The sequence below is a fragment of the Malaclemys terrapin genome, chromosome 7, assembly GCF_027887155.1.
Source record: "Malaclemys terrapin pileata isolate rMalTer1 chromosome 7, rMalTer1.hap1, whole genome shotgun sequence".
NCBI classification, from domain to species: Eukaryota; Metazoa; Chordata; order Testudines; family Emydidae; genus Malaclemys; species Malaclemys terrapin.
In genome coordinates, this window is record NC_071511.1 from 88,874,531 (window position 1) to 88,946,619 (window position 72,089).

Below are 72,089 nucleotides of genomic sequence, written 5' to 3' on the forward strand. Positions count from 1 at the left end.
GTATGATTACCTGCCCTGTGGGCGGGTGGCATATGTGTGCATTCGGTGTAAGGAGCTCCTGGCCCTCAGAGACTGTGTACGGGCTTTGGAGGCCAAGGTGGCGGAACTGGAGGAGCTAAGGGAGGCAGAGAGGTATGTTGATGAGGCTTTCCAGGACACTGTAGAATTGCCCCATCTCCGGTCAGACAGCCCCTGCGCTGTTGAGGAGGATGAAAGGCCCAGGGAAGTAGAGCAGTCAACGGGAGCAGAGGGAAACCTTCCTATGGTTGGGACCCTCCTTCCAGATGGTGTTAGGGTATCCTCTCACACTGAGGTAACCTCTCTGGGGGAGGGAACTCCAATCATTAAGAAAAGGCAGGTGTTAGTAATGGGAGATTCGATCATTAGAAACATAGATAGCTGGGTTTCTGATAACCGGGAGAATCGTATGATGACTTGCCTGCCTGGTGCAAAGGTTGCGAATCTCTTGAGGCATCTAGATAGACTTATGTGTAGTGCTGGGGAGGAGCCGGTGGTTGTGGTACATATAGGTACCAGTGACATAGAGAAGGGTAGGAGAGATGTCCTGGAGGCCAAATTTAAGCTGCTAGGGAAGAGACTGAAATCCAGGATCTCTATGGTGGCATTCTCAGAAATGCTCCCAGTTCCACGCGCAGGGCCAGGTAGGCAGGCAGAGCTTCAGAGTCTCAATGCATGGATGAGACAATGGTGTAGAGAGGAGGGCTTTAGTTTCATTAGGAACTGGGGAAACTTTTGGGATGGGGGAGCCTATACAGGAGAGATGGGCTCCACCTAAACCAAAGTGAAACCCAGACTGTTGGCACTTAACATTAAAAAGGTTGCAGAGCAGTTTTTAAACTAGGTGATGGGGGAAAGCCGACTGCTGCAGAGGAGCATGTGGATCGGACAGACACTTCTCTTAGGCTACGTCTTCACTACCCGCCTGAATCGGCGGGTAGAAATTGATTTCTTGGGGATCGAATTATTGCGTCTTGTCGGGATGCAACAATTGATCCCCGAATCGACACTTGTACTCCACCAGCGCAGGTAGGCGTAAGCTCCGTCGATGGGGGAGCTGCGGAGGTTGATTTGCTGCCGTCCTCACAGCGGGGTAAGTCGGCTCGGATACATCGAATTCAGCTACGCTATTTGCGTAGCTGAATTTGCGTATCTTAAATTGACCCCCCCTCCGTAGTGAGGACGTAGCCTTAGAGGAGAGTCGATTGATAGAGATTCTCTAGGTTTTAGTCAGGAGGAGAGGATGGAAGAGGATAATGTAAGGGCCAGATCAGATGAGAAACATTCACATAAAAAAGAATGACACATCAGAAAAGGGCAGACAAATAAACAGTGACATGTTTTTAAAGTGCTTGTACATAAATGCTAGAAGTCTAAATAATAAGATGGGTGAACTAGAGTGCCTCGTGATAAAGGAGGATATTGATATAATAGGCATCACAGAAACCTGGTGGACTGAGGACAATAAATGGGACACAATCATTCTCGAGTACAAAATATATCGGAAGGACAGAACAGGTCATGCGGGGAGTGACAATATATGTGAAAGAAAATGTAGAATCAAATGAAGTAAAAATCTTAAGTGAATCCACATGTTCCATAGAATCTCTATGGATAGTAATTTCATGCTCTAATAAGAATATAACTTTAGGGATCTATTATCGACCACCTGACCCAGGACAGTGATAGTGACGATGAAATGCTAAGGGAAATTAGAGAGGCTATCAAAATAAAGAACTCAATGATAGTGGGGGATTTCAATTATCCCCATATTGACTGGGAACATGTCACCTCAGGACGAAATGCAGAGACAAAATTTCTCGATACTTTAAATGACTGCTTCTTGGAGCAGCTGGTACAGGAACCCACAAGGGGAGCGGCAACTCTCGATTTAGTCCTGAGTGGAGCGCAGGAGCTGGTCTAAGAGGTAACTATAACAGGACCGCATGGAAATAGTGACCATAATATAATAACATTTAACATTCCTGTGGTGGGAAGAACATCTCGACAGCCCAACACTGTGGCATTTAATTTCAAAAAGGGGAACTATGCAAAAATGATGGGGTTAGTTAAACAGAAATTAAAAAGTACAATGACTAAAGTGAAATCCCTGCAAGCTGCATGGACACTTTTCAAAGACACCATAATAGAGGCCCAACTTAAATGTATACCCCAAATTAAAAAACACAGTAAAAGAACTAAAAAAGAGCCACCATGGCTTAACAACCAGGTAAAAGAAGCAGCTAGAGATAAAAAGGCATCTTTTAAAAAGTGGAAGTCAAATCCTAGTGAGGTAAATAGAAAGGAGAATAAACGTTGCCAAATTAAGTGTAAAAATGTAATAAGAAAGCCAAAGAGGAGTTTGAAGAATGGCTAGCCAAAAACTCAAAAGGTAATAACTAAATATTTTTTAAGTACATCAGAAGCAGGAAGCCTGCTAAACAACCAGTGGGGCCCCTGGATGAACGAGATACAAAAGGAGTGCTTAAAGACGATAAAGTCATTGCGGAGAAACTAAATGGATTATTTGCTTCAGTCTTCATGGCTGAGAATGTTAGGGAGATTCCCAAACCTGAGCCGACTTTTGTAGGTGATAAATCTGAGGAAATGTCACAGATTGAAGTGTATCTAGAGGAGATTTTGGAATTAATTGATAAACTTAACAGTAACAAGTCACCGGGACCAGATGGCATTCACCCAAGAGTTCTGAAAGAACTCAAATGTGAAGTTGTGGAACTATTAACTATGGTTTGTAACCTGTCCTTTAAATCAGCTTCTGTACCCAGTGACTGGAAGATAGCTAATGTAACGCTAATATTTAAAAAGGGCTCTAGAGGTGATCCCGGCAATTACAGACCGGTAAGTCTAACGTCAGTACCAGGGCAAATTAGTTGAAACAATAGTAAAGAATAAAATTGTCAGACACATAGAACATAAATTGTTCAACATGGTTTCTGTAAAGGGAAATCGTGTCTTACTAATCTATTAGAGTTCTTTGAAGGGGACAACAAACATGTGGACAAGGGGGATCCAGTGGACATAGTGTACTTATATTTCCAGAAAGCCTTTTACAAGGTCCCTCACCAAACGCTCTTACATAAATTAAGTTGTCATGGGATTAAAGGAAAGGTCCTTTCATGGACTGAGAACTGGTTAAAAGACAGGAAACAAAGGGTAGGAATAAATAGTAAATTCTCAGAATGGAGAGGAGTAACTAGTGGTGTTCCCCCAGGGTCAGTCCTAGGACCAATCCTATTCAACTTATTCATAAATGATCTGGAGAAAGGGGTAAAAAGTGAAGTGGCAAAGTTTGCAGGTGATACTAAACTGCTCAAGATAGTTAAGACCAAAGCAGACTGTGAAGAACTTCAAAAAGATCTCACAAAACTAAGTGATTGGGCAACAAAATGGCAAATGAAATTTAATGTGGATAAATGTAAAGTAATGCACATTGGAAAAAATAACTCCAACTATACATACAATATGATGGGGGCTAATTTAACTACAACGAATCAGGGAAAAGATCTTGGAGTCATTGTGGATAGTTCTCTGAAGACATCCACGCAGTATGCAGCAGTGGTCAAAAAAGTAAACAGGATGTTCGGAATCATTAAAAAGGGGATAGAGAATAAGACGGAGAGTATCTTATTGCCCTTATATAAATCCATGGTACGCCCACATCTTGAATATTGCGTACAGATGTGATCTCATCTCAAAAAAGATATACTGGCAATAGAAAAGGTTCAGAGAAGGGCAACTAAAACGATTAGGGGTTTGGAACAGGTCCCATATGAGGAGAGATTAAAGAGGCTAGGACTTTTCAGCTTGGAATATAGGAGACTAAGGGGGGATATGATAGAGGTATATAAAATCATGAGTGATGTGGAGAAAGTAAATAAGGAAAACTTATTTACTTGTTCCCATAATACAAGAACTAGGGGCCACCAAATGAAATCAATGGGCAGCAGGTTTAAAACAAATAAAAGGAAGTTCTCCTTCACACAGCGCACAGTCAACTTGTGGAACTCCTTCCCTGAGGAGGTTGTGAAGGCTAGGACTATAACAGCATTTAAAAGAGAACTGGATAAATTCATGGTGGTTAAGTCCATTAATGGCTATTAGCCAGGATGGGTAAGGAATGGTGTCCCTAGCCTCTGTTTGTCAGAGGGTGGAGATGGATGGGAGGAGAGAGATCACTTGATCATTACCTGTTAGGTTCACTCCCTCTGGGGCACCTGGCATTGGCCACTATGGGTAGACAGGATACTGGGCTAAATGGACCTTTGGTCTGATCCAGTACGGCCGTTCTAATGTTCTTATCTAATGCAAATTAAATAACTAATACAGTTTAATATTAGAAAATAAGGTAGTTTCAAATCAAACCTACAAACCCCCTTTCCCCCCAAACAGAGAAAAGGTCCCTATACCTGCAGCTGGGCATGGAGAGAAAGGAACTGAAATGGTGGCATTTTTGCAAACTTGAACCTGGCTATTTGGTGCTGCAAGAGTTCCGTGTATGACTCCCATTGGCATTGCTTTCCAGAAGGTTCCCAGTAATCAGTGCATTGAGGGGAGCAACCTGGAAGTGTAACTATGCCCTAACAACCACTTTTACAATGCTAAGAAACCATTTTTTTCTTATTCTTTATCTTCAGATCTAAACCATTAAAAATCATAATTACCATGTTTTATATCTTATACGGGATAAAATGAAAGAACCTAGAACTTTTGTGGCTTTTTACAAGACCAAAAATAGCTCTTGCTTTTAAGACAATGTGACTTAGATAAATTTCTTTCTAAAATGTGAAGCTTCAGCTTTTGAACCGTATCAGAAATATGGAGCTTTGGTGAAAAGCCACTCAGATTGCAACTGTGTAAGAAAAAAGGTATTTCCTTCCCAAACCTTCTTTTGTTCATATCTCAAAGAATTACAAAAAAGCTCACACTTTCACTTGGGCAAATAATTTTTACAACAAAGATCTTACAGGCTGTGAAGCAAGGAAGGTAACCAGGGTGCTGATGCTCATGTATTGAATATAGTGTAACACCTTTACAGGCATAGTCATTTCTCAGATGTCAGTTTGTTCCTGAATATATGAATATTCACAAGCTTGCTTTTTACCATCTATTTTTAAAGAGTTCTGAGGGAAAGATCTGATAAGGATGTTCTTCAAAACTTTGGTACCATGCTGTGAAAGCTTTTGATCAGGTCTAATTTGTTAATTTTCATACTTCCTTCAACTCCTTCAGGCAATTTCCTTCCGTGCTTAGGAAGGACTATCCAATTCTAAAGACAGTTTTCAGAGTTTCTTCTTCTTTTTTTTTTAAAGGAATTCTTTTTTTTTTTTTAACTCCTCTAAGTTTCATTTTTCAACTTTATCCTGTCAGGATTACTCTAGAGCAATGGTTCCCAAACTTGTTCTGCCGCTTGTGCTGGCAAAGCCCCTGGCAGGCTGGGCTGGGATGTTTACCTGCTGCATCCGCAGGTTCGGCCGATCGTGGCTCCCAGTGGCCGCAGTTCGCTGCTCCAGACAAATGGGAGCTGCTGAAGCAGCGCGGACTGAGGGACGTGCTGGTGATGTTGGAGTTCAGGCTGGAGTTTGAGCTCTGGGACCCTGCGAGAGGGCCAAGTCTGAATGTCAATACCACAGTTTTACGGACCTGTAGTCAGTGAACGGACTGTTTAAGTCCAGTGTGCACATAATATATGACTATATTCCACCTGAAATGTTTAAGTAAATAAGTTAAGATTCTTAAATAGGTATTTCATGATTCATGTTCACTGGAACGTTAATTTCTTTTATGCCTTAATATGAGACATAGCTCACTTCTGTTTTCAGACTTTGAATACAGCATTTATTTTGCTTTCACTTAGTCATAATTTCAGATATTTTCACAGGTAAGTATGATTTCACAGGAGTTCTTTTACATCAGGGCTACATGAGAGAATATTTTTTTATAAAGCTCAAAACAAAGTCTGTATGTAATTATCCATTAATTGGGTCATTAAATACATATGGAAGAGTGCTCATCATGAAACAGTCAGTACGTGCAAAAACCACAAAATGGTATCTGAGGCTACGCTTACACTGGAGAGCTTTTAGTGGCGCAGCTGCACCAATGCATTTCGTGTAGCCGCTCTAAGTCGACGGGAGAGTTGTCTCCTGTCGACTTAATGAATCCACCCCCAATGAGCAGCAGCAGCTATGTCCGTGTAAGAGGCTTTTCTGCCGACATAGTGCTGTCCACACTGGCACTTAGATTGATGTAACTTATGTCGCTCAAGGGAGTGACTTAATCATGCCCCCTGAGTGGCATAAGTTATGGTAGAGTAGATATATCCTGAGATTCCACAGATTCTCTTGCCTTAGAATGGAAAACAAACTTGGTAACTGGGTAGCTGGCAAACTCTGTCTTTCAAAAGGCAATTAACTTATGTTAGTGACTGTTAAATGGACGAGTTTGGTCATGTGTTTGGGGTGGTTATCTGAGGGTTGTCCATTGTCTTGTAAATATTTGAGGCAGGCAGCTATGCCATTATTGTGAGGGATGTTGGGGTATAGGGAAGTGACATCCTTTTTGTCCTGTGACTGCTGAGGTGTCAATGGGCCACGCTACCTTGAATGGTCCTTTACAATATGTGATAACTGTGTACTGTAAGCAATCTATTCCACCTTGCATTTTGCTGTGATGCTTGGGAGTACTTTACCAGACCTGAAGAAGAGCTCTGTGTGGCTTGAAAGCTTGTCTCTCTCACCAATAGAAGTTGGTCCACTCCAGTAAAAATATTACCTCACCCACCTTGTCTCTCTAAATGGTGTACTGTCTGTTTAAAAATCTTTTTAGCTTAAACTGAGTCTCTGTTGGGAATTCATTTGTTGTAAGAATCTTAGCACAGCAGGGATGATACAGGTAATACAGAGCAGCATCCTTTGGTGTTTGAATTTAGCATGGGAGCTGAAATTAAGGGCAGTCAGTTTTGTATGTCTACAGAGCTCATGCTCGAAAGCCCACAAAATATGCGTAAATGAAAGCCTGAGGAGATGCTGTACTTGACCAGTTGGAGCCTGACTAGGAAGCCTAGCAAATAGAATGGTCTAACTAAAATAGAAGTTAGAGGAGCCAGAGAGGAAGATACATTTGTCTCCAGTGCTCCTATAGAACTCTGAGTCAGATTAATCCTTTTTGTAACTACATCAGTGATAGTTTGGGATTCACCCAGGGCTTAGTGGCACCCTGGGCGAACTTGCATTTTGGTGCCCCTGGTCGCTGTGGGTGTGGCAACCCCTCATTGCCCCTGGCCCCGATGGTCACCCCTGGCTCCCCACTCTCCCTTCCCCCCAACCCCTGCACTGCTCCCTTTGCCCCTAACTTTTGCATCCGCCACTGCACCCATGTGGGGAAACTGACCTGGATGCACAAAGAAGCTGGCATTGCTGCTCGCTCCCCGACTGAACTGCTGCTCCTCCACCCCGCGCAGCCCTAGGGGGCTGTGAGGGGGCAAGCAAGGAGCTACATCAGGGCTTCCTGCATCCAGGTCACTTTCTCTGTGGGCTTTGTAAAGGGAGGGCAGGAGAGCAGCAGCTCCTGATGCCTCAGCACCGCCTAGGTAGGGAAGTGACTTGGATGCAGGGAGCCCTGGTGTGTGTGTTGGGGGGACTGTGTGAAGGAGTGTGTGTGTGTTGTGTTGCGGGGAGTATGTGTGTGCCTGGGTGAGTGCGCTGTCTCTTTAAGAAAGCACTCAGGGTCAGGAGTCTGACCTAGGCTTGTTCAGACTCAAGCAGCTGCGAGCAGCTCTGGACCCAGGGAGGCAGCAGCACACACAGATTCCCCCTGTCCCATCACCCCAGCTTAGTGGAAATCAGGTACACAGGTGTGGGGGAGGAGAGGAGGACACCCTGCCATCAGCTCCCCCCGCAGAGCAGAGAGGAGGATGCTCCCAGTCCGGAGTGGACAGGGGCAACTCCAGAGACCAATGGAGGCCAGGAGGGTGGGAGGTAGGGTGACCAAATGTCCCATTTTCAAAGGGACAGTCCCGTTCTTTGGGACTTTTTTTTCTTATATAGGCACCTATTACCCCCCACCCCCTGTCCCATTTTTTCACAGTTGCTATCTGGTCACCCTAGTGGAAGGACAGGAACAGCAGTGGGTGCACACATGGAATAGGGCGGAGATGGGGCACCCCTGCTCCGGAGAAGTCACATGGCTCCAACAGCTGGTCGTCCAACTGCCCTCCCCACCCCCCCCGTCCCCATCAGGAGCGCTGCTGCTTGCCTGCCTGCCGTCACCTCCGTCAGCCCAGCTGGCCTCTCAGCAGCAGGTCAGGTGGGAATCCAAACTCTGCACATGGCGCCACCTTGGGCAGGTCGGCCTGGGTGGGGGCCTGTACGGCCCACCCCAAAGGCCAGCCTTTCAGGCCAGTAAGCATATGTCTACACAGTGACTAGTCACCTGTGGCTGGCCCGTGCCAGCCAACTTGGGCTTGGGCTGTGGAGGTGTTTCATTGCTGTGTAGACTTGGGCTTGGGCTGGAGCCCAGGTTCTGGGACCCTGCAAGGTGGCAGGGTCCCAGAGCCCGGGCTCCAGCCCAAGTCTACACAGTAATGAAACAGCCCTGCAGTCCGAGCCCCATGTGAGCCCAAGTTGGCTGTCATGGTCTAGACATGGGTGTTTAGTTGTTGTGTATACATACCCTAAGAGGTTCAATCAACATCTGCCTTGTAATTCTGGGTGTCTTGTGGCTGTGCAACTTTGGTTCAAAGTTCTGACCCCAGTTGCTTGCCAGCAGCTCACAAGCCTTACTGTGGCTTTGCCCAACCTGGTTACTCCTTGCAGGCTGACCATCATACCCTTCCTGAATTCACCCAGAAATCATCCTACTGCAGGGACCACTCTCTCTCACAGGACTCTCACAAAAAAAGTATTAGGTTTACTGCCGATACAGAGACAATAAAACACTCCAACCTGTTACTAGAAGCACACACTTTACTGAACGTACACAGCACTGATGATTTATAATGAAAGCAAAACCTTTATTAACAAAGGAGTGTGGATTAAGTGATGCCAAGTAAAAGAAATAAAAGTAGAAATGGTTACAAATAAATAAAAGTGAAAACACTCATCTAAAAGTCTAAAACTTAATTTAGCAAGGTACAGTTTTTGTTCAAGATGGTTTCTCTCACCCACAGTCTTCTTTCCAGCTTTTACTGGCCAGGACCCATCTCAGATGAAATTGCTTGGGTGTGGGTTTTTTGTTTTGTTTTTTGATCTCCTTAATGTGAATGATAAAGATGGAGTCTCCCTGTCCTTTATATTCCCAAAGGAATTGTCTATGTCCTAAAAGTCAGGAAGGCCTTCTGGGAATTCAGTCTCCTGTTTCACTCTGGGGTGCAGGAGCCATGTTAATTCTCTGTCTCTTGAGTTCAGTCTCAAGATAATCTCTGCTGATTTAGCTTAATAGCTTCATTTATTGATAATATGTAAATTAAAGTAAACCCACATTCCATTGTCTAGGACAAACCTGTTTATCACCTTTACCTAGGATAGGTCACCTGGTCTGAAATCTGTCCTAGTATAATTACACAGAGAGAGGTTATAACTTCACATATATTATTACATCATTTCACAATGATGCTATTGACCAATGTGTTAGATTTTAAATGATACCTCACAAGGCATACAAATATTATTGCAATAGTGTGTAGGCTGTGAATATTATCACAGTAGTATGTATGGGTGTCTACAGGCACAATGAGGGAAAGTAGTTAGACCAAAGATGAACTTAGTCCATTGTGCATTTTGTGGCTTTCCTCTGGAGCATGTATTGTCTGATAGATGCCTGAAGACTAAGGGAGTCAAAGGAAAAGCAATGCCAGTCAGAGTTTTGAGAGCATTCTCAGTGTAATAAGCTTCCTTCCAGGTTAGCTGATAATCCACACTCAACGGGGAGACACTGAGTTATAATAAAAATTCAGATTTATTTTTAACAAGTTCATCTCCTCCCCTATAGGCAGTAAACCATTACATTTCTATGTACGTAGACATCTACCATAGAAATGTAGTTGGCAAGTATAAAAATTCAGTTAGTCACAACTACAAATGGATGTCAGCCACGAAATTCAGATTGAGGTGTTAAAGTTTCAAAGCATTACGGGTATTTGGATCCAAGGCTCTGAATTAGCTGTGAAATCTATAGTTTTGGATTCTGGATTCCCCAAAAGTTCAAGTGTTTTGGATCTGGAGTTTTGGTTCAGGTCTGACTCTTGTCAGGACTGTTTCTTTGCATAGTCAGTAACTGGTCAATCTATAAGAGACCCCGGCTCTAAAGTAAAATAGTCAGAAGCAAGCAATTGGAAGCATCCTGCTGCTTCCCCATCCCCAGCTCATGATGGAGATAGAACTGTGTCGGAAAAAAACAGCCCAACAGCAATTAATTCCTGCAAGCACGCATTGTGATGAGCTCCTAAATCTAATGTCCCTAGTTTGAGTCAGATTGATTAGTCACTCTCATGTTTAATTAATACATCTTACGGTTAATATCGTAGGTAATCATTGTAAATTAACTACAGAAAATGCAAATCGTCCATTATTCTGGATTTTTGGAGATGACAGAGCATAATGGGAATGAACAGATTTCTCCTAATATCCGTAAAATGTAGCAGTACATTTTTTTTCCTGGATAAAACAAACTTGGGTATTCTTGAGAAGACTACAAGATACAGGAATTTGGCTAACGGCTGCTACCTTTAGAAGTCTCACAACAGGAGAAGAGGGTACAGACCTCAAAGACTAACATGCTCAATAAAAGTGAGATCCCATACAAACTAAGGTGGGAGGCTTTTCAACACTTGGTGTCACTATTTGCTAATTCTTAAAACTAGTCAGATTTCTTTTTCTATGCATGGCATACTTCTGGGTAAAGGTAACTTGTCACAACCCAGCTTCCTTAATGCCTTGAGCAGTGGGTCTACCTATAATAAGAGAGATAGGTGCTTGCTTTATCCACAGTTAAATACAAAAATTTATTCATCGTTCCCTGAACTGGGAAAGGACATTCCCAAAGAAATAAACAAATAAATTCTCTCTCCCCCCCCGCCCCCCAGCACACCCAGATATTCAGGTTTCACAGCCAGGGTTTTAGTATGCAATATTCCCAGCTTCGGTCTCAGCACACAACATTTTTAACCATCCAGACTCAGAATGCCTATAGCTTTCAGCACTTGAATTGACTGCATAACTGTTCTAGTATACTGCTCTGAACTTCCTCATCCCAGTATTTTAGCTTTAGTTCATAAAGTAGTGATTCCTATTCACAGGCTTCAACCTTACCAGCACACACAACCATCCACCTGTTACTAACTCAGGAAAGTTGTTTTTATCTAGCCTTTCCCCTGTCCTGATTGGCCCAGACTCTGCTTTCCTCACCAAGCCTCATCTGTTTTGTTAGGATCATCTAAAGAGAATTAGTTCCTGCTTTTCCTAGCTAATTGCCATGGCAACCCTAGCTAATTTCCAGGTGTTAGCACTCGTTGAGACTCTGGAGCTCATTTAATTTCCAAAGAAAGTGAAAAAAAGGACTAGAACAGGAAAATGTTGCAGTTGTAAGTAGACATAAAGAAAAAACCCACAAAAAGGTGATTGCTCATATTTATTCATATCGCATTCACTCATTAAATCATACCCCATACAATTTAACAGTCCTATAAACTACAGAAGCATCTTAAAGATAAGGAGGAAAAAGCTTGCCTAGCTTATCCAACTGCACAAAGCCGTAGCTCTCCCTGTCACCCTGGATGATCTCTATTGTCAAGTTTTTATCGATAATGCCAATTTTCTGAAAAGAGGAGAGGGAATACAGGTAAACAGAAGATGGTAGTTACATATTACCTCTACAATACCTTCCCCACAAGTGAGGTATGCTTTTTGTAGCCAAAGAAATCATTTTCATTATAACACAGTGCCAGGCCTCGAGTTACAAAGAACATTTTCAAAGCAATTTACAAAAGTTAACTAAGTGATTTTCACAACACTGAAATTCTCACAATTACTTAGTGAAATTCGATAACCTGTGTTATGCAGGAAGTCAGACTGGGTGATCACAATGGGCCCTTCTGACCTAAAAATCTTTGAATCTACAACTAACTTGTGTGAATTGATAAGTACTAGTATTCTTAATTTCCAGATATTAAAACACGAGGCCCAGTGTTTTGGAAAAGACTTATTGAATCAATAAGGTTCTAAAAGATATTTAATGATGGTCTATAGGAATATTTGAGCCATAATAGAGGCTCAACTAAATGTATAACCCAAATTAAAAAACATAGAGAACCAAAAAAGAGCCACCGTGGCTAAACAAAGTAAAAGAAGCAGTGAGAGGCAAAAAGGGATCCTTTAAAAAGTGGAAGTTAAATCCTAGTGAGGAAAATAGAAAAGAACATAAATACTGGAAAATGAAGTGTAAAAATACAATTAAGAAGGCCAAAAAAGAATTTGAGGAACAGTTAGCCAAAGACTCAAAAAGTAATAGCATTTTTTTTTAAGTACATTAGAAGCAGGAAGTCTGTTAAATAACCAATGGGGCCACTGGACAATCGAGTGCTAAAGGAGCACTTGAGGACGATAAGGCCATTGCGGAGAAACTAAATGAATTCTTTGCATCAGTATTCACAACTGAGGATGTGAGGGAGATTCCCAAACCTGAGCCATTCTTTTTAGGTGACAGATCTGAGGAACTGTCCCAGATTGAGGTATCATTAGAGGAGGTTTTGGAACAAATTGATAAATTAAACAGCAATAAGTCACCAGGATTAGATGGTATTCACCCAAGAGTTCTGAAGGAACTCAAATGTGAAATTGCAGAACTACTAACTGTAGTCTGTAACCTATCATTTAAATCTGCTTCTGTACCAGATGACTGGAGGATAGCTAATATGATGCCAATTTTTAAAAAGGGCTCCAGAGGTGATCCTGGCAATTACAGGCCTGGAAGCCTGACTTCAGTACCAGGCAAACTGGTTGAAATTATAATAAAGAACAATATTGTCAAACATATAGATGAACATAATTTGTTGAGGAAGAGTCATCATGGTTTTAGTAAAGGGAAATCATGCATCACCAATCTACTAGAATTCTTTGAGGGGGTCAACAAGCATGTGGACCAAGGGGATCCAGTGGATATAGTGTACTTAGATTTTCAGAAAGCCTTTGACAAGGTCCCTCACCAAAGGCTCTTACGCAAAGTAAGCTGCCACGGGATAAGAGGGAAGTGCTCTCATGGATTGATAACTGGTTAAAAGATAGGAAACAAAGGGTAGATATAAATGGTCAGTTCTCAGAATGGAGTGAGGTAAATAGTGGTGTCCCCCAAGGGTTTGTTCTGGGACCAGTCCTAGTCAACATATTCATAAATGATCTGGAAAAAGGGGTAAACAGTGAGGTGGCAAAATTTGCAGATGATACAAAATTACTAAAGATAGTTAAGACCCAGGCAGACTGGGAAGAGGATCTCTCAAAACTGGGTGACTGGGCAACAAAATGGCAGATGAAATTTAATGTTGATAAATGCAAAGTAATGCACACTGGAAAGCATAATCCCAACTATGCATATAAAATGATGGGGTCTAAATTAGCTGTTACCACTCAAGAAAGAGATCTTGGAGTCATTGTGGATAGTTCTCTGAAAACATCCACTCAATGTGCAGCGGCAGTCAAAAAAGCGAACAGAATGCTGGGAATAATTAAGAAAGGGATAGATAATAGGTCAGAAAATATCATGTTGCCTCTATATAAATCCATGGTATGCCCACATCTTGAAAACTGTGTGCAGATATGGTCGCCCCATCTCAAAAAAGATTGAAATTGGAAAAGGTTCAGAAACGGGCAACAAAAATGATTAGGGGTATGGAACGGCTTCCGTATGAGGAGAGATTAATAAGACTGGGACTTTTCAGCTTGGAAAAGAGACGGCTAAGGGGAGATATGATTGAGGTCTATAAAATCATGACTGGTGTACAGAAAGTAGATAAGGAAATGTTGTTTACTGCTTCTCATAACACAAGAACTAGGGGTCACCAAATGAAATTAATATGCAGCAGGTTTAAAACAAATAAAAGGAAGTTTTTCTTCACACAATGCACAGTCAACCTGTGGAACTCCTTGCTAGAAGATGTTGTGAAGGCCAAGATGATAACAGGGTTCAAAAAAGAACTAGATAAATTCATGGAGGATAGGTCCATCAATGGCTATTAGCCAGGATGGGCAGGAATGGTGTCCCTAGTCTCTGTTTGCCAGAAGCTGGGAATGAGCGACAGGGGATGCATTATTTGATGATTACCTGTTCTGTTCTTTTCCTCTGGGGCACCTGGCACTGGCCACTGTCGGAAGACCAGGATACTGGGCTAGATGGACCTTTGGTCTGCCCCAGTAGGGCCGTTCTTATATTCTTGTTCTAAAAACCCATAGGATCTCATTGTCTAATTCTTTCTCTAAATTTTTAAAGAAATTCATAGCAGAGATATAACTTCTTACTAAATGCTAAAGGAGTGAAAAAAAATCTATAGAAAGATTATAATTTTCTATTAAAGAACTGTTCCATAAGGGCAGGCAGATTAAAGTCAGAGTTCAAGAAATGGATGAGATGGGAGTTGCTAGGGCTCAATCCTGTAGGATGCTGCATACTCTGGCTTTTATCCAGCAAAGCACTTCAGCATGTGGTTAAGTATGTGAGTAGTCCCAAAAGAAGATGCAGCTGTACCATATATAGTTTTGTCTGTTTATAAATTACAGGAAGCAGTTTCAGTAAAACTTTTTAAAAATCTAAATACATACTGACAAGCTTCACTTTAGAAAAGTAGAAAATAAAAAAGAAGGCAATGTCTTCTGTAACCAGGGCTCCATTTTCCTTCTCTCCATCTGGACAGTTACTTTCAAACCATCTTCTATATAGCTGCAAGTTACTTTGCTTTTCCTAAAAAGATTAGTTATTGTATGTATCTTAAATGGCACAAAACCTGTTCAGTTTACTTCATTCTCCTCTTTTTTTAACTGTCCACAGGAAGCTCCTGATTTCTGACTTCAAGTTCTATGACACATCTTCACTTCAATACATATTATTGTTTTGGGTTCACTGGCTCTCATACTACTCCAATAATAGAGATTCCTTCCAATTACACAATATTAACATAAGAACATAAGAACGGCCGTACCGGGTCAGACCAAAAGTCCATCTAGCCCAGTATCCTGTCTACCGACAGTGGCCAATGCCAGGTGCCCCAAAGGGAGTGAACCTAACAGGCAATGATCAAGTGATCTCTCTCCTGCCATCCATCTCCACCCTCTGACAAACAGTGGCTAGGGACACCATTCCTTACCCATCCTGGCTAATACCCATTAATGGACTTAACCTCCATGAATTTATCCAGTTCTCTTTTAAATGCTGTTATAGTCCTAGCCTTCACAACCTCCTCAGGTAAGGAGTTCCACAAGTTGACTGTGCGCTGCTTGAAGAACTTCCTTTTATTTGTTTTAAACCTGCTGCCTATTAATTTCATTTGGTGACCCCCTAGTTCTTGTATTATGGGAATAAGTAAATACATTTTCCTTATCCACTTTCTCCACATCACTCATGATTTTATATACCTCTATCATATCCCCCCTTAGTCTCCTCTTTTCCAAGATGAAGAGTCCTAGCCTCTCTAATCTCTCCTCATATGGGACCAGATCCAACCCCCTGTCGGAGAAAAACAGAGTTCTCACTATTTGTTTAGGTATAGCAAGTCAGATGCTTTATTAACTCTCACAATTGCGCAGAGGGAGAGAGCTAAGCAGGTCTCTCAACAGGTAAACAATTACAGCAAGCATTTATACCTTTTGTTACAGACAATAATGAGCAACAGTTGCATTTTGTTTATACATAGGTCATTCTGATATCTTGTTTTGCTCACTAATGTAGACTCTTAGTCTACATTCCATATTATCTACACAAGGTCGCAACAACTTCTCACACAGTTCTTTCCCACTCGCCTCACACATTCCTCGCTTCTACAAATCTCGCGTTATTAGGGTTCCAGTTAGCCTAACTCTTGCTAACGAACTGTCATGCATTGCATCCCCTTCCTGTCAGTTCTTTCTCTGCTTCCACAACCCCCCCTTTTGTACTACTAGTACAACAAACATTTTCAAATCTCTATTTGCATTAAATCTCGGAATTCAGATTCTACATCAGATGCTTCAACCTTAGGGGTTTTGATTGGATGTAATGACAATGCATGATGAGCATGGACATGAAAGGTATTACTATTATTACGTCTTTTACAACAACAGTAACATAATCCTAAGCTAACTAATAACAATACAAGCAATAACATTCCCATAGCAATACTATAATGGGGTTGTTGTACAGCCTTAGTCATAAAGCACAATACATCATACTTAGTACGTAAGATAGATACTCTATAAGCAGTGTGAAAGGCATACTTTTCTACTTGATATACATTTTGAAGCATGTGAATTTGCCCTTGTACTTCAGAGATTTTCTGAACCTCTGGTAACAGTGAAAGCAAATTTTGAAATCGATCAGGTACTAAACTAGTCCAATTAAAGGGTATCTGGAACCTAAGGACTACTTGCAAAATTCTATCTGCAGGCCAGTAAATAATATGATTGCCTGCAGTGGTAATGAGATTAAAATGTATGTCTTGCAATGTGGTGGTTTTAACATACACACAGCTATCATTAGCTTAAAAAAATAAGTGTCCTGTTAGGGTAGTTCCTTGTCCCCTACCCTCCCAGCAAATGTAGTCATGAAGAGTAACAACTTCTCCTGGCTTCAGTTTACGGATGCACTGAAGCTGTGGGGGTTGTAACGGCCAAAATGTCCATTGACTCCCTAACTCCATCCAAATGTCAGATGTAATCCCAGGAGCACTGACTAAGAATCGATTGGGCATACCAGGTGGTCTAATTTCCCAGATGTCTCGATGAATTACCCAATCCCATATGCATCCTCCCCATGGACCCGGCAGGATACGGTATGTGGGAGCCCACACCCCCTGAACCGGTCCATATGCTTGGAAGGAGCACTGAGAACGTCTGCACTTCCACCCAGAAAGTTTCCAAGTATGTCTCCATGGCCACAGATCAGATGGTACTCCTGATGTGTCTGTAAGGGCAGTGGGCCAAGCCTGATGCTCTAGATCATTCCAAATGGCCATTAGCTGGTCATTCAGGAAATCCTGAATTTCTGAACATGCTAGATCCCACTGCAATGCCTTCCCAGCCTCAGTGATATTCAATACCATCTCTGTCAGCAACTTCTGGGTCATTGAACTAAGGGCGGAAATAACATGTAACTCACCAACTCCAGCCTGTACCTGGGTTAGTTGTGCTCCAGAAACAAGGCCAATGGCCTTCTCTAGTTGCCCCAATTTCTCATCATGTTCTTGGTTCTTAAAAATATTCCAAACTGCTGCTGCATTATTGGCCCCATCCCACAGGGATCCGGTCAAGTCTCTCTTCTTTCTAGAAGAAATAACCCAAGCCCTCTGCTGTGCTAATCTAATGGCAGCCCCCTGTGAGCAATTTGGGTATGTAGAGGTAATCTGGAAACTGGATAAGGGTAATGAAAATTTAACAGTCCCTAGTGTAGTGTTAATCACAGTTCATTGATATCCTAATACATTTCTTTTTGGTGTAGTACTATACCACATTCCCAAGCATGGGTCCCACAAGTTTCTTCCTGCCAGTGTATAATTCTTTGTTTCTTCACCAGGGTCAGTTCTTAATGTCTCTTGTAGTCAGGAATCCCTGGACTTTGTGGTTTCAGTGAAGCAAGTGTTCCTTCTTCTCTTTTCCTGAAACAGTGTGGTTTAGCATCATACAGGGGAGAGGTTACTAGCACATCACCCTGTAATGGTTTTGCTTCTTCTAGAAAAATCCAGAGGCACAGTAGGTCTGTCAGTGGACAAGGGAGAGGTTACTAGCACTTCACCTTGTCTTTTTTTTTTTCTTTTTTTTTTTCTTTTTTCTGCTGTCCAGAAGACACAGCAGAGCTAGAAGGAGAAATAGGCTTATCATCAGTCGGAGAGTCCTCCCGAGGTGGAGGGGTCTTTTTACAGTGAGAAGCATGGGTCCAGGCAGGTAGTCCTTGGCACTTTACAGTGGTGGTGGTGGTTAACAGGACTTGGAAAGGGCCTTTCCAGTGTGGAGCCAAAGCAGTCTTTCGTTGATGGACTTTACGTAGACTCAGTCTCCTTGTTTCAATGAATGGCAGGGCTGCTAGGGTCTTTGGGTAGCACTTCTTTTATCTGTGAGAAAAGAAACCTAACACATTTCATTAATGCCTGGCAGTGTTTTGCAGATCTCATAGTTGCTTGGGCACATTCAGGCCCCCCCCTTTTTCTTGGCTGTCAGCCAAGTCTTAGCTGTGGGTAGTATCCTTGGATGGTGCCAGCATCTTATCTTTGGACTGAGCTTGCTAGCTATTTTTCCTCAGTTAACTCGTTCTGTTCTTTTTCCTTCTCCCCTTCTTGGCTTCTTTTAACCTACAAAGGAAACTTCCACTTTTCACTCATACACCTTTTCCCAACAATGAACACATACACATTGCCATTATACAGTACCTTAGTCTTATTATTCAATGTATGCCATGTACACCCTTCCAGTAAAATAACTTTATTACAGAGCTTTGGAGCAACAAGCCAGGACAAGCACACCCACTTTTGAGGAGTCCACTCGGTACAACCTCAGGTGTCCAATAGCTTTACTCCCTCCCCACCCTCTGGCTAGAAATCTGAAGTAGCCAGAAGGATCCCATGGGCAATATGGGGAGTGGGTTAACATTCCATGTCCTTGCTTCCAAAGACTGTTGGTATGCAAATTTTAACAACAATTTTTTCAATTAAAAAAAATCTGGCCAATGAAGTTTCTTTTTCTTACTTAAGCAACTGTATTAGACTTTAGTATATCACATTTTCCTGATTTATCCAAACACTTTTTGTATTCCAAGTTGAATAAAAACAAGTATCTGCTTTTTTGATTTAACCCTTCTATTTAATTTTGAACTAGACTGTCTTATGAAAATATTAAACCCAACAATTCTGGCCATAAAACAAACACCACAAGACAGGACAAAGAACACAAAAATAATTCCTATTGTACCAGTAAATGCATGGTACATTGAATGCTGTTCAGCTGGCATCCGTTTTCTCTGATGATCTGAAAGACAAAAGAACAGAGGTCTACCCCTTCTGGGTAGTCAGTCATTGCTTAAAATATTTCCTTTATATACACACATACTCTTGTTGATTTTAGACAAAACAGAGGAATTACCCCATATTTCCTTGTATTTGTTTCATAGGCAGCCCAGGTTTCAGTGGCTTCTACCTTATTAGTTAGAAAATTGCATTAATACAGATGCTTTCTGGCTTGCTTTCAGATCCAAAGCTATCCACAGCTTAAAGATTCTTACTTAAAAAGGGACACGATTAACTTTCCCAGACTTTTGATTGCCTTTTACTTCTAACTCCTGCTTTCAAACACCCAGTGATCTGAAAGAGACGACACAACCTATATTGGTAGGTTTGCATTTCTTTTACCTCTGCTACAATATACACTGCACATGTTCTGGGGAAAATGCACATCCTATCCACAATTCAATTTCCACAACACTAGCCACATCAATTTCTACACAAGGTGTAACTGTTTCTTTTGTGCTTACAAAATCTCCGTGCACCCCTAGTAAAGTGACAGCTCGACCACACAGAGCCAGGGACACTGTCCTTCTCTCTCTTTTTACCAGATCTTTTATCTGCTATTTTGTTACCCAAAAACAAATTCAAATCTTTATTCTTTCCTGAACACCAGGTAAAGGCCATTTACTTAACATATAATTCAAAGGGCTATCCTTAGAGGGTTTTACCAGAGACCCACCCATCTGCCTGCTGACACTCTAACAGAGAATTACACAGAGAACAGAGGGAATTATGGCCTAATAGGATCCTATTACAGGAATTTCTACTAATACTGACCGCTACAGGGGACGGGACAGAAGGATCCCAATTCAACCTCAGAGCTTCATTGCACGCGATGGCTTCCACTCTGAGGAATTACAAATGAGAGGCTCAGTTCCGTCCACACACCTAACACCTAAATGTATAAGACAGAAATTCATTAACCGGAGTCGCCAGTAACTGTCACCAAAATATCGGGTCCACCTAGCTGAGAGCCAATAACAGCCAGACAGGGATAAGGAAGAGTTGCTTTATTCTGCAGAAGAAAGGAGAGCCTTGCACCTTGGTACAAAGACTCTGTCTTACACACATTTTACCATTTCAATTATTATCCTGGGGATTTGAAATCCCCATGCTTATAATTACTTACTCCTTTCCTTCCACTATGCCCTCAAAGTTTCCAACCTGTTCTCCAATCTCTCTATCTATTGCCTGCCCGCTTGGGCCCGATCCTGCTTTTCTCGCTGAACCGTCCCTTCCATGGGCACCAGCTTTTTCACTACCAATTTAGATAGGAGGGTGGGCTTCTCAACTAGCCCCCACCCTTCCTGGTCTCTTCTCTTAAACATTCTTACTCGCAAGGCTACCCGAGTCCTCCCCCGTGAGGCTTGCCACTTGGGCAAAACACATGGCCCATTGGCATTTAACTATTCAATTTTCTCTTGTAGCAAACACACTGCTCTTACAGCATATGCAAACACAAATGGTTAAATTCTGACAAGTCCCTGAAGGACCGGTACTTGCTTAGCCAGTGCTTCCTTTTCTGCCTGGAAGTCCTGTCTCAAGGCTTGCAACTTGCCCTGGGCGTAGGTTTGAGTTGCTGCCTGGTTCATGATCTATGCTCTTAATTGCTCAATTCTAGTTATCAAGTACACAACTCTTCTCTTTTCTCCAACTTCTCTATTGCCCAGTCCTGCTACGACTGGGGTAGATCCACCTGACACCCTTCCCGGTCAGCCGGGGTGGAAAGAGGAATGCTAAATCCCTCTCCGGTTCTCAGACTTACTGTGGCTGAGAGTAGACACACTTTCATACTCACACACATACGTCCAGACTGGCCACGTCTGTGTATAACGTTCAGAGAAGGTGCTGTGCAATCTCCAACTTGCTTCCTCTCTTGGGAGGGCAGTTCTTTTACACCCTGAGGTCTCCTGGGGCGTCTTTTCAGTGATTCCAGTTCCAGGCCGGCTGCCTGTGGCTTCTTCAGCGTCCCCAAACCACACCGGCTCCAGGGTCGCAAAGGCAGACTGTTGGATCTCACTGGACAGTTAAGCTTTGCAAATGTAATCTCAGCACTGTAACTTGTATTGCCTTTGGTTTGACTATGTCTATATTTTTTCACAGTCAGCTGGGGCCGAAAGCAGTTTTTCTTTGTACTTAGCCTGGTCTGCATTGATTCTTGACCTTGAACGCAGATTAACTTTCTCTTTATCTCTGGACCAAGCTGAATTTCAAATTAACCCATTCCTTTCCTCAATAGACAAATTGCTCCCATTGTGTGTCAGAGGCTTTTTTGTGATTAAAAGCTCCTCTGAGATGTATGATCTTATCTAGATTGAAGGTACCTTCTAGTGGGCATTGTTTAGATGAATTTTCACGCGTGTAATGATTCCAATTCTCTAAATACCTGCAGGTTTTAGTACCATAATGTACGTACATGAAATAAGCTGGGGTACCCTTAGTGGGTGAGAGGGAATCCTTAGACTGTCCCCCACCCATTTTCCAATCACACACACAGGGAGGAGGATGCCCTGTCCGCGCTAGCGGCACATAAACTAAGGATCTCTCCTTACAGGGTATTCACACAGGAGAGACTAACGAGGATGGCCACGACCCTCCTACACCTCCCTTCAGCAAAGAGCGTCGGCTAGTCTCAGAGAGACGGCGCCGCTTACTCTGTTGCATCCAGTGAGATGATCAGACTGTCAGTGGCTCACACAGAGAGGAAAAGGGGGAGGGAAGATGGGTTCACACACTCCTAGACTCAGGTAGCCTCCTCGCCGGACGATGCCAGGCCGAGTTAGCCCACCGTGGGTCGGATCGCCTAAAAGATCCTCTAGTTACCGGGCTTGCGTTAGAGTAGTTCTGGTCACGAGCCAAAAGACTTCGCAAAGTACTCTGGGCGTCTTCCAGTAACACTCAATTCACACTGGTGTACACACACACACACACACCAAGGCCTTATTCCAGGTACTATTCCTAAGTACCTCGATGCATCACTTGAGGCGGTAAAAACCCCTCTTGAGGAGGTAACAACCCCTCAACACAGGTGCAAACCCTATGCACCTAGCATATGCATACAGGGGGCGGCAAACAATTCCCCTATTACGCCGCTCAGCATCTGACCTTGCTGCACAGTCAATAAGTTCGGATGGCGTGAGCCCAACAGGGACAAACGGCCCCACGGACAGTCCTCCTCCGACACCCCAATAGAGATTTCAAAAGGTCTCCTACCTCTATTGTGGTGCCATGGGGTTCGAAGGGGAACGATCCGTAGCAGCTGCCGGTGCCTCTGCGGGCGTTGCCATCCCGGACGAGCCCCCAAATTGTCGGAGAAAAACAGAGTTCTCACTATTTGTTTAGGTATAGCAAGTCAGATGCTTTATTAACTCTCACAATTGCGCAGAGGGAGAGAGCTAAGCAGGTCTCTCAACAGGTAAACAATTACAGCAAGCATTTATACCTTTTGTTACAGACAATAATGAGCAACAGTTGCATTTTGTTTATACATAGGTCATTCTGATATCTTGTTTTGCTCACTAATGTAGACTCTTAGTCTACATTCCATATTATCTACACAAGGTCGCAACAACTTCTCACACAGTTCTTTCCCACTCGCCTCACACATTCCTCGCTTCTACAAATCTCGCGTTATTAGGGTTCCAGTTAGCCTAACTCTTGCTAACGAACTGTCATGCATTGCATCCCCTTCCTGTCAGTTCTTTCTCTGCTTCCACACCCCTAATCATTTTAGTTGCCCTTTTCTTGAACCTTTTCTAATGCCAGTATATCTTTTTTGAGATGAGGAGACCACATCTGTTTGCAGTGTTTGAGATGTGGAAGTACCATTGATTTATATAAGGGCAATAATATATTCTCCATCTTATTCTCTATCCCCTTTTTAATGATTCCTAACATCTTGTTTGCTTTTTTGACGGCCTCTGCACACTGCTTGGACATCTTCAGAGAACTATCCATGATGACTCCAAGATCTTTTTCCTAACTCGTTGTAGCTAAATTAGCCCCCATCATATTGTAAGTACAGTTGGGGTTATTTTTTCCAATGTGCATTAGTTTACATTTATCCACATTAAATTTCATTTTCTTGCCCAATCACTTAGTTTTGTGCGATCTTTTTGAAGTTCTTCACAGTCTGCTTTGGTCTTAACTATCTTGAGCAGTTTAGTATCATCTGCAAACTTTGCCACCTCACTGTTTACCCCTTTCTCCAGATCATTTATGAATAAGTTGAATAGGATTGGTCTGAGGACTGACCCTTGGGGAACACCTCTAGTTACCCCTCTCCATTCTGAGAACTTATCATTAATTCCTACCCTTTGTTCCCTGTCTTTTAACCAGTTCTCAATCCATGAAAGGACCTTCCCTTTTATCTCATGACAGCTTAATTTACGTAAGAGCCTTTGGTGAGGGACTTTGTCAAAGGCTTTCTGGAAATCTAAGTACACTATGTCCACTGGATCCCCCTTGTCCACATGTTTGTTGTCCCCTTCAAAGAACTCTAATAGATTAGTAAGACATGATTTCCCTTTACAGAAGCCATGGTGACTATTGCTCAGCAGTTTGTTTGTCTATGTGTCTGACAATTTTATTCTTAACTATTGTTTCAACTAATTTGCCTGGTACCGATGTTAGACTGACCGGTCTGTAATGGCTGAGATCATCTCTAGAGCCCTTTTTAAATATTGCTTTGCATGTTAGCTTTTTACTGCCTTTTTAGGGCTTGATCCTGCAAAGTGCAAAGAAATCCTGAGGCTTTGCAATTTCAGAGCCTTGTAGGATTGGGTCCTTAGATATTTGCTATTTCCCTGCCCAAATGCTGAAATGGACAGATTTTATGACTCATAGCCACAGTTATCGGTGCAATGGGCCATATTCTGTTCCCGGACATGTGCGTGCACACATGAACCCATTAATTTGTGCATTCAGGTCTAAGGGTTGAACTTGATCCAGCAAACTTAGTAATTTGTGCACTTTCCTATTACTAGTTTCAGAGTAACAGCCGTGTTAGTCTGTATCCGCAAAAAGAAGAACAGGAGTACTTGTGGCACCTTAGAGACTAACAAATTTATTAGAGCATAAGCTTTCGTGGACTACAGCCCACTTCTTCGGATGCATATAGAATGGAACATATAATGAGGAGATATATATACACACATACAGAGAGCATAAACAGGTGGGAGTTGTCTTACCAACTCTGAGAGGCCAATTAATTAAGAGAAAAAAAACTTTTGAAGTGATAATCAAGCTAGCCGAGTACAGACAGTGTGATAAGAAGTGTGAGAGTACTTACAAGGGGAGATAGAGTCAACGTTTGTAATGGCTCAGCCATTCCCAGTCCTTATTCAAACCGGAGTTGATTGTGTCTAGTTTGCATATCAATTCTAGCTCTGCAGTCTCTCTTTGGAGTCTGTATGACATCATCATAGGACCTAATCACATCAGCCATACCATCAGGGGCTCGTTCACCTGCACATCTACCAATGTGATATATGCCATCATGTGCCAGCAATGCCCCTCTGCCATGTACATTGGCCAAACCGGACAGTCTCTACGCAAAAGAATTAATGGACACAAATCTGACATCAGGAATCAAAATACTCAAAAACCAGTGGGAGAACACTTTAACCTGTCTGGTCATTCAGTGACAGACCTGCGGGTGGCTATATTACAACAGAAAAACTTCAAAAACAGACTCCAAAGAGAGACTGCAGAGCTAGAATTGATATGCAAACTAGACACAATCAACTCCGGTTTGAATAAGGACTGGGAATGGCTGAGCCATTACAAACGTTGACTCTATCTCCCCTTGTAAGTACTCTCACACTTCTTATCACACTGTCTGTACTCGGCTAGCTTGATTATCACTTCAAAAGTTTTTTTTCTCTTAATTAATTGGCCTCTCAGAGTTGGTAAGACAACTCCCACCTGTTTATGCTCTCTGTATGTGTGTATATATATCTCCTCATTATATGTTCCATTCTATATGCATCCGAAGAAGTGGGCTGTAGTCCACGAAAGCTTATGCTCTAATAAATTTGTTAGTCTCTAAGGTGCCACAAGTACTCCTGTTCTTCTTTTTCCTATTACTGGCATTCACTGAGTATATCAGTTATTTCTTTGCTTCAGAGTTCCCATATCCAGCTAGGCAACACACATTATTTACACAATTTTTTTTGTGTGGTCAATTTTTTATATTTAAAATTCCAGAACACACAGGGTCTCTTTCTGCTCTTGCTTATAGTGTAGTTTAATAGTTCTGCACCACAGTGAACTGACTTGTGGTGTTACTCCAGATTTATATTGGCATAAGTGAGAACAGAATCAAACCTATAAGTGCTGATCCTGCAGTCTTTAGGCAAAAGTTTCCAATGACTTTCTGCAAGACTGAGTCCATTGTTAAATTTACTAATTGTACTATAAATAATTTTTTGCTCTAAATGCTTTGTTTATTGTTAATGTGACCAATTTCTTTGCTAATTTATTGTTTCAGCAGGTGAAATTAAGACTAAATAGGAATCTGTTTAATTTTAAACCATTTAATTTTCCTTATATTTAAGGAGCACTTCTGGAATATTGCTAAATTATTATTCATTTGTATGTCTAAGATGATGTTCAATTTCCTGAGTCTACATGTTCAAATAAACCTGTATTTGCATGTGGAAATAATGAGGTTGTCTTCAAATAATTAGCATGTATTAATTAGCATGTGCACTTAATATTCTTTCAAACTTGCTTTAAGCCATTTGCATTAACTGTAATGAATAACTCCTCAATTTTATACACAATATTAGATATAAAACAATGCCTTTCCCTGTGTTTGTTAAAACTGGAAGGAAAATACCACACATATTGCAGAAAGTGAAGCTAATTTCACAGCTGGTGTGAGAGATTCTGATTAATGATCTCCTGTAATTGTAGAAAAATAGATCTGGAACTGAAGTCTTGTCTTTACCACAGACCCAATTGATTATATAGTCTTTGAAATAGTTAGGTTTCCTCAACAGGCAAATGCACTGGGACTGACTTATCGCTGTTTCCCCATCACCTGTCTCTCCTCTGAGTCTAGCAAACTATCTGTGGAGTCTCCTCCTTCCACGTGGGGTTGGCCTCTGGCCAGTTGTCTGTCTCTCCTTTCAGTGATGATCGCTGTAGCTCTGTAGGCTCTCTTTGGGTGTTGTATCTCCTGGCTCATAAGTGCATCCCGTTCCTTCAGATCACTTGTCCCTCTTGCATAGTCACCATATCTGATCTGGGTATCACTTCACCCATCATTACTTTTTTTAGTTCACTTCTTATGCTGTCTTTCTAATGGGTGGATCCTCAAAAAAATTGCCTCCAGGATCGGTATGTCCTTGGATGACCTGTTGTGCTCCAGTGCTTCCTTTCGCAGATTGTTGACCATCTCCATTTGTTGCTGGCCCTGTCCTTCTGGCTGCAAGAGGTCTCTCCTGATTGGTAGCAGGGTTTTGGTCCTTCGTCCCATCAAGGCCTGCTCTGGACTGTTTTGGCACCCCTTTGGTGGGACATTACAGAGTACCAAAATGGTAAGAAGGGGTCTGAGCCAGCTTTGTATAACAGTCTCTTAGCTGTTTTTCACAGCTGATTCCATGTTACCATTACTCTTTGGGAAGGAAATGTGGTGGTCAAACTTCCATTTTCATGCAAATTTCTTCAATTCTTCTGAGGCAAATTGGGTTCTGTTGTCATTGTGTCTGGAATGCCATATTTCTGCAAAGCGGGCCATCAGTTTGCCAGTCACTGACTTGCCTCTTGTATCAGGCAGGGCATCAACTTACCCAGAGTTTGAATAGTAGTGATTGTAATCAAGTACTTTTTTTTTTAAAGGTAAATAACTCTTCTCTCATCTTTTCCCATGCTAGTGTGGGCAGCTGATATGTTGGTTAGCACACGACTGGGTCAGACCAAAGTTCCATCTAATCTATACCAGTATCCTGTCTTCTGACAGTGGCCAATGCCAGGTGCCCCTGAGGGAATGAACAGAACAGGTAATCATCAAGTGATCCATGCCCTGTTGCCCATTTCCAGCCTTCTGGCAAACAGAGGCTAGGGACACCATCCCTGCCCATCCTGGCTAATAGCCGTTAATGGACCTATCCTCCATGAACTTATTTAGTTCTTTTTTTTTGAACCCTGTTATAGTCTTGGCCTTCACAACATTCTCTGGCAAAGAGTTCCACAGGTTGACTGTGACTGTTCATTCCCAGCCAGTAAACACACTCATGGGCCTGCCTAAAACAACTGTCAGGTGTGAGGCATGCATTTCTTTTGTGACAGCCTTATGTAATGAGGCAGAGACAACTGCTCTCTCTCCTTGAAATATGATTCCATCATGCATACCTAGCTCATCTTTAATTTGAAAATTATGGTTTTGCTCCTACCAATACTTGGCTTTTGCCTTTGGCCATCCTGCTTAATATTATTCTCTTGACTCCCTGTCGTTGGGTGTCTTTTTCTGTAGTCTCATTGATTTCCATCAGCTTTGATGTTGAAATGGGAAATAATGCAGCATGTTAATAGATTGAATGTCCTCCTCTTCCTCCAACTCTCTGATGATATATGCCCTGCTCAGGGTGTTAGCTAAGAACAGTAATCTTCCTGGACAATAGCTGATCTCTTCCTGGTAGCCCTGGAGGCTTTACAATGATTGTCTTTAGGGGATTGTGCTCTGATTGCACTATTACTGGGTGGCCACAAGTGTACTGATGGAATTGCTCTACTCCACATAACGCAGCCAAAAGCTTTTTTTTTTTTAATTTGGGCATACTCCTGTTCAGTCTCTGATAGAGTTTTGCTGGCATAAGTGACTGGCTGCTCCTGCAAAAGCGTTACACCCAGTCCTTTCCCCACAGCATCACACTGATGTCAGTGACTCTGCTGATTGGTAGATACTTCAGAATAGGGGCATCTGTTACTATTTTTTTCAAAATGTTAGATGCTTGCCAGTGGGGATCTGCTCAGTCCAACTCAACATCTTCCCTTGTGAGATGATGTCTGGGTTCAACTATTGCAACAGAACATCTATAATTTCTACGAAGCACTATATACCTTTCACATCTACAGGACCTGGCATGTCTGACTGCTTTGTAGAAGGTCCCATGGGTCTTGAACCCAGGCTTGTAGAGCAACTAGGCCTAGGGTTGCCAGGAGTCCGGTTTTCAATTGGTATGCCCACGCCGACCGGGCCGTTAAAAGTCCAGTTGGTGGCACAGCAAGGGCCCAGGGCTAAGGCAGGCTCCCTGTCTTCCCTAGGTCTGTGTGGCTCCTGGAAGCGGCCAGGGAGCCTCTGCACACTGCCCCTGCCCCAAAGGCTGGCTCCACATCTCCCATTGGCTGGGAACCATGCCCAATGGAAGCGGCGGGGGCAGTATCTGCAGGTGTGAGGGCAGTGCGTGGAGTCTCCCTGGCTGCCCATGTGTCTAGGGGCTGCAGGGACCAGGTGGCCACTTCCCAGAAGCCGTGGTAAGTGCCTCCAGGACCCTGAATCCTCTCTCGTACCCCAACCCCCTGCTACAGCTTGGTGAAAGTAAGGAGCGGGGGGGAGAGTGAGTGATGGAGGGAGGGGTGATGGAGCGAGCAGGGGTGGGGCCTCAGGGAAGGGGTTGGGGCAGGGATGTTTGGTTTTGTGTGATTAGAAAGTTGGCAACCCTAACTAGGCAGTTGATATCTCCAGGCTGCCACCCAGCAGCAGCTGTAACCAATGTGCAGTCCACTTCCATGACGTGCCCTGGACACAGACCATGGGAAGTTCCACCTCAAGGGTTTGACAAACAGCAGCCGTATGGCTCTTGATTGGCTCCCTGTCCTATATAAACTCAAGTAGTTTTCCAGGAAATGTCCAGACAAAGTGTAGATCTTTTTGTAGTTGCCATGACTTTTCCTATTCCTTGCTCTTGAATTTCTGGCTTAACCTCAACTTGATTTGGACTTCATCTCCTGACTTGGACCCTGAAACCTGATTCAGACTTTGACCCTTGGTACTGACCCTGGCTTGTATCCTGACTACAAACTCCTCTGCTACTCCCAGTCTCAGGTTTGCCCCTGCTACAATCTTTGGCCCTGTTTGCCCTTCTTGGGGTCCTGATACTTTGATCTTGTTGGGATCTGCTTTTAGTTCCTTTGCTGTGAGTAGATGTCCAGTGTATGTCATCTAATGCTCTTTGAGTCTCACATTTTTCTGGAATGAGTTTCATGTTCTTGTCCTTGCATTGCTGTAGAAAAGCTTGTTGTTTTCTGTTAGGGTCTCCTTCAACTTCTTTATCATGGCTCCCTTCACCTACAAAGAGGATATCATTTGCAATTATTTTTACTCTAGGCAGTCCTTCCAGTGCTTGGTGAGTCTTCTCTGGAACACCTCTGAAGCTGGGTTTATGCCCACCGCCATGTATAGCCATCTGTAGTGTCCAAATGGTGTTGCAAAGGTTGTCCGTATGCTGGGTTTTTTATTCAGGCTTATGTGCCAAGACTCATTCCTCACATCACAGACAGTAAAGATTCTGGCTTTGAAACTTCTGGCAAGATGACATCAATTGTGTGCAGTGGATAATGGGATTTCTTCAATGCTTGGTTCAGTGGCTTTGGAACTAGGCAGATTTGTAATTTGCCTGATGGTTTCTTTACCACCGCCATGAAGTTTACCCAGTTGGTACTGGCCTCTATGTATATTTACACTGCAATAAAAACCCTGTGGCACCATGTCTCAGAACCCAGGTCAGTTGACTCAGGCTCTCTGGGCTCAGGCTGTGTGGCTAAAAACAGCAGCGTAGATGTTCAGGCTTGGGCTGGAGCCTGGGATCTGAAATCCTGTGAGTGGGATGGGTCACAAAGTCCAAACATCTACGCTGCAGTTTTTAGCCCAGAGCCGAGCCTCATGAGCCCGAGTCAATTGACTTGGCTCTGAGACTTAGTGCTGTGGGCTTTTTATTGCAGTGTACATATACCGTTAAAGAACTACGATACCTATGCTCTGCAGACTTTGAGCTCCTTGTGTACTGGATTATGTAGTATCTTTGGCATTATCCTTCATGTTAAGCACACAGGTTCCATTGTGGGATTTGTTTTTAGTTGCGGCTTTCCTTCGAGGCATTCGTCACCTTTGAAAATATCCCCACATGATTTTTAAAACTGTCTCCATTGTCCATATGACTTCTCCTTTTGGTTCTTGTACTACAGCTATAAAATTTGGAGGCTGTACCTTGGCTTGTATGGCTGTATTGCTCAAGAGGAGCTTGTGGCGCTTACCATGCACCACCACAAAATTCAGTTGGTACGGTTTGTTTTTTGGGCTAGTTACGAGATCACATTTATCTGTAAGCTATACTGTGCTCTCATTGTACATTATTCATTGCTTCTGCTCTTTGTAATGGATGTGTTCAAGTCCAATTCACTCCCAGAAATCACACTGCATGAGGCCTTGCTGTCCAGCTGAAATCACACAGGGTATTTACCTATTAACATTGTTGCATGCACAGAGGTTGGTATTGACCCTTGTTGCTTTCCTATCCTGACATGGTACTCTGTTCATCAGGCTTAAAGCTTAAGTGTAAGACAATAGGAAAAAATCACACCTTCTGAGAACTATCACACTATCCTTGGCTATAAACAGACAACACATACAAGGCTTCAAAAATGGTTAACATGCATGACATTTTCCTTTGTAACTTCATTTACAAGAGGGACAAAGTTCAATGCATGATCTTCCTTCAGTGTATTCGGTATGAGTCAGTAAAAGCAGAATGAGTAAGGTACAGTATTATGCCATTCACTGTGTTTCTTATCTTTATTCTATGCCAGCACATAAAGTGGAGCTGGAGGAAGCTATTCACCTAAGATTTTAATGCTGGTGAAAAAGTCTTTCAAAGCTTGCTTACAAAATCTTGCAAACTCACTGGGGAGTTAATATCTGGCTGATTCCCCAACTTACAGCATGTTTTAGTGACAACCATACAACACAATTCTCATAACTTCATATGCACTAATGATATACATATATGGATACAGAAATGACTTTCAGCAGATCATAACCTTTCCCCTGATACCTTACAAGGCATGCTTTAGATGTAAGGTCATGATTATATAAAAATGAGGAATATGGGGGTTAAAGGACGCTCCCCCAAGGTATAGAATGTCACGCAGTATACTTAAAGAAACACTCCAGTTGCTGATATTAGGGATCCCCTAGCTGTCTTAGTGCCTAAGCAAGATAGATGTCTGCATGAAAAGTAGCTGCCTGTGGTTAAAGGCCAGCAAGACACAAATGATGTTAGTGGGAAGATGGAAACATTTTGAAAACTAACTCAAATCATGAGATCAGCCTCAAATGAGTGGGTCTGCTCTCTGACCATCAAAAAGTACTTAGTATCCTGCCTGAGGTTTTGTTGGTGCTGAACTCCTAATCAGGGACTAGATCATCAACTCGGTGTAGCTGGAAGGAGAGGCAATTGTAGCTCTGTGCTGCTTTTATGTTCCTCCTCCCCCATCTTGAAGTCAGCTTGGTGACTCTGGCCCCTTTGTAGCTACCTTAAAAGGCATCTCGCAGCAATGGACGCTATTTTGCAAAATTAATTAATAGGACCAGAAACAATAAAATTAAAAAGTATCAGAAGGAAAAAGATGAGCTACGACTAGATTCACTATTGGTGTAAATGAGTGGAGAATGCCTTTGAAGTGAATAACACGGTGCCCTCTTATGCCAGTGATAGATCTGACTCTGACTCAGTGAGAAGCAGAAACACTGGAATGGTGTTTCAGAAGTATCCGCATCAGAGAAAAGACTCTCACACTAGAAGTGCCTAGCCCTAGATTATATGAAGGGACAGAGCATGCCAGTGTTAGGTGAACAAAAGGAAGGAGATACGAGTGTGGGAAACAAGGTTTTTTGTTTTGACAGATACTTTTTGATCTCAAAACAAAAATATCGGGCCATATTCTGCTCACATACTACACTGGGGTGACTCCATTGACTTTATTGGACTTATTCCTCATTTCCATTAATAGAAGTGAGAAAAATTGGGCCCAGTGAATTCAAAGATAAAAATGAACTGAAAAGGAAACATACACAAACAGAATTTTTTGCTTGTGCCCCTCACTGCTGCTTCATGAAATCATCATTATATATATTAGGGTTACCATATTTGAACATTGAAAAAAGAGGACACTCCACGGGGCCCCAGCCCCGCCCCAACTCCGCCCCTTCCCCTCCCCCGCCCCACCCCTTTCCCCGCCCCTGGCCCCGCCCAACTCCGCCCCTTCCCTGCCCCCATTCCAACCCCTTCCCCAAAGTCTCCGCCCCTTCCCCTGAGCACCCCACATTCCCCCTCCTCCCTCCCAGCCACACGAAACAACTGCACCAATTCTAAAGTCAGGCACTCCACTAGTATAGACTCCCATGACTTTAATGAAGCTGCTCAGTGGAGGATCTGCCCCAGCGCTCCGTTTTTGGGAGCGGTCAGGACACGCAGCTCACACTGTTCTGTTTCCCAGCTCCCCAGATGCCTTGGAGCACCCAGTTCTCCTCCCTGCCGGGTAAAATCCCGGACATTTTGAGCTATTTAATTCTTTAATTCTAAAACGTAATTCTTTATATGTAGTGAGTCCTTTCCTTTCACCAGTTCTTCAGTTTTCTTTCTCCTCATGTGCCCACGCATACTTCTCTGCAGATCGCATTTTTCTCAGCAGTGGTTGATTGCTCTTTAAGAAGGCATGAAAGTCTTTACAAGAAGTTTGTCTGAAGTTGTACTGTACAAGTAGAATTCCTTTCAACGACTCAACATTCAAGTTGGTCCTTTCCTTTGTCCACTGGCTTTGCATCAGTGAAAAAATTCGCTCTACATTTGCATTGTGAGAAGGAATAGCAAAGAAAAACTGTGCAATCTTTAACAGTTCTAAATGACACTCAATGTTTTTGGATTTCTCAAAATATTTGGTCCACTTCTGGTGTGCTAGCAAATTACTGAACTCTTCATCACTGTTGCAACTTTCTGTAAACTTCTTCAGGTTGCTGAACTGATCAAAACACTTCACGTCATCAATTTGCATCCCCTTATCGGTCAGGTACTTGATACAAGGTTCCACATCACTCCAATTCGGTGTCTCACTCAGGGTAATCCACCTGAAACAAGAGAAGTCTTCAAGGGGTCTAAGCCACATCTCCAAATATTCTAAGCATCTGCTGTACATATTATTCACTTCAGCACAGAATTTGTCACACTCTTCATCAATTCGCAGTGATCCACCACACTGCTGTGTCTCATCACAAATGGGGAGCTGAGTGCCATACAGCACACCCCAGCCCCAGGAGCTCTGATCCACTTGCAGGCAAGGCAGCCCGATGCCCATCGCAGCCAGAGCTCTGATCCCTCTGCACACTCCTGCCTTTTTCACACTGCCCTCCCTTCCTCCCCCACCAGTCAGTGCTTTTTGGCGACTCCCCGGAGCAGCTCCCCCAGCGCTACCCACCACCTGTGCAATCAGCGGCGCATGGTACTCCCAGGTTTGCTGGCATCCCTGGCTTACCTTAGAGCAGGCTCTGGCGACTGCTGCTGCTCCCTGACTCTTCGGCTCTGTTTAAGAGCCGAGCTGCCCTAGTGCTACCGGCTTCAGGCACTTCTCCTACCTGGGCTCCAGCTGAGCTGCTCCTCCCAGCTCAGACTGTAAGAGCCGAGCTGCTGGCTTCTGGCAGCCCTCCCCTACCTCAGGACCCAGAGCTGGCTGGACACGTCCCTTCCCCAGCTCCAGCCGAGCTGCTCGGCTCCGCCCCCTCAGACTTACAGAGCAGAGCTGCAGGAGCCAGCGTTACTGGCTTCAGGCAGCACCCCCCCTGCCTCTGGACCTTGCACCGTGGGAGCAGCTCAGCTGGAGCCGGGTAGAAGTGCCTGGCTGGGGGCTCGGGGTCCGGAGGCTGCCTGAAGCCAGTAGCGCTTGCTCGGGCAGCTTGGCTCTGTAAATCTGAGAGAGAAGGAGTGGAGCAGAGCCACAGGGGGAGAGGAAGTGCCGGCCATTTTCCCGGACATGTGTGGCTTTTCAGCAATTCCCCCCGGACGGGGGTTTGATTGCTGAAAAGCCGGACATGTCCGGGAAAAAGAGGACGTATGGTAACCCTATATATATTCTACAGGGTTTCTTTCTAATTATTTTTTCTGGTTTTAAAAACAGGAATATCAGGTCCTCTTTTTACTGGAGAGATTTTGTTTTTGTTTTTTATAAACTGCAGTAATGACATCCAAATTGAGGTGAAACCCTGAATCTAAGCTCTCCAAGGTCCAAGTTTTAACACAGTGTCAGGGCTTGTCTACACTGGCAAGTTTCTGCGCAGTAAAGCAGCTTTTTGCACTCAAACTGCAGACGTGTACACACTGCCAAGCCACTTTGTGCACAGAAACTCCTCAGTTGTAGCGCTGCAAAAAAACTATCTAAACGAGCGTCTTAAGGCTGTTTGCACAGAGGCTTCAGTGGTAGACACTTGATTTCTTTCTGCACTGTAATTGGCCTCCGGATGCCTCAAATGATTGCTCTGTTCATTGTTTTGAACTTTGCTGCCCTGGAGACGTGCCCCTCCCCTTTCAAAGCACTGTTTCTGACAGCTGTTGCATGCTATGCTGATCTGCTCCGGGACACAAAGCAAACCATTAATGTGGAATGCTCGTGCTGTTGGACACAGAGGCAAAGGTGTGTGTGCAGTGGCGGCTCCAGGCACCAGTGCTCCAAGCGCATGACTGAGGCGGCAAGCCGCGGGGGACGCCCTGCCAGTCCCTGCGAGGGTGGCAGTCAGGCAGCCTTCGGCAGCACGCCTGCGGGAGGTCTGCCGGTCCCGCGGATTCAGCGGCAATTCGGCAGTGGGTACGCTGAAGCTGAGGAACTGGTGGACCTCCCGCAGGCATGCCGCCGAAAGTCACCTGCCTGCTGTGCTTGGGGCGGCAAAAAAGCTAGAGCTGCCTGTGTGTGTAAGAGAGATAAAGAGATTGCTGTGCAGAGGGCCCAGGGAGGAAGGCAGGGGCTGTCGTCGGGGTTTCCCCCTCCCCCTGCCTCAGTACTAGTTGTTTCCTGCTGCTGTCTGAATGTACAAGACAGCATACTGACACACTTTCTGTCCCCTGTGACAGACCCAGACCAGTGGGGTACAGGAGTCTGGTAGAGGGCAAATATAATGGTCACTGGATGAGTAGTTTTCTGTTCCCGGAGTGACCAGAGCAGGGGCTGCACTAGAGTAATCAGGAACCTGCTAGAACCAGTTAAGGCAGGCAGGCTAATTAGGACACCTGGAGCCAATTAAGAAGAAGCTGCTAGAATCAATTAAGGCAGGCTAATCAGGGCACCTGGGTTTTAAAAAGGAGCTCACTTCAGTTTGTGGTGTGAGTGTGAGGAGCTGGGAGCAAGAGGCGCAAGGAGCTGAGAGGGTGTGCTGCTGGAGGACTGAGTAGCACAAGTGTTATCAGACACCAGGAGGAAGGTCCTGTGGTGAGAATAAGGAAGGTGTTTGGAGGAGGCCACGGGGAAGTAGCCCAGGGAGGTGTAGCTGTCATGCAGCTATTACAGGAGGCACTATAGACAGCTGCAGTCCACAGGGCCCTGGGCTGGAACCTGGAGTAGAGGGCGGGCCCGGGTTCCCCCCAAACCTCCCAATTGACCTGTACTGTGGGTTATCCCAGAGGGGAAGGTCTCTGATCTGTTCCCCAACCCACATGGTGAATCTCTGAGGCAAGATAATCCACCAATAAGCGCAGGACCCACCAAAATAGAGGAGGAACTTTGTCACATCCCCAAAACACACTCTCTCTCCCCCCCCGCCCCCACATACGCTCTCACCCTCTCTGTTATACACTTTGCCCCTGCCACTTCAGTTGAAAAGCAGCTGGCAATGTAGTAGGATGCCCATGGAACCATGGTATTGGAAAAACCTGCATCATGTGATGCTGTGCCTGCCCCAAAAGGTATTGCAAACCCTTCCCAAAGCATCGTGCAGCCAGTTGCACAGTGGGATACTACCACAATGCACTGTGGTCTTTGCAGTTGCAAGAGCTGCTAACGTGGATGCGCTGCAATGTCACAACGAGCACAGTGCGGACACGCAAGAGCGGTTTAATTCCAGCATTTTATTAAAAGTGGTATAACTTGTGGCGCAGAAACTTGCCACAGTAGACATACCCTCAGACATAACATCCTTGTTCCCAGTTGGGAACTGGTAGAGCTGCAGCTCAGATATCAGCCTTGAGCAGTAATGTCGCCAGTCACACACTCCAAAGATTTTTCTGAAGTCCTCTGTGTCTTTAGATCTGTTAATGGATCAATAAAGGACACAAACCCAGGGTTGCTGGCTTTTTAAAAAACTTTGTGTTTAGTGGTTAGCTGCTATTTTTTTATGTGAAAGATTTCTCCATTGAATTTATTGAAATCTCTTTCGGACTGTGAGGTTCGAGGTGCTTTAGAAAAATACAACAACTAAGAGGTACATTCAATACAAATAATCTAACTTGTACACTGTAGAATCCCTGGAAATATTATTTTTCACAGATTTATAGATAAGGCCAGAGGGAACCATTGTGATTGTGTTCTGACTTCCTGCATAACACAGGCCAGAGGACTTTCCTGAATTAATTCCTGTTTGAACTAGAGCATATCTTTTTTAGGCTACATCTACACTACAGCTGGGATCAGCGCCCTGAGATCGATCCACCGGCGGTCGATTTTGCGGGTCTAGTGAAGACCCACCAAATTGACGACAGATCACTCTCCAGTTGACCCCTGTACGCCACCCCCAACAAGAAGAGTAAGGTAAGTCGACGGGAGAGTTTTTCCCATCAACCCCCCATGGTGTAGACCCTGCGATAACTTGACCTAAGGTACGTCGACTCCAGCTACATTATTCACGTAGCTGGAGTTGCGTAGCATAGATTGACTTACCGGAGTAGCGTAGACACAGCCTTGGAAATACATCCAGTCTTGGCTAAAACATTTCCAGTTATAGAGAATCTGTACTGTTCCAACGGTTAATTACCCTCACTGTTTAAAAAAAATGCCTTATTTCTAATCTGAATTCCTCTAGCTTCAGCTTCCAGACACTGGATTTTGTTATACCTTTGTGAGATTGAAGAGCCCTCTATTATCAAATTTCTTTCCCTGTGAAGGTCCTTATAGACTGTGATTCAGTCACCCCTTAACCTTCTCTTTGATAAGCTAAATCGATTGAGCTCCTTAAGTCTTTCACTATCAGGAAAGTTTTCCAATCTTTTCAACTGTTCTGTGGGCTTTGACAGCCTTAAATAGAGTCAGTTCTTTGGAGGCTGGACTTTATTTATTGAGTTTGAGCCTAAAGGAGCTTCCTGGTTATGTGTGGGTTTTTCAGCCCTAGTGATAAGCTTACTTGTGTGCAAAGCAATAACTTCTAGCTGGGTATTTCACTTTGTTCTGATTCTGGTTGACTGTAAAATGCTTGATTTTTGTATGATTGCCTGGCTTGACTTGAATCAATATGAGGGAGATGGAAATGCATTGCAGGGTGTTTCTTTGTTGGTCAATAAAATGTTATACAGTGTGCCATCCACAAATTAATCAGCTTTCAAGAAATACAACAATAGCAGATGCACTTACTGTGATTTGCTTTTCTAAATCACTTGCTGTGTATGGGTTTTAAAATGAAAATACAAAAATTGTTTATATTTTTCAGAAAAGATAGTTTTTTGGTTTGATGTGAAAGGTGTAATGTGTGTTTACAAGAAACGTATGTGACCTTTTAGAAAGAAGGGAAGGGGAAATCGGACACTTCTGCTACTGAAACCAGTGATATTTCCTGTTAATTGAATTAAACCAAATCTGTTTGTTGAAACCACAGCCAATTTAAGATTCCTTCTTGAGGGGATTGTCCCTGTAAAGATATCAGGTCTGAAATTTAATTGAATGTGTATATTGCTGTGTTAGAAAATGACTTATGAAAGCAGTGATTGTTTGAAAAATGTTTGAAACCCATGTAATTTTTCCCATTGAACACACACATCCAGGCTAATCCTTTTTACAAGTGAACACTCTGCCACTGGACCATCTGGGCACAGGCCCACTCAGAAAAATGATTACAAAAATCAGAGAAAAATAAATATACCTTCTTCTCAGTATTTTATGACAATTGAAGCTGATAGTTGAATGGAATAGCTCTTTTAGATGGAGAATACATATGGGACAACTGTTCTAGTTCTCCAGGCTGTACAGTGCATACGAGCACATTCCAGTGAGGGCTTCAAAACACAGGAAGACTTAACTGAACAGCCCTGATAGCAGAGCACTGCACAGAAGTGTGCTTTCTGAGCTGTCTTTAAATAAAGGTCACTTGTGCATAAGGGGCTCCAAGCTGGTGGTAGCAGTAGCAGCAGGACTTCGATAGTTTGTCAGCTATAGGATGAGCTCACATACAGTTAAGGCAAACTTCATTATCCCATCTACATTTTTTCAGATAGCCCTGCTTTTCTTCTTCATCACCAAACTGCCATCTTCTCCCACATGTAAGTTAAATTAGTTTATATTAGGGATGAGCCAAAACTGAAAACTCTTATCTGAACTCCTTCAAACTTGGGGCTGGGAGCCAAATTCACAGAAAATCCACCTCTACCATTTTAATTCTGAGGTAGATCCAAAACTGGAAGGAGACCATTTTCTAGTATTGGTTCAAATTTGACTAAGATCTTACAAAAACGTCTCAGGAGATTTCCACCCACCATTGAAGATGGAGGGAAATTTCTGAGATCACTTGATCGCACTAGATTTTTTTGCAGTTTGGGGCTAATTACGTTACAGTAACGGGGCAAAGTGCTACATTCTCCAACTGTGATTCTGCACTGTTTTGAAAAATGAGAGTACTTGAAGTCTTAATTCTGTCATGAGCAAATAACACATTGACTACTTTAACCTCCCTTAAGGTTCTAAATCTCTGTCCAGGCAGTAACAGGGATAAAAAGACAGAGTTAAGGTTGTTTTATATCTTCTCTCTCTCTCTCTCTCTCTCTATATATATATATACACACAGACATATCCAGAATTTCTGACCTCTTATGCCTATGCAACCTCATTGACTTCAGTGGGGTGACACAGATGTAAATGGGGACAGAATTTGACCTGTTGTGTATACTAACAATTAATAAAGTCTGTAAAGTACACTGGAATTCATGGGATGAGAGGGACTGCTGTACACACCCAATGTTTTAAATAATGAGCTATTATAACTTAAAATTTTGTTTTTAAATTTTAGCACAATAACACATTGTAAGGTGTGGATTTGTCATATAGAGATAAAATACACCTTTGGAGTGCTGTGTCAATCTATTAACTGACAAATTGCCCTGTGGTATTGCTTGCTTTTGGTATTTTCCTGTCTCATTATAAATATAAAGCAGCACATTCTCAGGAAGTCATTGTGCTTGTCTTACATAATGCAGGCTTATTAGTAGTAATAAATATTTATATTATGGTGGTGCCCAAAGGCCCTGATTGGGATTGGAGCTCCATTGTGCTGGATACTGTACAAATATTAAAGAGACAAACCTTCCCTGAAGGGCTTACAACCTAAAGACACAAACAAGGGGGTAGGGGATGTGGGTACAATAAATTAAGTAATGAGTATGGTGAAGAATTGGCACTCCTTTTTTGGAGTGGTTATAGAGTTCCTGGTCCTCTATCTTTACCAGAGAGGACCAGGATGTGTTATAATGGGGAGCTTAGTAAATATAGGAACTTCATGTTCAAGGAGTTGTCTAGTTGCTGCTTAAAACATGGCCCTCTGTGTTGATGTCCTTACACTACAGCTTTGTTAGTTACATATGTTGTATTTTTACTTGTTGTTTAGTCACATGGACTTTTTGGGGAGGAAGGGGCAAGAAAAACAAAAGGGGAAGAGGAATAGTCTCAGCTTGTCACCTGTCTAGCCATGATCAGCAGGTTTGGTTTTGTAGACATTATAGCAGAGGTGAGTCTTGAGAAAAGATTTAGAGGAGGAAAGGATAGTGTTTGTTTGGATTTAATCAGGGAGGTTTTGTCATTACCCAGTAACCTTGAGCCAAAGTTAAGAACCCATATCTGTAAATAATTTTGAATATCTTACCAATCCCCTTTTAGTATTAGCTTGCCCGTAACACTGTTTTTTTTGTTTTCTAATCTCCAGTGCTTAATTTAATTAATTAATGGAGATATCCCATCTCCTAGAACTGGAAGGGACCTTGAAAGGTCATTGAGTCCAGCCCCCTGCCTTCACTAGCAGGACCAAGTACTGATTTTGCCCCAGATCCCCAAGTGGCCCCCTCAAGGATTGAACTCACAACCCTGGGTTTAGCAGGCCAATGCTCAAACCACTGAGCTATCCCTCCCCCCAGGGAATTTGTGCCAGGGCTTGCCAGGGCTGAGCCCCAGCGCCTCTCAGCTTGGCATTTCATAGCCCAGCACCTCTGGGCATGAGCCCTGGCACCTCTTTCATTACCAACTAAGCACTGCTAATCTCAAAGCTCTCCATTCTCCTGCTGAAAAATGTATATACTTATGCATGCGTATGTCAATTCACAGATTTCCTGTCTCTTCCCCTTCTCTCAAAAATACTTAAACGTGATTCTGCTGCCTTTTTCTCATGCAACTAGTTCCATTGTGATTTCAGTGGCTCTACTAACATAAGTGAGGTCTTCAAGAATTGGCATTTATTCCCTTTCTTTATAGACTACAGAAGGGAGATGGCTTATCAAGTGCCAAAGTGTATGTCTTCTAACATTTACAGCAAGTTGTGATGCTTGTAGTGAAAAGCGATTTCTCCCCCCCCCCCCAATGCATACAGCTATCTACTGGGCAATGTTTTCTTGTCAATTTGAGGTCAGTGTTTAAGTGTTCCAATAAATCATCATACTTGAATAGTAGTGGATCCTACCTAAACTTTTAAATGATCACTCCCCTCACCAGAATGGGAAGCCAGATGACATTATTTTTTGATACCACAGTGGTGTAGTGGCAGATTACAAAGGTAGGAAATCCAGACTCATCTTGGCAATTTAATGGTGGTTGTAGTGGAAGAGGAGAGGTGTTGGAAGCTGTATGGACCCAGTAAAATTCAGCGGTAAATCTCAACCTTGCCGGTGATGAGTAGGCGGGTACTGCAGTCTGCCCCAGGGCGTGGGCCTAGACAATGACTGGCAGTATCCTTATATTGAGGTGAGGTGGGGATAGAGGGTTGGGGATTCCCCTGGGTAGGAAGACCCTGAGACTGTGGGGGTACTGCCAGGGGGCAACACCCCAGCCTGAAAGGGGCACCAGGATCCAGGAGGGACTCGGCCCCAGCGGCAAGCGGGACACTGGCCTGCAGAGGGCGCTCTGGAGGCTGGAAGAGCTAATTCCCTGGACAATCAGTAGGAGGCACCGCAGGGGTGAGTCCCGCCCTGTGACAGAGCCGAATGCAAACATTAACTAGAGCCAATGGAAATTGGCAAGAATTTTGCCATAGCGGCTGTAGGAAGCTTTGGAAAATCTGCAGGACTTTGTAAATGCAAAGTCACATGAACAGAAACATGAAATCCCCGATACAAATTATTTACTAAATAATGTAACTTTATTGGTTTTAAATAAAAATTACTCTGAATTTCACCTTGTTACCTTTTAAAAAAATCCACCCCAAGCTTTCTACAATGTTTTACTTCTCCCCTTAAGATTTTCCTGCAAAGATCTGTTGTGGGCCTTTTTTTGTTCATTTTGCCTCACCTGAGGGGACTGAAGTCCTAATTAATGCCACCCTGTGTTACCTTCATTGAGCATTCAGCACTGCTGGATTAATAGACCCAACTTCCTCCATTTATACAGGAACAAAGTTCCAATAGTCCCATCATGAGGGGGGAAAATGGAACCTGTACAAATTAAAACACAGCATTAGAGGCATAAATTCCTGAAATATCTGCTTGGATTTCCAGAAATGAGTGTGTTCTAGTAACACTTGAATCCAAAATTCTTCCCTCTTCTTAGATGCAAGAATTGTCTATTTTCATGGAGCCAGTAATCTAAACTACAGTTGATTCTGGCAGCATTACAATCTTTATATTTTAACAGTGTATGTATGTCAAAGATTTTTGTTCATCAGACAAGATATCTTCAAGCTTTTTTTAGTTTGAGGTTTATTAGGTGTCCAATAAATAAGCACCACATTTTAAAAACAGGTCTTGTGTGTTCACAAATTTGGGTGTGCAAATACTTTATATACATTTTCAAATACTGTCACTTGCATGTTGGAATTTACATATGCAAAAAGTGTACAGGCAAGTTCTGCGTATATAAAACTTTGTGCACGCAAAAGGAATTTAAGCTAAAGAAACTTCAAAAATTCTGCCTTAACCTCATTTTGTATCATTTGCAAATTTAAGAGGAAAAATTTAGGTGAAGAGACTCTGAAGTGAAATATGAAATTTATTGGGCTGAATTCATTCCTGGTATAACTGTACTGAATCCAATAGAAATACAGCAGGGATGAATTTCCCCCAAAGTCTTTAAGTATAAAGTGATGCAACTGATCAGAAGTAAGGACCAGAGTATAGTATAAAAGGCCTTCAAGCATTATGGGGGTGCGGGAGGGGGGAGAATGTGACTGCATTGATATATCCAACATTTAAATTCTGCGTCCAGTGTATAGGAACAGGAAAGAAGATTAACAGAATGTTGACTTGCATCTACGTATCTGAAGAAAGATTCAGTGAAGCTGTACAATGACATACAATGAGATTCTAGCACAAGAAAGCTGAGTTGATACATGGAATGAAGGGGCTTATACATTAAGAGAATTACAAAACTGGGATTATGTAGTTTGTAGAGAAGACATGAACAATATATTTAAACTAGATAAGGGGTATTATAAAATTAATCTTGATGATTTGTTTAAGATTGTTGTACAGACCAGAAGTTAAGCTTTTAAGTTGAGTGTTAAGAAATAAGAAATGTTTTGGAGGTATCATTTTACAGAAAGTGGTGAATGTCCTCTCTGAGAAAACCATTTTAGTCCAAGTATTTGTAAGTAAGCACCTACTATATGTAACAGCATCTAAATTCCATTGTAATGAACACATTAGAAATGTGTGTAATGGTATTTGGTTCTAAATACATTTGTACTACTAGACTCCAGGACTTCAAATGGAAGTCCACTTTATTACTGAGGACATTCTGTAATGTGTCTCCTCAAGGAGACAGGTCTTGCCTTGTGTTCTGAAAGCTGCCAGCCTCAGCCTCAGCTTGATCTACAGTGAATATTGATATCTATATCTCTCCAGAGATAATGCCTGTCTCTGGATATTTAAACCTTGTCTCTGTAAACTATAATGTGTTTGTTGAATGCAGCTGCAGTGAAGAAGGGCAAACGCAAAGCTTTTTCTTTTCCCTGGAATGTGACTGTCTTATTCTACAAAGTAATTAAATTTAAAAAAATCCCTCACAATAATATGCTAATACTAGGGTTAATGCGTAGCTTGAAGCTACAGATGACCGTGTTTGTTTGTGTGCCTTTCTGTAAGGAGTGGGTATCACTGTGGATGATGTAGCAATATTCTAGAGCAGAAGAGTTAGTATAGAATAATGTATCTATTATTTAATTAACGTATTTGAAGCAGATCCAGAAGTGTCACATCTTTGTTGTTCTACTTTGCCTTTCTCGGTTGTTAACTTTTTTGAAGAAGGTGTAATAAAACCAATAGCTTTTTGTTAGAGTTCAATGTGGTATTATTTGTACAGGTGCTGGTTCCTTTTATGTCATATCTAAGTGCATAACCCAAGGCCACATCTTTTATATAGGAAACTGTTTTCAGTATGGTGAAATGGAGCAGGAGGGAAAGCAGTAAGTCCCTAAGGTGCTATGATTTGAGTTGCGGGGAGGTGGAACTTTACTCATAAACAGCAGAACTGGCAAGACATATGTTGTATGCCCCAGAGTATTTCAGTGATTAGGAAAGGAACAAATCTAAATAAAAGTAATAATTCTAAAACAGTATCTCAGATGTCTAAATCCCTTAGTTAAATATTCAGGTGCCATTTATTCTTTAGAATAATTAAATGATCCTTTTAGATAAATGACTGACTGATTTATCAGTTATTACCATTGTTTAAACATTAAACACATCAAGTGGCTTAAATAAAGGCATTCAGTGGCAATTTAAATGACGATTTAGAGCTATTATTAATAGAGAACTGCATACCTTTGATGGTACAGACTGAAAGTAACTTCTTATGCAGAAAGGACATGCCAGAATCATCATCACAAATATACAGGCAGAGCTCATTTCTTAACCTGAACAGTTGCATGTCTAGTAATCACCTCCAGACAGGTATCTGATTGGTTTTAGTCAAGATGTAATATTCCCTAATGATAGCTGGAATGACTTTCTACACAGCTCTAATCTTGTGATTAGGCTTAGCTTGTTACTTAGGGCACTGCAGACGACAGGACTGTCCACTATAGCCCTGCAGTGTCTTGACTTCTATCCCACTCCAGACCATTGTACTTGGAGATTGTGTGGGCAGGAAGATATTAGAGTTGAAGTTAGCTGTTTGCCAGTCTTTCAAGCTCTTAAGGAGCTTCGACAAGACTATCAGTGTTAGCTTATGAGATCACTCTGCTTTGCCCACCAGGCTCACACTGTCACACAGTGCTCTTTTCTGGTCCCAAGCTAAAGCAATCAGTTAAAATAAATAAGGACTTTGTCTCCCTTGAAAGCCTCTGAAGGTAAGTTGTACCTCGCTGCCAATCCTTGCATATATTTTTTGTTATATATAAAGCAGCAAATAGCTGGCTAAGCCCTATTGACTGCATACATATTCCTATAGGGCTAAACATTCCCAAGTGCTGAACTCCTGTAACTCATACTGAAATCCATGGGAGTACTAAGTGCTCAGCAATTCTCAGTATTTGGCCCAGAGACAGCAACGCTAACAAACTGAGGTTTGGAAAATAATTTCCCCTCCATAATCAGGCTCGATGATTACAGGTATTTCCCGAACAGAGGAGTCTTGGTACTCGCCTTCCCCACTGCCACATACAATAGTTAGGCTCTGGACAAAGTCCACAGGAGAGGCTTAGGGATACCAGGCTTCTCCTTGAGGGAAGTGTGCATGGGAAAATAGATTCTTCTCAGGTGGGCTGACATTCGTCCAAAGACTAGCAGTAAAGGGGCCATGGGAACTGTTCCTGGCTGACAGCTCCAATAATGAAGCTCATTGAGGTAGAAGTAACCTCACTGGGCTGAGGTTTTCCCCAGCAGCACTCTGGTTTGGAGAGAGGCTACCAGTAACACAATACTGCCAACTCTCACAATAATTGGTTTTCTTGAAGTCCCAGCTCCTGGAACCAAGTGACTACATCAGAATCTCAGCTTTTTTTTTTTTTTTTTTTTTAAAGAAAGTTTCTAACCCTCACTGATGTGGAATAAAGCTTGTAAATGACTGTGATGGGGTGTATATAACCCACACCAGACCCAAAGGGGTTAAAGGACAATACTGGGTTCAGGTAGCCCCACCCCTCCAGACCTGCAAAGCATGCTTCAGCTGGAGAGAAAGCTTAAAAGGGAGCAACTCAGCTCAGCAGCGGGAGGTTGGGAGGAAGACAGACCTACTTTTATCTTAGGGCTCCAAAGATCCCTCTGGGTGAGGAATAAGACTGCCTGCTGAGCCCAGCTGGGGTGGAAGATGTAGTCGTTGTTCTTTATTTTATCTTATATTGGATTTGAAACTGTGCAGGGAGATGGATGGTAGAAAGTGACAAAGGCAGGGTGCCAGACACTGTTGGCTCTCATAGGGCCTGGGGCAGAGCCCAATGGAGTGGGAGGGCCTGGGCTTGCCTACCTGGTGCCCTTGCTGCAGAAGGGGCATAAGCCTCATTTCCACCCCAATCCCTTTCTAGTAAGGGGAGGGCAAGGATATTGAAAACCCTGAGGTGAAGCTAAGCCCTGTACAAGGATTAGGAATTGGACTGAAAGGCCTTCCCGCTGGGAGGTGAAGCTGGAAACTGGGTGTACAACCCATTAGGTCACCTGACCCTCCAAGGACTCTCTTACAATGACCTTAGTGTACCCTAAAGGCTCAAAACCAAAAGGTAAATAAAAGAACCCTAAATTAATTATGTTAAGAAGTCTCATGATTTTAAAGCCACTCGCATGATTTTGGGGTTCTGACTCATAACATTTGAATGCTTGGGGTTAGCAGTGTTGGTAACATGTCTCTAAAGGGAGGATGCGAGGGAGCCCTTCAGGAATGAAACTCCTTTCATGAACCAGGACATGAGAGCTCCTGCAGGCAAGGTACATTTAAAACTCTTGTTATGAAAAAAAGGGAACTAGTCTCGGTTGTTCCTGCTCCTCCTACCAGAGCTGTGTGAAAGGATTATGGCTGCTGTCACAGCCCAAACATAAGGCACGCACAGAGAGAGGTCACAGAAAGAACTACAGTTGCTTAAAGGATGGAGAACTCATTTGAAAGAGCTCCCTGCCACTCAAGCAGCTCCACAACTCAGGACCACAGTCCAAGTACATTTGCTCTCCACCAATTCACTGCTATACAGCCAAAATGCTTCTGAAATAAATGCAGTCAAACTTTACTAATTCTGGGTCACTGAGAATGAAAATGATGCTTAAAATTGTTGATTGGCTCTAGTTTTCAAGATATGCTATTGGGTCAGTATATACGACCCTTGACTTGGGAATGGCAGAGGCTAAGTGAGTTATAAAGGGAAGGGATCTCAATTTAAACCAGAAATGACTAAAATACATCTTTGACTGGATCTATGAATAAATCTATGACTGGGTTTGGACAGTACTTGCTTTTTAGGCAAAACAATGAATGATGCAATCTGAAGCTGGTATTGCGTCATACATGATATGAATTTCATCATGTTATTCCTAGAAGTCATGGATGATGCAATCATAACGAAGCTTACATCACTCTGCTGAACAAATTGCCCTATATCAGCTCTAGAAATCATACAGTGTCGTGCTCTCTTATTTGTCAGTGTTTGATTTTGCAAAGGGACACATTTCTGTTTAGCCAAAGTGAGCAGAGATGCCTCGTACTTGTGTGAACAGTGCAGATAACTTCTGCTATGTTTGTGGTGAAGTGACTTTTGCATCACAAAAGCACAGTATAACCACTATGGTTAAGAAAGCCTATCACCTTTATTTTGGCTGCAAAATTGGAGATCAGGACAAGAGGTGGGCCCCACACATATGCTGCAACACTTGTGCAACAAATCTTGGCCAGTGGTTGAACAGGAAAAGGAAATCTATGCTTTTTGCAGTGCCAATGATTTGGAGAGAGCCAACAGATCATACCAACAATTGTTACTTCTGCCTGGTGCCTCCAGTTGGGAAAGGTGTGTCAAAGAAGAAAAAGTGGACTGTGCATTATCCAAACATTCCATTAGCTATACGCTCAGTACCCCACGGAGAAGGACTGCCGGTTTCTGATGCACCAGAATCATTCTCACTTGAGTCAGATGAGGAAGAGGATGAAACTTCTGGTCCTGAACCATCAATGTCACAGGACCCACATTTTCTCCCATCCTCCTCCTCTGAACCACACCTCATAACACAAGGTGAACTGAATGACCTTGTCAGGGATTTGGAAGTACCCATGAGTAAGGCAGAGCTGTTGGGCTCCAGACTACAGCAGTGGAATCTCCTGGCAGGTGATGTTAGGGTTTCCATGTTCTGTGACCGTCAAAAGGATCTTGTCCCATTCTTCTTCATGGAAGGTGAACTTGTAGCCTGCAACAACATCGATGGTGTGATGGCAGCCCTCAACATCGGTCACGATTCAGATGAGTGGAGACTGTTCGTTGATTCATCGAAGACGAGTCTTAAAGCTGTTTTACTGCATAATGGCAATGTTTTGCCATCAATTCCAGTTGGTCATGCAGTCCATATGAAGGAAACCTATGACAACATGAAACAACTTTTGAGGTGCATAAAATATGACCAACATCAGTGGCAGCTTTGTGGCGATTTGAAGGTTGTTGCTCTCTTGTTTGGTCTGCAGACTGGATACACAAAGTACTGCTGTTTTCTCTGCGAATGGGATAGTCGTGCAAGAGATTCCCACTACATCAAGAAAGATTGGTCACTCCGACAGTCATTGGAGCCTGGGAGGAAAAGCGTTCAGCATCCACCACTTGTTGAATCAGGGAAGATTTTGTTACCACCCTTGCACATGAAGCTGGGTCTGATGAAGAACTTTGTCAAGGCAATTGACAAAAGACAAGCAGCTTTCAAGTACCTCGGTGGAAAATTTCCAAGGTTAAGTGAAGCTAAGATAAAGGAAAGTGTCTTTGTTGGTCCTCAGATTTGTGAACTTCTTCGAGATGATGCATTTGACCATGCACTGCGTGGCAAGGAAAAGACAGCATGGAAAGCCTTCCAGTTAGTGGCAATACATTTTCTCTGAAACAACAAGGCAGACAACTACAGGTTGTTGGTGGAAAACCTCCTCAAGGCATACAAAAGCCTTGGTTGCAACATGTCACTAAAGATACATTTTTTGCATTCTCATCTAGATTTTTTTCCACCGAACTGCGGAGCAGTGAGCGACGAGCACGGCGAGCGATTTCACCAGGACATTGCAACAATGGAGAAACGCTATCAGGGCAAATGGAGCCCATCAATGCTTGCAGACTATTGCTGGACAGTGACAAGAGATGCTCCAATTAATGAATACAAGAGACAAGCCAAGAAGCACAGAGTAGACACTGAATAGGACTAAACTATGTACAGAATAGTTTTTTGCCTTTTGTTTCATAATAAATTTTATTTATATAACCCCTTTTGCTGATTTTTAAAGTGTTACATAAACAGGACAGGTGAAATATTATCATGTAAAGCAACCATAAACACATGAAAAGACCTAGGTTTACAATTTATGATTAAAACTCAACTATCTACATAATATACATAGACATAAAATGTAAAAACTTAAATATCTTAGAAACAGTAGCCAATCAGTTGTTTTAATTGTCATATTTGAATTCAGCACATCAAAATACATAATAAATAGCACATTGTATCTCTGAAGCAGACGACTTCTCAAAAATTGTAGACCAGTGTTATGCACCTCACCATCTTTCCTCAGGAGAGATTAGCCTGATTTTACCACCTTCTGGCATTTACCTACACCAAGGAAGCTATGGGATTGGACCTACTTTTCCTTCCATCCATCCATCCATCCATCCATCCATCCATAATTATATGATTAATTCACTTGCATGCAAACTCATAGAATATAGCATTTTAAAACTCTCATAATTAAAAGGAAGATGGCTGTTGAGTGTGTGTTAGTTTAATGAAATTTATTCCCGTTTTTTAAAATGGCTTTTGTTTAATTGACAGGAGTCAGAAAGTACTTTATAGAAAACTGGATAATCATGATTCTTAATTTATGTCCCCCAATAAATTATAACAAAATAGTTGAAATTATAATGAATCTCATAAAACTCACCAGAGTGATTATTGAAAGAACTTTTAACATTTTAAACATGAAATATCAATGTCTAGATAAATCTAGTGGTAAATTACCATGCTCACCAGTTAAAGTTTAGGGTATTATACACTTCTGGCATGTTGTATTGTACATATTTCCGTTAAGCATAATCTGTCTTCATAGGAGGTGGAAGAGAAATTTATTGAATTAAAATAATCAATTATCAGATCCTCAAGAGACACATTTGTCAAACAGGAAAAGTCAAAATAATATGGTGGCAAGATATATTAGCACTACACTAGATGATTAGGACAAAGTGTCTTGGATGAGGTACAAATAAATTATGATATCAAGCCCAATCCTGCAATCCTTAAATGAGCAAAACTCCTTTTGAAGTTGAGAGGAATTTTGCCCAGTTAAGGACTGCAAGTTTGGACCCATAAATATATAATAGGTTCACTTTCAATTACATTTATATTTACTGATATTGGTTACATGCTATTGATTGCCCTTGTCTAGTTTTTATTGACTTCTTTGTAACACCAGCAGGCCGGAAAGAGCATAGATCCAGGAAGTCCTGGCATGCTGTGATGTGGTTAAAAAGGTAAAATGGTTTTGAGTGCATCTTCAGTGTGTATATTAAGTGCATGGTACTGGTGGAATCACTGCTGCATACCTTAATTTATTAACAAGCTGGAATTAACCACCCAGCAGCACTCCAGGCTTTCCTGGGTCTATGCTCTTGCTGGTGATGTGAGGTGTAGGACAACTGCCGTCCTCAATGGTGACTGTAGCTTGATGAATAAAAAACAGCAGGGGCTGGAGATTGCCTTTCGTTGTAAAGCATTTGGCCTGAATGATAGGAATGGCTTATTCTACTGCCCAATCTCAATTCACTTAAGATCTGTCTACGCAGCACACTAAGCCTGGGTATGTGGGACTTGGACTTGTGGACTCAGTATTTCCAAGCTTGTGCTTGAGCATCTACCTGGGTTTACAATTGCTGGACCCGGGTCTCACAGCCATGCTAACTCATCCATACGGCACTACACACATCTTCTGATTCAGGTTTGCAGCTTAAGTTGCATCTACCCTGTAAAATGACAGGGCTTGGGACTTGGGCTCTGACCCCCAACTATCTAATAGGGTCTTAGGACCCAGGTCCTGAATGCTTGCTGATTTGTATGTGGATGGAAGGGAGGCTTGGGCTCAAACCTGAGACAGAGCCCTGGGCTTAATATGCAATGTAGAAAGACCCTCTGACTTCTGTATCTATCAGAACAATGTAGGTGGAAGGGAAACCTATGATAAGTGCCTGTCTCTTTTCCACCTTCCCTTACATTATGTCACTAACATGTCAGAATGCAGACATATTGTTGTACTTCTATTATTGCATAATGTTTGGCCTTTATTTGAATTCTATGCACTTTAATTGTCTATGAATAAGAATGTGGCTCAAAGGAGTAAAGAATGAGGGAAAAAACAAAAGGGGTGGAATATTGGACTTGAAGTTACTAAAACTTTTTTCCTGGTTTCAGCTGGATTAGACAGTGCCACAGAATGAAAGTTGAGTAAAACATATTAAATGAAGATCATAGATATAACCCAGCTTTAGGACTCATTCACTATTTGATCTCATTGAAAAAATGTTTCCACAATAATAATTAAGGGAGTGTCATAGAGAAGAGTAATAGATGTGGAATGATACTACCTATAAGCAGATCACTTTGGTTATAGACTCTTTTAATGGGAAACGTAGGGCCAGATTCACTGGTAGGGTCCAGCTGCTTTGTACTGCTCTGGTGATGCAAAGATGCAGTAAATTCAGCCTAACCAAGCAGTTAAGCTGGGTTTACAGCTGCTTTGCATCACCAGAATGATGCAAACCAACCATACCGTATCAGTGAATCGCCCATAAATTTCAAATAAATGGAAGGGTGTAGGATGATGGTACAGCAGTAGAACCATTTGGGTGCAGAACTGGAATACATCTGTGGATGCAAGTGGGTAACTGAACAGTTGTATATCCAAATGGATAACTGAGTGTACAATAGCATATTTTACACATGCCTGTTCCTGCTTGTGCCAATGTGTATATAGTTTGTATGTGCAATTAAGATGTCAGTTTTTGAAAATTTGGCCCTGTCACTGAAGAGACTTCAACCACTTCATAAACAAACTCTGGAAAATAACACTTGTATTTCAGAATCCTGCAAAGAAATGGTCAGGAAAAGAGCCTTGAATAACCATATTACTTATTTTTAGGGCTAGAAGAGAAATGTTTTTTCTGTCGTGAAAGAATTTTCAAGATTTCAAAAAGTAAAAATTTCAACAAAACATCATGAACTAACAAACAAAATAAAACAAAACAAAACAAAGATTTGGGTTAGTTAAAACATTTTGTTTAAATAATTTTGAAGCATTTTCTTTTGATTTCCTCCTTTTTTTCTTTTTTTAAAAGCTTTTTAAAATTTAAATTTACTAAAACTTCAAAACAAAAAGTAATTTCAGCTTGAAAAAACTGAGACTTTTTATTTTGAAAATGTTGAAAGAGGTAATTTTTGACAATTTTTAAAACATTTTTCCAATTTTTTTTTTTTGGAAGTAGGGAGATTTGTCAAGCCTGACCCTGTTTTGCAAATTGTTTTGTTGAAATAATGGATTTTTTTAAAAAAGTCATGACCAGCTCAATTTATATTGTTCCTATTTCTGATCATAAACAGAGTAATGTTTATTATATATGTTTGAAAAAAATGGAAATTATAATTTTCTCCCTATTCACTCATGGCTTATGCATCAAGCTAGGGCTCATTTCCTACACTCAGTGTAAAATGTTTTTGTGAGAAAACATGGGTCTAGTTTTGTATCAAAAGTCTATAGCTATTAGTTGCAGAATCGATTTAGACAAGAGGTATTAGGCAAAATTGCAAAATATAGCACTAGTAAATTTCTTCTCATAGCTGTAATGTATAGCAAGTTGTATAAAACTTAAATAAATACTTGAAAACTTACTCTACTAGAGATGGATGAGGTACTAGTGTTAAAGCCTTTCATAATGAATTAAAGGTTGAGAACAGAGGTATAATGTAACAGATTAATACTATTACTTTATTAATGAAAAGGTCCTGTATATGTTATAACTGATGGTAAGCAATGTAGGATAGTCGGGGCCCAAATCAGTTTTTCCAAAATTTCCTGCAAAAAATACGTCATGGTTGTCGTGTCTTAGTCTCCCTCCCCACACCACCCCCTTTAACTGAAAACTCAACATATTCATTTGAAAATTCCTCCCCATACCTTTTTGGTTTTCAGTTTGTTTGACAAAGCCTGGGAAACTTAGGTAAAGGGGAAAAGTTCTGCAAAAAACACTTTCCTTTTAGTTGAAAAGCCATGTTTTGTCAAACAAAATGTTCTGATAAAAAATTTTGAGCAGCTTTCATTATCCCTGGTTTTGTAGATTTGACAACTGAGATGTTAGCTTGCATAGGTTCATGCAGCAGTTCCGTCTATCGCCGGGGCAATGCTTTGTGTTGTCAGACAACTAATGCCACAAATTTACAAGGGGCACCTAGCAGCCACTTTGTGGCTTCTATTGAAAGCTGCCTCTGAGGGTGGAAAAATGTTGGTGTGTAAATAAGGATTATACTAGTGGGGTGGTACCTTGGTTTTCTGGTTAGTAATTGAACTGTTTCTGCATGGTTTGGGTGTTTCTAGATATCTGTAGGCTTTGTTTTGCAATTGGTCCTTAGAGCTAAGTCTGGGATCAAAAGTTCATTTGCTTTTGCAGTTAATTCAGTAGAAATAGGACAACCCAATATATTTTAAAATCTCACTAACCTTGCCTATCACTTCTATTGGATTTAAACTAGCATACCTCAAAAACCTTAATTTTGTTGTTGTTTATATGAAGTGTCATTCTACTTAATCCCATTGCAAAAGGTGTGTTAAAAAAGCTCTTAATGCTCATCAGAACCCAAATCTAAAATTGCTTCTTTAAAATTGTTTCCTGTCAAGGAATGATTTATTATTTTAATTTTCACTACAGCAGTTAAGGTATCAGAAAAGATTATTTTGAATGACCTGTGTTTTTTTTTTCTTTTGACATAACCTTATTACAGCTTCAAGGTATTTACTGTTCCAAGCTATCAACAGTATCTGCACCTTTTTATCGGCTCTAAAGCTCTCCAGAGATATCTAACCCAAACCATCTTGACCTGCTGCTGTTCGTTGATTTTATATAATTTTGAAGCCTAAAACCTCCAGTGGGAAACTGTCAGCCTGGAAATAAGATGAATTCAGGCTGAAAGAGTAAATAATGGAAAAGCTGGCATTTAAATATACTATAGTGTTGCTGCTTTTCATAAACTGAGAAATGAGCAGAAGTTTTCAAATGAATTCAGAGAAAGTCATTAAACTAGGTTGGAAAAACTGGACATAAATAAGCGTATATACTGTTGTTCACAGGAATCCTACTTTGTAAATTCACTTAATTGCACTGAATTTTGACTGAAGGATTAGTCGAGTGTGGTGCTCCTAGCTGAAGGGTGTGTATGTAAACAGGTGTTTTTCCCCTCAAGTGAATTACATAATTTCAATTGAAATGAAAGAGAATTGCATATGTCAATACCATGCATGTTGATAGGAGCAAAGAACCCCTCAGTTTCTGTCTGGGATCTGATTGTTAAACATTGCTTAGCGACCCCTTCAGGTGCTGCATTCCCATCTGTTCTGTTGATTCCTTCTCTTGTCACATCCCCCCACTGCCATACCTTCTGCTGGCCTGATTTTTGGTTATGTGGAGTGCCTGAAGAAAGGGGTATTACTGCTTTTTTCTCTCCTATCCTCTTCATCATATTCCCAATATCCTTGGTAGGGATTGTGTTTTGTGTGTTTGGAAAGCGCCTAGCACATTTTGCATGCCACCACAATCTAATTACTATTAATAGTCTAAAGCTCTGAAAGAATTATATGTGAATGAAATGTGGTTTTCATACATCTTGGACTACTAATTGATTCAAATGTTTCATAATTGTGCAACCGCTTTACCCTATGATTATCATCAAATATACATGAGTTCTTTATTAAACGGTATACAATAGTTCATTTAAAAAAAAACAAACGGGGGTGGGGGGGCGGAGAGGGAATGGACCTGAGGTGAAATCCTGTCCTCACTGAAATTTAATGGCAAAACTCCCATTGATTTCAGTGGGGCCAGGATTTTACCACTGGCTTTTGGATAATTTCTATCTTCTGCTATCATCAATTTTTTCTAACCTTCATTTGCAAAATCTACATTCCATCTTCAAAAAGGAAGCTTGATTTAGTCACTCCATTTTTCTTTAAGAACTAACTGGACCAGCTTCTGTTGATGAGAGAGGGAGAAGCTTTTGAGTCACACAGAGCTCTTCTTCAGGTCTGGGAAAGGTACCTCATTGTCTGCACCTGAGAGGACAAAAGGTAACAGCCATTGGACTCTGGGGAGAGGTCCTGATCTGAAGAGTTTGGTCAGTAATATGCTAAAAACATGTGATGAGAGAGTTTGCTTTGCAACTAAGTTAGTTTCTTAAGTAGATACTAATAAGTGTTTTATCTTTATTTTTCTTATAACCATTTCTGACTTTTATGCCTCATTATTTATACTCACTAAACTCTCTCTCGTTGTAGTTAATAAACTTGTCTTACTGTCTTATTAAACACCAGTGTGTTTAAACGGAAATGTCTAGGTAACTATTTAAAGTAATAAACTGGCACATTATTCTCTTAAAGGAGTCATCCTGCAGTATAATCAAGGCTAGTGAGAGCCAGGGTGTAGCTGGCAGGCTGCAGTTACACACACACACACATTCAGGGTGACTTGCATACTGGAAGGCTGTTTTTTGAGCAGCCCAGGTGGGAGCGGCTACAGCAAGGCACTGTGAGGCACTCAAGCTTGCAGGGCAGGTGTGACATAGCACCTCACTAGTCTGGATTGTGCCCCGGTATATCACAGGTACAATTAAAATGTCAAGAGTAAGGATTGTGAAACAAGCAAACAATTTAGAAATGAAAAAAGGAATTTTAATGTAATGGGGGGAGGAAATAAAGAGGTTTTTGCTTCGAATAAAAGTAATGATCTTATGCATTGCAAAGTATTAAACAAATGTTAAATGTGTATTTCTATTAAAGTGTTTAAGTGTTAAATGACCTACAATAGGTGACCTTAAAAATTGATTGTCTTAAAGATAGTGTACAACCAGACTGAAATGAGAATATTTGTTTGATCTCAGAGGGTGTGTGTGTGTGTAATACTTTAAGAAGGAAACATAGAAGTTTGACAGGAACTAGAGAACAATGACGTTTTTCTGCATGATGTCTACTGTTGTGACCTGAGCATTACTACTGCTGTCTCCTGGCTAAAGGTCACTCCCAAAGCCATGCTTTCCTGTAGAGCAGAATGACAGGCTACTACTATACACACAGTTAGGTCAGGCTTTCTACTGTCCTGCTAGTTGTACTACAGAAGAAAATTAAATGGCTTGCATCTGGCATTCAGGTAGTGAATAATGTTGTTGTGGCATTTTAATGGAGTGTGAGGTTTTTCAATCAGTAACTGAAGTGAATCAGAAAGAAATGAGTAGTCAAGTACTATTTATTCTTTAAAACAACAATGATTGGGGAAAACAAAAAAAATCTGTAAAATTATCAGCTATGATTCCTAGGAAGTATTTATTTACTAAGTGATGAGCAAATTGCTTTTGAAAAATGCTCCAAAATTGCTAGACTTAAGCTGATTAATTAAAATTGATATAGAAATTACAGGTTGGGCAAAAGAGGGCAGAAATAAACCCCCATAGTTTAAAATATTAGACCAACTGATCTTGAAGCTCATCAAAAACATACAAAAAGTTCACAATCTTTTTATGAGTACATAAGGAATATTGTTTTGAAAATGCCATGTTTTTTGTGACAATAGTGTTTTACTTTTATCAATAGCAGAATTTATTGTATATGTGTATAACTCAGGTATTTTCATTTCTGAACTTGCAGCAATCCCAGAGTTTATGTGGCTGAGTCCAATTCTTCAGTAACCAAGAAGGAACAATCAGTGGAGGAAGGGTTGTTTTTGTTTTTAACTGCAAGCCTGTTGCATAAACAGGGGTATTGACACAAGGCTTATGCACCAGAGTTTGAATTTCTGGTATATAAACCACTGCATCACTGATAAAAAATATAAGGAATGCAGCTCATAAAAAATAATTGAAGGAGCAAAACATGAAAACTAAATGTCAAATGCCATAGGAAAGCTCAACATAAGAGAGAAAGTTATTAGTAAATATATAGCTGAGACAAAATCTGTTCTCTTTATGAATAAAAAAGGGCAGTAAGGGGTGAAGGGCAAATGCACTGATATTAAATAGCTATGTAGCATTATTTTTCACTGCATGTTAAGAAAGGGGACCTGCACCATATTCTAAAATAATAGTATAACCCACACACCTCCTGGATGTAGTGTTCTGTCCCATCTAGTGGCACCGAGACCACGTAGATATAGATTAATGAGTCTGCCCTATAGCCTTAGCTAAGGGCCATGTGGCTTTTGGTTCATGCAGTAGAGGCTCATGTATTTAGCTCCAGAGATTCCCAGCAGGGCCGGCTCTAGGTTTTTTGCTGCCCCAAGCGGGGGGGTAGGGGTGTGTGTCTCAGGAGGGGGCAGTTGGGGACAAGGACCATTGGGGCTTAGATAGGGGGTGGGGTCCTGGGGGGCAGTTGGGGCAGGGGTCCCAGGAGGGGGTGATCAGGGGACAGGGAGCAGGGGGGTTGGATGGGTTGGGGTTTCTGTGGGGGGCAGTTGGAGGGAGTGGATGGGGGCAGGGTGGGGCTACTCTCCCTCCCCGTGGGGTGTCCTATTTTTTTAATGTTAAAATATGGAATCCCTACTCACAGTGCAGCTCTCCATTCATAGCAGGCTGCAGCGTGAGGTCTCAGCTTCCTCACTCCCTCCCCCTTTCCTGTTGGTAGTGGCCAAGGAAATGCTGGGAAATGTAGTTCTTCCCCTGCTCCAGGGCTGGCTCTATAGGCAGGGAGCTAACCAAGGAACTACAGCTCCCAGGACCCCCTGTTGGTTCTCAGCTCCCATGCTGGATCCCTGCCGCCCCTGCAACTGGCTGCCCCAAGCACGTGCTTGCTTTGCTGGTGCCTAGAGCCGCCCTTGATTCCCAGGTTCAATCCCACCAGCTGACGACCAGGGTCTGTCGGTGTTACAATAGCACAAAGAAGGGGAATTAAAATGGACTCTCTAATGCCAATAGTAGCTTAATGGTTGTTAAAAGAACCTTTAAAAACTGATAAGGCACGAAGGCCAGACAGTTGTGGTAGCCTGCAGAATTGTTGCTGAAAAGAGTGAGTCTAAGGATGCACACGTAGCATTTTTGTATCCCAAAATCTTACCAGCAGTGTCCTTTTACACAGACCTTACCTAGGTTATTCATGACTAGAAAATAATCTCTGGCAGCAGTGAGAAAATAATTCCCATTGATAATTGCTATAGAGGAGCTGGAGGGATGTGGCAGAGATGTATCATGGCCCTGATCCCTAGCATCTGTGCTAGAATGCCCTTCTGTAGCTCCTGTCACAGAGGGTCATTGGAGTGGCCTGTACCCAGGTTCTGGTGGGGCAGAAACCTCAAAGTCTGTCTTATGGCATGTATCTAGGTATGCTGGGCTGTAGGCAATCAGAATTTAGTCCAAGACAAGCATGCATCAAAAGCAATAAGACAAGGAGGGAAAGATCTTGGAAAAGTATGTAGCAGATCTTTTGACAAGATTTTCCTGTCACTGGGCTAAAAATGCTCTAGTGAGCAAAATCTAAAGTTCCAACTGAAATATCTGTTCGTGTTCGTTTGTTCATTCATTCAATATTGTCTGTTACTTATATTAATTTTAGCACCTTTATTGATAAATCTTAACAGAAAATGCGTATGTCTCCTATTTATTGTAATGTTCTGGCTTTGTGTGAGGTTGCTAGTGGTTGGTTGATACAGAGCATCAGGGTCCTATTACTAATGTCAACTAAGGGAGATATTTTAGCTGTAATGACAGAGGCCTGTATTTTTGTAACTGAAGGACAATGGTTCTCATCCTATCTTTCCAGGTTATGCAAGTGTCATTTACAGTATTTAGAAATTATGTATATTGTCTACAACACATAGTTCTGTTCTAGTTTTCCAGTGAATGTGTAGTTTGGGGGTGAATGAGGGATTGCAGTGACTCTTGGCTTATAGTGGATTGATGTCTATAAGACACTATCTTTTTCAATTGTACATGGAAGTGTAAGAAGTGAGGTGTTGATGTTGGTTGCTGTCAGTTCATGACTGAAATGGAGAAGGGAGTAAGGTCTGTGTTCAGGTCTATGGCCCTGTGATGGGGCACCTTCCCTGCAGTGGCCCTGAGAGGGTTAAAACCAGCCTAGGGAGGCTGAGTGCAAGGCAGCCAAAGGAGTGGCTGCAGGGGAAACAGCCAGTTAGGGCGACAGCTGCAGATAATTAGGGTGGGGCTGCAGACAATTAGAGCGGCAGCTGGCCCATATAAAAGGAAGCTGCAGACCACAGTGAAGGATTTTGCTGCAGGGAGTCCTAGAGAGACAACTGGCTTCCTAGAGGGCTCCTGGCAGGCTGCCAGGACTTACAGGCTCAAGGCCCTGGGAAGAGTGCAAAGGAGCTGGAGCCAGAGGCAGGAGCAGAAGGAACTGAGGCTGCGGGGAAGTAGCCCAGGAAATAGACAGTGAGTTGGAAGGAGGAGGCAGCAGGAAGCTGCAGTTTGCAGTGTCCTTGGGTCGGGGCCCAGAGTAGTGGGGGGGCCTGCCCCCGCTCCCCCCCGCACTAGCTGCTGAAGGAGCGGCCTGGCTGTGGACTGCCAAGGTGCTGTGAGGAGTGGCTGGACTCTTATTGGAGGAGTCCCCTGCAAGGGGGGAAACCGGATGGTGACATGGCTGGAGGGCTGTGCCATGAAGCAGATGCTGAGCAGAAAGGCGCCATAATGGTTCTGCAGGCAGAGGTGAGGACGGGAGAGCCACCACCATCCGAGGGTGCCCCTGCTGGGACTGAACTAATTCCCAAAATGGCCAGCAGGAGGCACCAGTATGGTGAGTGACGCCGTGACAGGCCCATATATAACTGGGTTCAGGGATTTTTTTAGATCTGTATTTACAGCTGTGAAATCACTCAAGAACGGAAAGGCTACAGGTATTGACAGTATCCCAGCTGAACTGATGAAATTCAGAGGAGAAATAATAATAGATGTACTCACCAAGATCTGCAATAAGATCTGGCAGACTGGTGAGTGGCCCTCCATATGGACACAATCACTAATCATCACTCTGCCAAAGAAAGGCAACCTGCAATTGTGTCAAAATTACTGGACCATAAACTTAATTAGCCATCCCAGCAAAGTGATGTTGAAAGTCATACCGAACAGATTGAAGCCGCAAGTGGAGAATATCATCACTGAAGAACAGGCTGGCTTTCGTGCTGGAAGAAGTACTACATGTGACAGACCCAGACCAGTGGGGTACAGGAGTCTGGTAGAGGGCAAATATACTGGTCACTGGATGAGTAGTTTTCTGTTTCCTGAGTGACCAGAGAAGGGGCTGCACTAGAGTAATCGGGAACCTGCTAGAGCCAGTTAAGGCAGGCAGGCTAAGTAGGACACCTGGAGCCAATTAAGAAGAAGCTGCTAGAATCAATTAAGGCAGGCTAATCAGGGCACCTGGGTTTTAAAAGTAGCTCACTTCAGTTTGTGGTGCGAGTGTGAGGAGCTGGGAGCAAGAGGTGCAAGGAGCTGAGAGGGAGAGGGTGTGCTGCTGGAGGACTGAGGAGCACAAGCGTTATCAGACACCAGGAGGAAGGTCCTGTGGTGAGAATAAGGAAGGTGTTTGGAGGAGGCCATGGGGAAGTAGCCCAGGGAGTTGCAGCTGTTACAGGAGGCACTATAGACAGCTGCAGTCCACAGGGCCCTGGGCTTGAACCCAGAGTAGAGGGCGGGCCCGGGTTCCCGCCAAACCTCCCAATTGACCTGGACTGTGGGTTCTTCCAGAGGGGAAGGTCTCTGGGCTGTTCCCCAACCCACATGGTGAATCTCTGAGGCAAGAAAATCCGCCAATAAGCGCAGGACCCACCAAGATAGAGGAGGAACTTTGTCACACACAGAACAGATTTTCAATCTTCGTGTTCTATGTGAGAAGTACTTACAACACCAGCAGGACATCTATCACATCTCTGTTGACTTCAAGAAGGTGTTTGACAGAGTATGGCACGAAGCTCTCTGGGCAACCATAAAGAAGTACAATGTTGGCTGTAAGCTTATTCTTACCATTAAACAACTGTATGCCAAGGCCAGCAGTGAAGTTCTCGTCAATTGCACAATAGGAGAGTGATTTTGCACTACTGTTGGAGTCCGGCAAGGTTGCCTTCTTTTGCCCACACTGTTCAACATCTACTTGGAGCGCATAATGACTGATGCCCTAGAAGATCACATATGCACAGTCAGCATTGGGTGGTGAACAATTTCAAATCTTTGGATTGCTGATGACATTGACTGTCTACCAGGCAGCAAAGATGAACTTGCCAACCTTGTGAAATGATTGGATGAAACCTCTGCAAAATATGGCATGGAAATCAATGCAGAGAAAACGAAGCTGATGACAAACAAATGTGATGGGATCAGCTCACATATCACTGTCAGTGGACAAGAGCTGGAGACAATGAAACAGTTCAAGTATTTGGGGGAAATCATCACTGATGAATGATCAAAGGCAGAAATTCTGACAAGAACTACGCAAACAGCAACAGTGGCAAAGCTAAAGCAAATTTGGAGGAACAAGAACATTTGCCTGGAATCCAAACTGAAACTGCTGCTTTCACTGGTCATCTCCATTTTTCTGTATGCCTGCGAGACATGGACCCTTACGGCAGAACTTGAACGGAAAATACAGGGTAGTAGAGTTGAGATGCTTCCATAAAATCCTGGGCATCTCCTACTTTGACTACATCACTAATGAAGAGCTCCGCAACATTACCCAACATGCTGGGTCATATGAAGACCTCCTGACAACCATGAAGAAGTGCAAGCTGAAGTGGTACGTCCATGTAACACAATCATCTAGTCTATCCAAGATCATCCTCCAAAGGACAGTACGGGGAAGAGAAGAAGAGGTAGACAGAAGAAGAGATGGACTGACAACATAAAAGAGTGGACAGGAATGGACTTCATGGAGACTCAAGCACTTACACACAACCGTCAGGGGTGGAGACAATTGGTCGATTGCTCATCAATATAGATTGATGAACTACAGTATGGTAGTTGATAATTCTATTATGAATTAAATTACATCATGTAACTCACACTATTGGGATTAGTCCAGCAATGTTTTTTATATCTTTTTTGTATTTACAGTATGCTGAGGGTTTGTGGTCCATATTGGAAACTGAATAAGTTGCAGTGGTTTGTGGAATGGCATTTGGGAGTACAGGTTTGTTAGTGAATAAGCAGATGAGGAGCATTGATAGCAGGTTGTGTGTGGAAATTTAACTTTGAATTTCCTGACTTATAAAGTTGTCAAATATTTCTCCACTATCTTGGCAGGCTTCCACCGTAATAACCTTTATTCAGTTTGTATATTGGATCTAAGTACTTATCAATACATTCACTTTCTGTGTAGTGTGTTTAGCAGATAGAATTCAGATGCAAAAATCGGCTGCTTATTAGCAAACCACCATCTTGGAGGTAAGCACCTTGGGAGCCCCAAATAGTACACTTAAGCTAGCACAAGTCCGTTATTTAAATGCTTTGAAACAATAAAACCACAAAAATCTGCAGTCTGAACACATGTGACTGGCCTTTATGGAATCTTTAAAAAGCAAAACCCACTACTAGGCTCAGGCTGAAATGGAGCAATCAAGCTGCATTACTTTCTTAGAACTATCTATGACTTTCACGTCTCTAGTTAGAATTAGCTCTGTCCCATTCTGAGCCTGATGTCAGCTGTTCATCATCTCAGGGAGCAATGACAGATTAAAAGGTACTCCAGAGATTGGGGTGGGAGGGCGGGGAGGAGAAGGAGCCACAGACAGTGGAAGTTCTGTTGTAGTGGACAAGTCAAGTCCCCTGGCTTCTACTGTCAGGAGCTTTCTAGATGCAGCTGTGCTGTGCAGGGCGAGGGGCACCAGAAAGGCATGTCCAAAAATAGTATTTATTTACTGTTCTCTTGTTTTAAATTTTTTTTAGTCATCCAACCAGGAAGCAGAAGCAACAATGTGACATAGGTGACCTGTCACACATGCCATTCATTACAAATAATAAGACAAAGCGGATAGTTTGTGCATAACCAATATGAGGAAACTTGTTTGCAAAACTGTTCAATCAAAGAATTGAGTAGCGTAGATTTGTAAAATCAAATCTGTTTATGAATAAAGTGAAAAAGGGCTACATTTATCAGATAAATTATCAATCATGGATAATTTGACCAACTCTACCAGTGAACTTCTACCCACAGAAGTTCTACAACAAATACCTGGCTCTCCACAGGGAGCATTTAGCTGGATCAGTACCCTTCTACTGTTAGAGGGTAGAGTGGTAGGCCTGCTCGAACCTCACACATGAGGAATCTTTTTTATGAAATGGTGAGAAAAGGGGGGTCTATGTACTACCCACCCCTATTCTTCTCCAGATAGTGTTGATTAGGGTGACCAGACAGCAAGTGTGAAAAATTGGGATGGGGATGGGGAGTAATAGGAGCCCATATTAAAAAAAACCCCAATTCGGGACTGTCCCTATAAAATCAGGACATCTGGTCACCCTAGTGTTGATACATTATGGCTTGGGCCCAACATCGCAGCATGAACCCAGGTTTAGCCTATGAACATTACTGAATCTCCTTATGGGCAAAGTAGAGGTCAACTGTTCCAACCCCTAGGTTTAAAATTATTGGGTGAATGTCTTAGTTATTTTGTATTAGTCTACATCTGCTAAAAGGTGTCTTAATTGGGCAAAAATTCAAGATGTAAAATATATTAGGCAACACTTGCTTTTCCCCCCTGGGTTATTTTGAAAAGCAAATTCCCTCAGGGAATTGCGAGGTTATTACATGGGGGGGTCCTGAGCTGTCCGCCTCCACCCCAAGCCCTGTTTTGCCTCCAGCATTTATAATGGTGTTAAATATATAAAAATGTGTTTTTAATTTATAAGGGGGGATGGGGAGGTTGTACTCAGAGGCTTGCTATGTGAACGGGGTCACCAGTACAAAAGTTTGAGAATCAGTGACTTATGCTAAACTAAGGGACTATTCAAGGTGAAATGGCCCATTAACACCCCTGTAGTCATAGGGGAAAAAAGGGAGGTGAATGGGTTACAGATTGTTATAAGCCATAAGTCCAATGCCCTTATTAAAACTATGATTTTTAGTGTCTAGCAAAGTTATGAATTTAAGCTCCCAGGCTTGTCCTTTGTAAGTTTTGTGGAGGTGTTCTTAGAGGATGAGGACTGATAGGTCAGATATAGAGCAATCACTTTGTGAAAAAATGTTCATCCACAGAGGATATGGTGTTTTTGTCTTTTATCACTTTCCTGTGTGAGTTCATTTGAGAGTAAAGTGATTGTCTGGTTTCACCCACATAGTTGTTTTGGGGACATTTAGTGCACTGGATGAGGTACACTACATATTGTACCATCAGGGGCTCGTTCACCTGCACATCTACCAATGTGATACATGCCATCATGTGCCAGCAATGCCCCTCTGCCATGTACATTGGCCAAACCGGACAGTCTCTACGCAAAAGAATTAATGGACACAAATCTGACATCAGGAATCAAAATACTCAAAAACCAGTGGGAGAACACTTTAACCTGTCTGGTCATTCAGTGACAGACCTGCGGGTGGCTATATTACAACAGAAAAACTTCAAAAACAGACTCCAACGAGAGACTGCTGAGCTAGAATTGATATGCAAACTAGACACAATCAACTCCGGTTTGAATAAGGACTGGGAATGGCTGAGCCATTACAAACATTGATTCTATCTCCCCTTGTAAGTATGCTCACACTTCTTATCAAACTGTCTGTACTGGGCTATCTTGATTATCACTTCAAAAGTTTTTTTTTTTTCTCTTAATTAATTGGCCTCTCAGAGTTGGTAAGACAACTCCCACCTGTTTATGCTCTCTGTATGTGTGTGTATATATATCTCCCCAATATATGTTCCATTCTATATGCATCCGAAGAAGTGGGCTGTAGTCCACGAAAGCTTATGCTCTAATAAATTTGTTAGTCTCTAAGGTGCCACAAGTACTCCTGTTCTTCTTTTTGCGGATACAGACTAACACGGCTGTTACTCTGAAACTACATATTGTGATGAGCATATATAGGATCCATGGATCTTGAAAAGTGTGTTTGGGAGTGGTTCATCATTGTAGCAGTGGAGATATGTCTGCAGGTTTTGCATATGTTCTGGCAGGGTTTGGTTCCATTTTGAGTTGGTGTGCCATGATTGGTGGGGAGCTTGCTTCTGACGATGAGCTTGGAGAGCTTGAGGGATTGTTTGAAGGTGAGAAGAGAGGGTTCAGAAAAGATTTCTTTCAGGATGTGGTCCCCATCAAGTATGGATTGTAACTGTTCAATGAGACCTTGCATGAGTTCTAGTGTGGGATGGGAGTTGACAACTAGGGGTGTGTGGTCAGAGTTTTTTTTTTTTTTTTTTTGTATTGAAGCCAGGTCTTTTGGTGTATTTGGGTGCCTTATTCCATGATGTGATCTACTTTTTTGAACATTGTAAGCTGAATATCCTGTTGTTGTTGTTGTTGTTTTTTGGAGCATATTATTTGGTATCTGAATGCCTGGCTACAGATAACAGATTTCTTGCTGTGCTGGGATAGTTTTTTTGCTGATATATTTTTGTCTGTAGGGTTCTATTGTAGAAGCTGATTGAGGTGTCCAGGAAGTAGATGTGAATGTGGGAGTGTCCGTGAGAGAGTTTAATGGATGGGTGATGGTTGCTGAAGTTGTGGTGGAAATCTACAAGGGACTTTAAGCTATCTGTCCAGATGATGAAAATATTGATCGTGTCTTATGTATATCATTGGTTACATGGTATATTAGTCCAGAAATTCTTCAAGGCAGCCTGTGAAGAGGTTGGCATATTCAGGAACCATACTGGTACACACGGTTGTTCCCATAGTTTGGACAAAGCGTTTGAATGTGAAATTCTTCTTCGAGTGCTTGCTCATATCTATTCCAATTAGGTGTGTGTGTGCCGCGTGCACGATCGTCAGAGAATTTTTACCCTAGCAACACCTGGTGGGTCGACTGTGTAGCCCCCTGCAGTGGCGCCTTCATGGTGCTGGATCTATACCCCAGCCGACCCAGCGCTCCCTCAGTTCCTTCTTACCACCCGTGATGGTCGTTGAAACTGTGGAGCGCGGCATAGCTGTCCTCCACTCTCCCTAGCTTTTACTTCCCGGTTTAGATATTGTTGTACTTATATAGTTATAGATTTAGTGTAGTACAGTAGTTGTTAGTTATAGATTTAAGTTTATAAGTGAAGTTAGCGGGCTGGAAGGGGTCCCTCCCCCCCCTTCCTCCGGCGTGCCGCCCGGGCTCATGCCCAAGGCTCCAGGCTTTAAGCTGTGCTCAGCCTGTTGGAAGCCTATGCCAACGGGAGATCCCCACGACTCTTGATTAAAGTGCCTCGGGGAATCTCACCAGACCGAAAAGTGCAAGATCTGTAAGGCATTCAGGCCTCGAACCAAAAAGGAGCAGGACTTTAGACTCAAACAGCTCCTTATGGAGGCGGCCTTCAGCCCGGACCCTCCTTTGGCACACCAAGTTCCGGCACCTAGTGCCTTGGTGTGTAATGCTCCGGCAGCGACTTCCAGTACTGCACTGTGAGGAGACATGGATAGAGTCCCACGGCACCGGCCTTCGCCGGCACCGCATCCACCGCAAGCACCTCAGTGCCAGTCCCTGTCCCCAGGTCAGAAGAGACCTTACAAACCAGAGGGGACTGCCTCCCAACAGCAGGCACCGGCACCCCCCTTACCTACCTCGGATGCGCGTCCGGGACCGGAGCGACCGAGGATACAGGCGCTGATATCGGCACCTTTGACTCCAGCACCGGCAGAAGGGCCATTGAGTCCGGCGTGGACTGACTCCCCAACTCGCACCATGGTTGAGCCCCGTCTTCCATCGATGCCGGAGATGTCTGTGATGGCGAGGAACTCATTGCCTTTACAGAACCGGCACTGACTCAGGCTATGGTACCGCATCCCACCCGTGCGGTGCAGTCTAGAGGCAAGCCAGCCCTATTACGTCCACCATCTCCGAGCGTGGACTCTCGGCACCGCTCCCGATCTAGGAGTAGGTCCCGGCACCACTCGCAGTCCGGGCATCGTTCTCTATCACGGCACTGGTCGTACTCGCGGTCCAGATCTTCCACATGGTACCGTTCCACCTAGCGGCACCGCTCCGGACCTCAGTACCGTTTGGACTCCCAACGCCGCTCCTGGCACCGGTCAGAGCGCCAATCCCACTCGAGAAGCCGCTCCCAGCACTGCTCCTGCAGACGGTCTTCATCGCGATCCAGGTCCAGATCTCGGTACCGGCATGACCATCGGCACCATTCTCAATCCCGGTACCGCTCCCCGGCACCGTGCAGAGACCGCTATCCTGTGGGCAAGCACCGTTTGGCACCGTTCCCAGCGGAGTCAACGCACGCACACTCTGCACCACCCTGGCCTTCACGATCCACCTCACACTCTTCCCAGTCGGATGGCGCCTCCCGCTCAGCCTATCCCGCACCGCGCCAAGCAGCAGACAGCCTGGGTCACTGGCAGGATGAGGCCAAAGACCCTAGCCAGGAGCCTGCACAGTGGTCTTTCTGGACCCCGTGGGCATACCACCAAGCCCAAGGGGTTCCACCAGCGGCCTCCCACTCAGCACATTCAGAGCCCCGAGTACCAGAGGCCACCATCAGTCGTCCCCCCGGGGGGTATGGAGGCGCCTGCGCCCACTCCTACACGGGCCCCAGACCCCGGTACAATTGATCCTGAACATCAGGACCCCTCGCAATTGGACCCGCCACAGGATCCATTAGTCCCAGTAGCATCTTCCTCGTCTTCTCCAGATGAAGTGGTGGTGGGGATAATGACCTCGGGTCCCTGCACCCTCCCCCCCCCCCCCGATAGACCTACATGCTCACCAAGACCTTTTACATAGGGTGGCACGTAACATAGACCTCCAAGCAGAGGAGATAGTGGAGTTGGAGGACCTGGTGGTGAGCATTCTTTCAGCTGACGCCCCATCCCGGGTAGCGTTGCCCATCATCCGCACCATTCAGGCTAACGCCAAGACAATATGGCAGACCCCTGCCTCTATCCCACCTACTGCCAGAGGGGTGGAGAGGAAATACTTTGTTCCCTCTAAGGAGTATGAATACCTGTATACTAACCCTCAGCTGTGTTCACTGGTGGTGTCCTCAGTGAACGCAAGGGAACAGCATGGTCAACAGGCCGCAGCACCCAAATCTAAAGACACCAAGTGCTTCGATTTGTTTGGACGCAAAATTTACTCAGCAGGGGGCCTACAGCTCAGAGCCGCAAACCAACAGGTGCTCTTGAGCCGCTATGATTATAACTTGTGGAACTCCAGGGGTAAATTTTAAGGAGTTGATTCCACGAGAGTCCAGGGATGAGTTCGGGGCTTTAGTGGAAAAGGGCAAAAAGGAGGCTAGGACCTCCTTACAGGCCTCTCTTGATGTAGCGGACTCTGCTGCTAGGACCCTGGCGTCGGGCATAGCTATGTGACACATCTCCTGGCTTCAGGTGTCTGGCTTACTGCCAGAACTGCAACAGACCCTGCAGAATCTACCATTTGATGGGCAGGGCCTGTTCTCAGACAAAATGGACTCTCGGTTACAGAGCCTAAAAGACTCCAGAACCATCATGCGCTCCCTGGGGATGCACGTCCCAGTTACCCAGCGCAGGCCCTTTAGACCACAGCCTCAAAGGTTCTACCCTCCCCCTCGTCCAAGGCAAGACTTTTACAGAAGATGTGGACGAGGTGGTAGAAGGAGATCCATCGGCCACCAACCCGGTCAGAACCAAGGCCCTCCTAGACCATTGTCAGGGCCCAGGCAAAATTTTTGAAGGTGCACCCGAGGACGGTGTACTAGTCACCACCCAGGATCCTTTCCCTCCATTTCTAGATCCTCTCCCATTTCCACCATGCGTGGTCCCTTATAACTTCAGACCGATGGGTTCTTCACACGGTGGAAAGGGGATATTCTCTCAAATTTTCTTCCCTTTCCCCCCCATCCTCCCTCCCCGTCCCTCTTCAGGGACCCCTCTCACGAGCAACTCCTTATACAGGAAGTCTTTACGCTCCTGTCCATGGGAGCGATCGAGGAGGTTCCATCGGAGCTAAGGGGCAGGGGGTTTTACTCCCGCTATTTCCTAATTCCCAAGGCAAAAGGGGGACTTTGACCCATATTAGATCTGCGCGGACTCAACAAATTCATGGTAAAGTTGAAGTTCCGCATGGTTTCATTGGGGACCATTATCCCTTCCCTGGAGACTGGTATGCCGCCCTCAACATGAAGGACGTGTATTTTCACGTAGCGATTTACCCTCCACACAGGTGCTTCCTTTGCTTTGTGGTGAACCATGAACATTACCAATTTGCCGTCCTTCCCTTCAGGCTGTCCACGGTTCCGAGAGTGTTCACCAAATGTATGGCCATCGTGGCAGCCTACCTTCATCATCAACGGATACAGGTGTTCCCGTATCTTGACGACTGGCTCATTCGGGGCCACACCAGGGAAGAAGTGCGATCCCTCGTCCAACTCACCCTAGGCATGTTCTGCAAGCTGGGCATCTTACTCAACAGAGAGAAGTCAACTCTGGAACCAACCCAGAGAATAGAGTTTATCGGGGCAGTCTTAGATGCCAGACTCGCCCACGCTCTCCTGCCGGACACTCGTTTTCAGGCTATCGCAAACATCATCCGCAGCCTCCAAAGCTTCCTGACTTCCATGATAAGGACATGCCTCGGCCTTTTGGGGCACATGGCATCGTGCACTTATGTAACCAGGCATGCCAGACTTTGGCTCTGCCCGCTTCAGGCCTGGGTATCAACGGTGTATCGTCCAGGTCGGGACAGCCTGAATAGGGTGGTCACGGTTCCGGAATCGGTCTTGACTCCCTCAGCTGGTGGCTGAACCACATGTCGGTGTGCGAAGGGGTACCATTTCACAACCCACAACCATCCTTATACCCTGTCACAGACACATCATCTCTGGACTGGGGCACCCACCTCGTGGAACACCCAACACAGGGCCTTTGGACCGCATCCAAACTAACTCTGCACATCAATGTACGAGAACTGATGGCAGTACGCCTAGTGTGTCAGGCGTTTCGTGGTCTCCTACATGGCCGTTGTGTGGCAGTCCTCACAGACAACACCACGGCCATGTTCTACATCAACAAGCAAGGGGGAGCCCGGTCGTCCCCTCTATGCCAGGAGGCCATTCGCCTGTGGGAGTTTTGCATAGCCCACTTGATACATCTGATGGCATCGTTTCTCCCAGGAGTCCAGAACACGCTGGCAGATGGTCTCAGCAGGTCATTCCAAACTCACTAGTGGTCGATTCGCCCAGATATCATCCACTCCATCTTCCGGAGGTGGAGGTTTCCCCAGATCGACCTATTCGCTTCACGCATCAATCGGAAGTGCCAGGTGTTCTGTTCTCTCCAGGGGCGCTCTCAGGGCTCCCTGTCAGACGCTTTCCTACTGCCGTGGAAAGACCAGCTGTTCTACGCCTTCCCTCCATTCCCGCTGGTCCACAGGGTTCTGCTCAAGCTGCGCAGGGACAAGGCCCGCATGATTGTGGTCACTCCAGCATGGCCAAGGCAGCACTGGTTCATCACACTCCTGGAGCTGTCGGTAGAGCCTCTGATCATGCTCCCACTGTGGCTGGACCTGATCTCCCAGGACCATGGACGACTTTGTCACCCCGACCTGCAATCGCTCCACCTTACAGCGTGGATGCTGCATGGCTAACTCGGGTGGAGTTACTCTGCTCACAATCCATGCAGCAGGTTCTGTTAGGCAGCAGGAAACAATCCACACGGGCCACCTACTTAGCCAAATGGAAGCGCTTCTCCTGTTGGTGCGAGCAGCGCGCCATGCCCCCCTTGCAGGTGTCGATACCACTTATACTGGACTATCTCCTATCCCTAAAAAAGCAGGGCCTGGCGATTATCCTCTGTCAGGGTGCACCTGGCAGCTATCTCGGCATTCCATCCAGGAGAACATGCTTCCTCAGTCTTCTCTAACCCAATGGTCGTCAGATTCCTAAAGGGCTATACCCACAACTGCATCAACTGGTCCCGGCGTGGGACCTTAACCTGGTCCTTTCCAGTCTCACGGGGCCCCCATTCGAGCCAATGGCTACCTGCTCACTCCTTTACCTATCTTGGAAGACAGCCTTCCTTGTAGCCATCACTTCAGCAAGGTGTGTTTCTGAAATCAGAGCCCTCACGTCGGAACCTCCGTATACAGTCTTCCATAAAGACAAGGTGCAGCTTCTCACCCACCCTGCCTTTCTCCCCAAAGTGGTATCAGCTTTTCATGTGACCCAGGATATCTTAATCTCGGTTTTCCATCTTAAGCCGCACGTTATGCGGCAAGATCAACGTATGCACTCTCTGGACGTGCGCAGGGCCCTTGCATTCTATATCGAGCATACAAAACCATTTAGGAAGACAACTCAACTCTTCGTTGCAGTGGCTGACCGGATGAAAGGCCTATAGGTCTCCTCGCAAAGTATCTCCTCTTGGACCACGTCCTGTATTTGTGCTTGCTACGACTTGGCCGATGTCCCGACGCCACGCCTCACCGCCCACTCCATGAAGGCTCAAGCCTCCTCGACCGCTTTCCTGGCCCAGGTTCCAATCCACGAGATCTGTAGAGTGGCGGTTTGGTCATCTGTTCATACCTTTGCCACTCACTACATGTTAGTGCAGCAGTCTAGAGACGATGCTGCATTTGGCTCAGCGATTCTGCACTCAGCGATGTCTCACTCCGACCCCACCACCTAGGTAAGGCTTGGTAGTCACCTAATTGGAATCTATATGAGCAAGCACTCGAAGAAGAAAAAACAGTTACTCACTTTTGTAACTGTTGGTCTTCGAGATGTGTTGCTTATATCCATTCCAAACCTGCCCTCCTTCCCCACTGTCAGAGTAGCTGGCAAGAAGAAACTGAGGGGGCGCTGGGTCGGCTGGGGTATATATCCAGGGCCATGAAGGCGCCACTCCAGGGGGCTCCGCAGCCGACCCACCGG

The 72,089-nt window shown here is 43.4% G+C and overlaps 1 long non-coding RNA gene across 1 annotated transcript; it reads right to left on the minus strand.

The window, feature by feature from the left end:
- Positions 1–16,190: 16,190 nt before the first annotated feature.
- LOC128841345 (uncharacterized) lies at positions 16,191–20,592 on the minus strand. The gene is made up of 2 exons (XR_008445800.1): positions 19,173–20,592; positions 16,191–18,556 (listed from the first exon to the last, which is right to left on the minus strand). It is a non-coding gene; the product is annotated as an uncharacterized LOC128841345 (long non-coding RNA).
- Positions 20,593–72,089: the final 51,497 nt, after the last annotated feature.